The 72,089-nt window shown below is 39.8% G+C and overlaps 1 protein-coding gene across 2 annotated transcripts; it reads right to left on the reverse strand.

Annotated features, from left to right (window-relative positions):
- Positions 1–4,533: 4,533 nt before the first annotated feature.
- Positions 4,534–40,288, reverse strand: PCGF5 (polycomb group ring finger 5). Of its 2 annotated transcripts, XM_063307419.1 has the most exons (10): positions 40,096–40,269; positions 23,024–23,329; positions 22,084–22,180; positions 19,868–19,923; positions 19,701–19,760; positions 19,077–19,225; positions 18,262–18,360; positions 16,964–17,053; positions 13,008–13,067; positions 4,534–10,488 (listed from the first exon to the last, which is right to left on the reverse strand). In XM_063307419.1, exons 2-10 carry the CDS (start codon positions 23,133–23,135, stop codon positions 10,441–10,443), a joined length of 771 nt encoding a protein of 256 aa, XP_063163489.1. In that variant the 5' UTR covers positions 23,136–23,329; positions 40,096–40,269; the 3' UTR covers positions 4,534–10,440. The 2 variants fall into 2 exon arrangements, with proteins under 2 accessions (XP_063163489.1, XP_063163490.1); XM_063307420.1 differs by lacking the exon at positions 13,008–13,067 and having other exon boundaries at positions 40,096–40,288.
- Positions 40,289–72,089: the final 31,801 nt, after the last annotated feature.

Genomic DNA, 72,089 nt, shown 5'->3' on the forward strand with positions numbered 1-72,089 from the left:
ACTGTGCTGGCTTGAGGGTGAACCTGTATTTAAAATCTTTCTCCAATGGTTCCAACATGCTGACAAGACGGTAAGCCTACATCCAGAAGCCTAAGCAGCATGGATGGACAAGGTGAAAGGCCATCATCTGTAAAACTGGATACACCAGAAAATGGGAAGTTCCAGTTCCTAAATCCTGTATATGGGTGTATGTGCATATAAATTGCAGGTGTGGTATAAGCCCTGATTTGAGAATAAACTAAAATGCTGAAGCTGAGCTCAAGAATCAAAAGATAGATGTAAGAAGCTATCCCCACACAAAACAGAACATCTCCATGGGCTGCAGAAGACCTGCAAGTGGTTTCTCCATGGTAGAGCCTCAAAAATATTGAAGAGGAAATTAAAAAAAAACTTTCCTTTGGTAGGGATTATATCAATACAGAACTGAAGAAATACCAGGTTAGTAATGGGAGTTTAACATCATTAAATTGGCCAGCAGATGGAGTATTTTGCCTAAAAAGGCTTAGTTTGGTCATGATACATTATTTGGTAGATGTTAGAGCCAAGATAGCTCATCAGTGGGGCAAATCAGGAAAATTATTTATTTATTTATTTTTTATCCTGCCTTTATTATTTTTATAAATAGTTCAAGGCGGCGAACATACCTAATACTCCTTCCTCCTCCTATTTTCCCCACAACAACCCTGTGAGGTGAGTTGGGCTGAGAGTGACCGGCCCAAGGTCACCCAGCCGGCTTTCATTCCCAAGGCAGGACTAGAACTCACAGATTCCTGGTTTCTAGCCCGTTGCTTTAACTACTAGACCAAACTGGCTTTATGACACTGCAGGAAAGAAGACTATATACTGATTTTACGGATTTTGTGTCATGATTTGGAAAACCATTAATGCTCTATAATAAAATGTTGGAGAGCCAATGTGGTGTTAGACTAAGAATGAGAGATCAAAATTCTACTCCAGCTTCAGTCACAGAAGGTCCTTGGGTGGCTTTGTGTTAGTCTCTGTCTCTCAGCCCATCATAACTCATAGAATTATTGTTGGAAAAATAGGAGAGGCACTGTGTATTCTGTTTCAAGTTCCTGAATGAAAGATATATATCAAAAAACAAAGTAGTCATCTGCTGTGAAGCACAGCAATGTTTGCATGCTCTCCATATAATCACGCACTAACTTACAGTGTTGCAGTGAATTTCAGAATTCTGTAATTTAGCCATAAAAACTGCATGGGAATGTCCATGAAGTCACCAGGAGTTGAGCTCAACTAGAAGGAGACTTCACATTTACGTACTAACCAACTAACCATTTTTCATGAATTCTACACAAAGTACATTGGCGATGAACTTCATCCACTTGTTACCTTTGCTGGTTCTCTCATATAATCATGCTCACAATACATCTCTCTGCATCACTAAATCAAGGTGAGTTTTGTCTCATGGTTCATGTGCCAGTTCTTTAACTTGTTCTGTTTCTCCTTGCTGTTTTTGGATTTAAGCTGCAACATCTCTATGTCCAAAATAATAGAATTTCACATCTGGAAAAATCACCTACTAAGTTATTAAATGCATCGCATGAAACTGGGTAGAAAGACTCATCAAATAATTACACATAACTATCTGGATTGTTTGTGCACTCAGTGCTTGCACTTGTATTTCCTTGTTTACAATGTCTCTCACCCTGAGAGGGGCATAGCCTACAGGGCTCTGTAGTGGGAAGTTCTGAAAAGTCCATGTGGCCTTTTGGATTCAGACCTAAATATTCAGCTTCAGATAAAGTAAGAATGGGCAAAGATTATTTGAAATTGAATTAAATTATAATCAGCGTAGCATGAAAACTTACAATTATCTGAGACTGAAGTCTCACTGAATTCCTTTAAGTTTGTATGGTTCATATGAAGACATTCTGGTGTTGCATATCTGATCCCAACATACACATTCCTTCAAAGCCATTACAAATGAGAAATTTTTCATATGAGCTAAATAATTTTCATAGCACAAAATAAAATATATAGAAAACAAGTGTCATAAAATGCTTATCATAGGCTGCATGTTAGGTGTTACAACGCATATATTTATTGCTTTCAAGAAGTAGCAATTTGGTGCTGAAAAGCAAATTAGTTTTACAATCTGACTTAATTTTTATAAGGTTTTATCCAATGGGGCTAGAAGCATACTGCAGCATATGAGTTGTACTGGTTCGGGTTTCCATCAGCAGCTTACAGTGATGCTATGGATATTCTTGATATGTTATGGAATGTGTCTCAGAAGCAGGGGGTGATGTGGGGGATTTCAGCAGTGCCGCTGGTTCTCAGGAAGGAGGGAGCACATTCCAAGGAGGTGGAGGAGAAAAGCAGAGGCATAGTCTGGGAGGCAGTGGTGGGAAAATGAAGAGGCTCAGGATAGCCCCGCCCTAGAGCCTCCCAGGTTATTTCCCCTTAGGTTAGGTACAGTAGCTTTAGTCTGGCAAGATTCTGTCTCTACGGTGTGAGCAAATAAAGAACTGGAGTTTGGTTGGATTGATTCTTCATTGTTCTTGGGCTGGGCCTGTCGTGGTATTAGCAATGAATGCAGTTTGAAGCACAGCATGTTTAAAATCAGTGTATAATGAATGTAATATAATTAATAGCAGACTTGTGAATGGCCAGTCAACTGATCACCCATGCGAAGTATGAGTTACCTACATACCTCTTAAACAGAAAGACCAGCAAAACGCTTTGCCACAAATTACTAACATATATGTAAGCAGCCTAATATGATATTTGCATGGGCCCAGCTATCTTCTGTGGATTAGGTTTCATGTCTGCATATCATGTTTCATGCAACCATGAAACCTAATCCACAGAAGATAGCTGGGCCCATGCAAATATCATATTAGGCTGCTTACATATATGTTAGTAATTTGTGGCAAGGCATTTTGCTAATCAGTCTTTCTGCTTCAGTAACGTTCAGTATGTTTCAGTAAAAAAGAGCCAGTTTGGTCTAGTGGTTAAGGTGCTGGGCTAGAAACCAGGAGCCTGAGAGTTCTAGTCCCGCCTTAGGCATGAAAGCTGGCTGGGTGACCTTGGGCCAGTCACTCTCTCTCAACCCAACTCAGTGCAATGTAGACTAGCCTCCTTGTGGTGCACCCCGGGCAATGTGACTTGTCACAGCTAAATAGTCTACACGTCTGGCTGCTGGACCTCACAAGGGTTTCCCAACAAGAAAAAGCAGCACGAACACCGAACTGCTATGCCATATGATTAAAAAAAAAAAGTTTCAGTAACCTTTCTAGAATATGCCTGTTTCTGTGCATTTCACCAATACACCAGTAAAGTGCATAGACAAATTCAAATTGAAAATAGTAATAGAATAAAAAGTCCACTGTTTCTTCCTAGGGCTTGACATATTTTAAAAATGATTTGGAAGAAGTGCTTTGGATTTCACTGAAATACATCACTTATTGGCTAGCTACTCATTAAAACAACTTTTTTTAAAGGTTTCTACACAAGCCTGAAAAGGGTGTGTATGTGTGCACGCGCACGCACTTGTATGAACCCTGAAGCACTTCTCAAAGTATGCAATGTCTTCTCTTCTTAGACTGTATGAAGGTTAGCTACTGTCCTAAAAATATTCTTAATCCTATAATTGAGGAACGCAGTCTCACTCAGATTAAACGATTGGAAGTCAAGTCAAGACCAGAAGACCTTCAACATCAAATTCATTGGCACCATATGAAAATTAGGTATTCCAAGAAACTAAAAAGGTGGTCTCTTCATGTCAAGCTTGACTCCCGGTGACTTCATGGACAGATCCATGCAGTTTTCTTGACGATAAAATGGAAGGGGTTGGCCACCTGCCTTCTTTTGGTCTTTGGAAAATACTGGATCAGAACTATAACCAATCTCCAATGTTAAAATATTTGAGAGAAAGCATTGAGTGAAGATGGATCTTCTTCTGCTGAAGTATATGAAGCTGTATAATCAGCCCAGAATTAGCCACTTGTGAATTGCAATTGAAAACCTGTGTTTTCCTAGTTTCCTATTAACATCTTGCAGGTGTACAAGCTGAGCTCCCTCTACACAAAAACAAACTTTTGTGCCATGTTGTACTTTTTCCTAGTTCACTGTACTTTTTAGCAAGTCTTCTTGCCAAAGAGCTAGTATTTTTCCTGAACCAACTGATAAAAGCATCTTCTTTTAGGACCAAATATCAGTTGACTTCAGAGTCTGATAATTTCCAACTCCAAAGACAATGGTCCTGGCCTTTATTTTTTCCATTGGTTTCTATCCTGCTCTTCTTAATTCCTTCTCTTACCACCATGCTCACCAGATTTGGCCTTAGTTATGCCTGTTCTAGGTCCTTCTTCTGCACTTGCACTGCTACTATTTTTCATTTCAAAATCTGACAGCCCTTTTAGAATCTAGACACTGAACATATCCATTGCTGCAATTGTTTGGGATTGCAGCTATCATAATGAACTTGTTATACCACGATGACAAAAACAGAAATTATAAGACACCACCAAGCTAATAAAGAAGATGAAAACACAGCACCAATGTATATTCTGCCTTCAGGTGAATTTAATGAGAAAGTCTTGTGGCATGCTCAACACATATTTCAGTTAAGTCCATATATAAAATGCATTTAGCTCAGTTGTAACTATTTAGCCATGAACAGAATGAATTTGTCCTGAACACAAAGCAAAAACATTTCTAGGTAATTCCCTAAGCAGCAACATTTTTTCCAAAACAAAACATAGGTGAAAGATTGAATATTTACAAGTGCCTTTCTTTTACAAAAATACATATATTCTTAATAAGTAGGAGAGACCACGTCATTAATAATGACCTTTTTTCACTTCAATTTGAATATTGATATTCTAAACTTTACAACCACAAAAAGGTTTCTTACGGTATTACTAATTTTGACAAAAAACTTAAAATATTTCAAACTTAAAAAAAAAGAGATAGCAATGGAATATTACGCATTAAGGTGTACATACTGCAAGTTTTCATAGGGATAATATCCAATTAGAAATACGTACAAAAGAATTACTACTTGTATCATACTTTGTCATTTCTTGGAACTTACAAAGACAGTTCAGTCAGTCCTATGCATGTTTTCTCAGGAAGTAGCCCCAAAAAGCTATATATGTTTTATTCCCAGGTAAATGACTTAGGAATACAGTCAGAGTGGCTCTTTTCAAGCAATTATCTAGAATATGTTTTTTAAAAGAATTGCATCGTATTTCACTTTTTAAATGGCTGATTTTTAACAACTGAGAGGGCCTACAGATGCTTTATGGTTCTCAATTCTAGAAAAGTATCTATTAGATACTTTCAGAAACAAATATTCAAGATCTGAGTTCTTGAAGGTTTTCCATTAAAATAAGAGCTACTTTGAAAAAAAAATGTATCACCCAACATTGCCTTACCTGTAAATCTGTAGGACAGATGTTACTGAAACCAGCTTTAAGCTAAAAATACAGTATTTGCAAAGTGAATGCTAATATTTTGTCACATATGTTAAATACATTATCATGAAACCATAATTATTTTGAAAGTGTAACATTAATTTGGTCAGTTTTGTGCTTTGTAGAGTAAGAGTGTATTGGATATTTGGTTCAGTGGTCAAATAAATTACAGCCAACAGTACTAAAAACAGATATCTAAAATCTGCACTTCCTGTGTGTGGAGGAATTACCCAGAAGTACTCTGAAAAATCACTTCTTTGCATTTTGTATTTGTTCCTTTCTAGCTAGCCAGAAAACACCACTGAGAAACAGAGGGTGACTTATAAGCAAACTTCTCCAACCTGGTGTTGTCCAGATATCTATGGGCTATAACTCCCAGAATTTCCAACCAGCATGCTTTGCAGTTCAGGAAGATTCTAATAGATCATTTACTTTCAATTCATATAAATACTTTAATATAAATATAAGTTATTTTTATAAAGTTAAGCCTTAAAAAAACAGATTAGCAAGATCAGTTCTAAGGAAACTCAAATTTCTTCAGCAACAATTCAGGAAGTAAAATAAATGCGACCCAAAATGAATGAATGAGTGAACAAACATTGAAGAAAGCAACTTTTGGTCATTTTTGAAAAGATCAGTAGACATTTTTCAATTTTTTTCTGTCTTTTATATTACTACAATCTCCTTATCACACATACAAAATCAGTGGATCCCACTGTGTATTAGTCTGCTGTAGGAACTCAAAAATAGTCAGAAGGTAAGTCTTGCTGTACAGCTTTCATAGTACTTTCCATGTAAATAATGGTAAGCATCAGCTTATCTTGGAGAATTGAATATTTTAGTACTCTATAGATTTCCTTAATTTTTAAAAAATAATTGCATTGTGCAAGAATTTGAGATGGACTTCTATTAAAAATGGCAGATCACTTGTCACAAAGGTAAACTGAAAATGTGTTACAGCTAGCTAAAATGTCATTCACAGAAGAAAAAAACCAGTATCACCTCTGTGTTTGTGCAGACAGGTAAATCTAAATTGTAACATTTAAATAAAGATATTTGCTTCAATATAGCAAGCACAGTCTCTTCCAAAGTACAGCATATTAAAATGCTTTAATGCTTTCTATCAACTCAGTACTGCCTTCACATACTGTGGGGAGCTAGCTGTACTTCTAGGCTGAACTCATCTTTTAGCTGAAGATGCCAATTATTTTGTGACCTTTCTGCCTAAAAAGATGTAGCCTCCCCCTGAACTATGGTACTTCCTAGCAGCAGTCTTCATAATGAGTCCCAGTGACACCTAAACATGAACCACCATGACATCACTGCACAAATCATGTGATTATGTAATTTGTGTCAGTTGCTTCATGACATCTGATGCAAGTAGGTAAAGTCAGCTCATTGGCATGATAATGTCATGACACACAAGTCATTATTTGACACCCCCTTGCCCCTCTGCAGATTCCTGTATTTCAGAGAACAGGACATGTTTTGGTATAAGCCTGAGCACACAGGCCAGGTCCACAAGCAGTGATCTACAATGAATAGGATACTGATGACAAGGAAACCTGCTCCCTCACTAAATTTTGTTTTATTGCTTTCAATGGATAATTCTATTTCCTTTGTGTTGCTTGTGGAAAATTATGTTTTTTTTAAGTCTCTCTTCATGGTTTACAAGGAAATGTTCAGATTCTGTATCAACATATTAACATGTTGTGAAGTTTGACAAAAAGCATCTACAGTGTAGAGGTACAGTTCACCTGTATCAGAAATGTAAATTTGTAGGCCACAAGGAGGTTACATGTGCAAGAAACATTTTAAGGCTTTTACTTTCACAGCTGATAAGTCTATCTTGGACCTTTTTTCCCAACTTGATTGGAAAATCTCTCTTACTAAGCAAGGTTAAAACAAGTTACAAAAATGAAATAAGCTGGTTCTGAAATCTGGAAATTCACTGAATTGTTATTGAAAGTCTTTATACTCAGACCCAAAGTATTTGTTTTTATGTGGTCCTTTTGGTATAGAAAAAGGCAAAATCCCTGCTAAGTACAAGGCAGCTCTACAATACATCATAAAATATTTTGGAGGATTCAGACAAAATGCTTCAGTCATAAGAAATATGAGATTGAAAATGTAATTTAGATCAGTTGGAATTAACCTATGGAATATTTCATTTCTTCTAATGAGACAAGATAAAGCAATAGCTACTCATTCTGCACAGGAATCCTGAAACAGAAATTGCACACACTTCATTTGTAAAATCAAGACTGTTTTTACACTTGCCTGGATGTTTAGTTTTAACAATGCTCAGCTTGACAGAATGCTGACATGAGAAAAAGACCAGATACTCCGTATTAGTATTGGGACAGACAAGTCTCAGTGCTAATGAGTTAGCCGTGTATGCTCAGCAGTACTGGAAGATCTTTCAATTAATTGCAACGATACCAGAAAAACTCATGAAGTCATTATGTAGGACTGATCTGTACTGATAGATGTCTTAAGAGCAAGCAGATTTAGATTTACCCAGAAGCCCTGAAAATATGGAGTATGCATCTATTTCCTAGGGTTTTTGATAAAGTAAAAAGTAATGCCCTGTGTATTCCATGGGAAGGTGCACAAATTACACACATACCTCTTGGATCATAGCCATTTATCCCAGGAGACAGGGGAATTGCAGCTTTGGGGATTATCCAGAATTATGGAAGGAGACTCACAAATCACCCATATATCCTTTCCCCATTGCTTCAAGGGAATATTCAAAGCCACTCTTTAGACACTGAATGCATTAAGAAATCTGTTCTCATTATATACATGTTAAAATAAAACAGCTCTACGTAATCAGGTCCCCAGCTAGATGAGACTTGTTTGGTGCTATGGCATGACTGATTTATTGGATAAATCATAACTGGGTGGGTTCATATGTCATCTAAGCCATCAATCATGGTTTACAAACCACATGGGTTGGGTTCACAGCATATGCTAAGCCAAAGCCAAACAATCTATATGATGACAAAACACAGTGGGTAAACCCTATCAGAATTATGTAAAATCCTGACTAAGATTCACAGAACAAGTTCCATGAGCCCAAAGTTTTGTTATATTTAAAAGGTGGCTTCAAACGCAGTGTATCAGCTGCTTTGAAGGGAATGGCAAAAATGGTTTTTCGTATGCCATGGGGCACATTCAATTATTTGAAAGGAAAAAAAAAATTCCCCTAGGCATGAGCTGAAGCTGGCATTTGGATCCAAGCTATTGCATCAAACAAAAGAAGTCTGCACAAATGATACTTCTTTAATGGGCTGACAACATTTAACAGATGATTTAACATTTAACTGAGAAATCTCTCCAACCACTGTTATTTGTCTAAAAGTGCTGGCCCCAAGTACAACAAGCATTGCACAGTATTTTGTTCTACAGCTGGTTACTCTGGACCAGAACTCTAGGACCAAATCTGTTAGTCCAGGATTTGATCTGGTCCAAACAGCACAATGGGCCTCTAGAAATAATGACCTATGCTCTTACTTATTAGACCCCTGTATTACAAGGAAGGCATACAGTATTCGGTCTTAGTTTCCTAAACTCAATAGTTTTCTAGAGTGAATTACTTTACTTATGGTGTGTAATTTACTATATAAAGAACGGTGTTTATTAAAAATTGTACAAATCATTAAACTTGACTGTTACCTTGGGTTATAACTGCAAAAAAGTAATGGAAGACAAGAAAAAAAGTATACAATACACTGTGATTTCTGTAGTAATATCCATAACACAACATTATTGAACAAGAAAGAATTCACGTGCAATACCTAAGGCAACCATTAACATTTTTGAACACTATTGTTATGAAAAAAAACCCAAACACCCTGAACAGCCAGTAGTTTTGGTCAGATAGCTTTGTTAACCATTTAAATCTAGTTCAGTTTCAGACTTGACAACCAATTCCATAACAACAGTGAGATTCCTGGTAAACCTAGACTGTTCCTGTGATGCTATTAAACTGGCTCATTTTATAATGTACTGATATATGTTCAAAGAATACGAAGCATGTGTCAGTCCAGTGACTGTAATCCAACACATTTAAGATCACCAATTTCAACCCACAACTTTCTTGTACTGTTAGCAAATTTCAAAGGGAAGGCAACAACAATTTAAAAATATAGCCCACACTTTTGAAAATAAAGTTTCCATGACAGTTCCTGTTTTTCCTTTTTAGTTAAATCATAATAAAATTTGAAATATCCCTTATTTTAAAAATTCTTATTTTACCTGCTGCACATGTACCGATGTGCTATTTCTCCATATCAAAACTTTAAATAAGTCTTGCATACTACTGAAAGGAGATCACATGATACTATATCATTCAAGTTCAACTCAGTCTGGATGTTTTCAACTTCTTTGATACAAAATCTAATTGTTCAGATACTGCTAAATGATCACTGCATACTAATGAGTGAACTACGTCAGGATCTATGAGAAGTTGAACAAGAAAAAGTAGTGATAAAATAACCACTTTTCTGAAACATGTATTATATACAAAATGTTTAAAGGTATAGTTTTGACCTTTTATACAGTACTTTTAGACAACTTTTTTTCAGTAAAACAGTACATGTGAAAAAACAAGAATACCACAAGTGAAACAGGAGACAGCTATTTTTTTCTAAGGTAATCAGTGTTATGGAACCAGTGAAGTTTTCTATCAGGCAAAGCAAATATTCAAGAGATTCAGATTCTTGACTATACATTTAATGATTTGGCTATAATTTACAGTCTTGGATGCCGCAAATATATTATGAATGTTTCAGTTGCAGAATGGCACTTGATTTACTCTTAACAATAAGGACGAAGTAGTAGATCAACTGAAGAAAAGTCCGTATTTGCAGGTTGAAATTCGAGTGGTTCCCCCCTCCCCCCAATCCAGGCACATCCATTCATTGTGCAATCTGTCGATGGGTAAACAACATAGTGCAGGTTTAATCTCAGTGGGATCTGGCCCTTTGGTCTAACTGAAGTCAATTCTGGGTCGATACTGGAGTACCATGGGATAAGACTAAAACCACAATGAAAACAGAACAGAAACAATGACAGCAGGTAGACATAAATAAACAAGCAGTATAATGATTTATAATGATTCGACAGAATTTAGTTAGTGAGTCCTTCTTCATCAATGAATACATGTTAAACAAAAATAAAACAAAGATAAGAACTGAGTAAGTTAAACTCTCATGTCCACCTGGCTCATCAATGAACCAATCAATATTCTCAAAATGAGAAATAAATTGGCTATGTTCTGAACAATCTGAAGTCATTAGCACTTTTCTTTTCTAAGCAATTCCTATTTATCTACAGAAGGATTGCTTTGAAAGGCTAAATAAGGCAAATCACCACCTATAAGGGATGTTGGGGGGGGGGGAGGGTTGTCCCCAACCCAGGTGTTTTCAGTCATTTTAATTCCCCCTACAGGTATCAACAGAGAGATGTACTTTAGTACTGTCATTAAATATAAACAACATAGCCATTTTTAAAATTAAACAAAGGAATAAACACAAGGTTGCCAAGAAGTGGTACCCAGGACTGCAGGAAACTACTGCTGCTAGTTGTTGTGATGGCCCTCACTATGCTGCACACTGATGTTAGCTTTGTACCCCACTGCATAAGAAACAAGGAATCTTCACCGGCTGTTCTGACTGGGCCTAATCTTCATTTAAGAATGCTCTCTTTAAGATGTCCAAGCAGTTCATAATTCATAATCACCTGGTATAAACTGTGGTGATGCAAACATGTACGATCATGATACAAACCCCAGCCTTTCATACTTGCATCTGAGCATTGGATACAAGCATGAAATACACATTTCATTGTTTTACCTTCCCTGGCAGACGCCACTGCCACAGCTGCAAATAGGCCACATCCCAGAAAGCAAAAGAAACTTAGAAATGCCTTAGAAGATTAGTTCCTGTACAGTATTTGTTAGATCATGTGCTGTGGGCTGAGCTTTTTGATCCTTATATCAGGTGTGTGCAACCTGCTGCTGAATTCCAGTTCTCATCATCTCCAGCCATCACTGGCAATGGTGAGGGATGATGAGAAATGTTCTTTAACAATATTTGCATGTTGTTCATACCTCCCTTATGAGAATCTCCCAATCCTCACAATATAGCTTGCAGATACAGGGACGTGTCAAACCAGTAATATGCATTTTCCCCAACGCAACTGTCCATTTGCATGAACGATGGCTATACTTCCTGCACCTCACTGCGAAGGACTCTTACTATTTTCTCTATTAGGTATGTGACATGACTAGTTTAGATGGCAATGTGTAATAGACCTCAGTCAAACAAATTGATTCTAAGGCTGGATGTAACACTACATTTTAAAGTCCCACCATAAAGAGATCATAATGCTTTTTAAATCTTTCCCATGGATAGGGTGACTCACTATATCTGCCTGGCTATACAAAAATGGGGAGCTGAGTAAAATGGGGCTCTTTGAAGGAAGGGCAGGATAAAATTGAAGTATATAATGAATGCTTAAGATTGGAAGCCCATTATGACAATGGTATTACCCTCTGGCATTGTCGATTAACTCCCCGTCTTTGAAAGTATGGCTACTATACAAACCATAATATTTTAGCATTATGATTCTAATATTTCATAAAAATCACTTTAAAAACTTAAGCTGCCAATCCTATGAAGCCCCAAATTATGAAACCAAATATTGATATAACCCAATAATTAAACTAAGATACTGTAGCCATAATGGTTACCAATTTTGTTATACTCATTTCCTAAAATATGTACAGTACAATTCATGAGTCTTAATGTCCCATGCTTTTAGACATGAAATAATTTCAGAGATTATCCTATGGCTGCATTATGATGTCATGATTACATATGCTGAGTTACATAGATTATTGCTAAAGTTAGCAAAGCTTCAAAGAAGGCAATACATGCTAACATTATGGTTGATTAGTTTACAAAAATAAGATTGTCAACTTGCAATTAACCATACATTTTTTTTACCTGTTTTAATATTCATGCACACAGTATCCTATCACGCCTTACTATAAGTGCTACAATTCAGCAGCAGCACAGGGCATCTGACTTAAATCAATGTAATATCATAACATTCTTATATTTTATTTCAAACTGATTTATGAACTTGGTTTATATAATTATGGGGCCTGTTTAGAACCTAGAGCAGTGTTTCTCAACCTTGGTAACTTGAAGATGTGTGGACTTCAACTCCCAGAATTCCCCAGCCAGCCACACTGGCTGGGGAATTCTGGGAATTGAAGTCCACACATCTTCAAGTTGCCAAGGTTGAGAAACAGTGGCCTAGAGCATGCTAGACAGGATATAAATTAATAAATAAAGCTTGCCCCATGTGATTTTTTAAATCTAGGCAGACATTGAAACAAAAACCCAAGGTGTTCAATCTTCATAATTAAATTTAGCCTAGAACTTGGTCCAGCAGAAAACGAAAGATATATCCAGCTCCCATCTGATCTGAATGTCAAAGGATGTTGTCTTAATGACTACAATGTGTACAGTCGGGAGTGCCTCTTACCTGATAAAAAGAGCCATCCTGTGAGCAGACTTGTGATGATGAGCAGTTCTGACACCGAAACTGCGAAGGAGATGATTTTCTGATCAGATAAGAGGCATCCACAACTGAACATTGATAATCGGTCATTTAAAAATAGTTTCATATTCAAGAATGTAATTAATTGACCCTTAAGAGATGAGCTATATGGCTATCAGAATTTTTTTAAAAAAAATCTATAGCTTTAATTGGCTCAGTTTCTACATACATGAAAATGGAAAAGGTAGTGAGGGACCAATAGGAGAGAATATCTGTAGCTCAGGTTGAACTGTGGAGTCCTTGGTGCTCTCTGAGCTTGGTTGTTTGCTTGCAGACGTCTTGTTGCCCGACTAGGCAACATCTTCAGTATGAGAATGGAGTAGGGTTGTCCTAACAGCCAGGAGCCACGCTGAGACAAGGAATAGGTCTCTAGTGTTTATTACTGCTACATTAGACAGAAAATCCTAACAAACTGAAGAAGCGTGGGAAAAACCCAGACAGATAAACCCCAAAAGTCAAGGCGGGTCTGATCTGTGTCTCTTCGAATGGCTGCTTAACTCCTCAGTACTATGCATGCGTTTTCCCCCCTGGATAGGGGCCTCCTCCTGCTCACCATCAGTACTCATGACAAGGGTTTGCAAACCCCACTCCCTTCTAGCACTGAAGATGTTACCTAGTCAGGCAACAAAACGTCTGCAAGCAAACAACCAAGTTCAGAGAGCACCAAGGACTCCACTGGTAGCAAGGTGTTAAGGCTATGGACTGGATACAAAATATTCTACTACATAAGTCAAAAAGGCATTTACTTTCATAACTTTTTCTCCCCTGCCAATTCCTCCCTACCCAATGTGCAGCTTTCTTGCTCTCTTAATACCAGCTACAAAAAAATATTATCTTCTAGATCAGGGTTTCTCAACCAGGGTTCCATGGAATCCTAGGGTTCTGTGAGAGGTCACTAGGAGTTCCCTGGGAGATCATGATTTATTTAAAAAATTATTTCAAATTTGGGCAACGTCACATTAAAGAAGTTTCATTCTTTATTTTTAGTCTGTTAATGCATATATACAGGCCTACGCACGAAACGAATATAATAATTTTGTAACTTCTGGCCTGTACTTGAGCCTGAAAATGCAGGGGTTTCCTGAGGCCTGAAAAATATTTCAAGGGTCAAAATGTTGAGAAAGGCCGTTCTATATATATTTGGGGATGGGTGGGAGGGTGGATATTGGGAATTTCCCCTATTTGAATTAAAGTATCCCTGACATATATGAATGCAGCAATACGTCTTAAAAAAAACATCATAACAGTGATGGATCAAAGGCAGACAGAAAGGGGTTAGCAATAAGATTTGCAAAAAAATTTGAATCTCTATATTGCCAAGAATTTTGCAGACAGAAACTATAGAAACAAATTCAATTAAAATTAATATTAATTATACCAACTGTGAATTCAATAAAAGAATAGGTCTCATAAAAATGGAAATAGTCTATTTCTCACCAATTTATAACAGTTGTTAAAATGCAGACTTATGCAACTTTTAGAGAGAGAGATTTTTTAAATGGCTTTCAGTAACAACATTTGAAGTTCCAAAGACCATTCCTATTCCATGTTAATTAACTGGAATTATTATTTTATAGACTGTGCAACTTCCGTAGTTTTATAAGATTCATTAAATATTGAAAGACATGGACAAAATGTAAAGAGTTATTAACCACACAAAAATGTACTAAAGACATTTAAACTATAGGTTTAACTACTGGAGAAAATAGGTTAGCAGGGGTAGAAATATGTAACTGTCCTACATACATACTTAACTACAGAACTACTCTCATGAAACACTAGCAGACCAGACAATAAATACTCTGTACCTGAGTGTGTTATCTTTCTACTCATATTTGTTTTGACACCTATATTTGTTCAGCATAGTCATAATACTCTTTTAAGATGAAATATGACTTTCAGCAAGCTGATAAATTGCTTTTTGTACCCCAAAGTTCATCACAATCTTGTTTTTTAATTTTTTCAATTTATCTGGGTCATTTGCCAAAATAACAGGTGGTGTTTCTTCATAGTACATGCAGAAGTGCTATCTAGAATTCATATTTTTGAAACTGTACATTTGTAAATTACATGCTCTTGGATGCTATCTAGATAACTAGCTTTTTGGAAAAATAAATGTTCTTTAGTAGAGCTAATGCCAACCATCTCTTATTCAGATTGTTTTGAGCTTGAAACAGGCCATTACAACCTCACCGTGAGTTTTCCTATACTGTTCTGCCCTTTCCCGTTCTTATCTTGAGATGACCCCATTTCAAGCTTGAAATGGCAGCTTTCCTGTCAAAATTGAGGTTTTAAGAACACTTCCAGTCTGGTTGGAACAGCCTCTGTGGAATTTGAAGTAGTTGCTTCTATCCTTTAGCATATCTCCCCCTCCAATTTTCCCAGTTCTTGTCTCTGTTAACAGCTCAGTATCAAAAAGTTTTTATTGCCATCTTGTCATTCAAAGACACATCATTCCTAGGCTTCAAGCTTTTCTTGTTTCTGCACAACAGGATTTCATTTTCACCTTTTTCAGCAAGAAGTAACAATTACAATATGATATTGATGGCTTCTTGAATCATGCTGCATGTCTATACAGGCATGATGGTTTGAATTAACCTTCGCATATTATACCATGATGGCATAGCAGTTTAGGAGCTGTGCACTTTAGCTATTGGGAACCAGCAGTTCGTATCAGAATATTTAACATTTTCCACTGGACTTGGAGGAACTAGAAATGGATTAAACTAAAAGCTAACAAAATTACACTATTGGTCAGCTAGACTGGCATTGCCTATTCTATCAAGTCTCAAGCTGAGTTGCTCTATCACTTGCTCTCTGACCTTTAACTGGAGATGTGCGCTCTGTCACTACGGTAGATGCTACGTCCCTTCCCCTAAGTCCTTTTACATTTATACAAACTTTCTAAGAATATTATATACTTTTCACACCTATTTAAGGTCAAGATTTTCCTGAATTCAAATAACAGAGACATGACAAATCCTAAGCACTGACTGGCCTACAATATTTAAGATCTCCTAGTTTGGTGGAATAGCTGCCCCATTTCCTACCTAACTTTAGTTATGTATCAGCCAGCTTCCCTTTATGCAATTAGGCCAAGTTATCTGACTGGAAGATTTCCTCTTTCTTCATAATTCTCACCACCCTAGGAAAATGCTGGCTATTACTGACCCTACTGATGGCACTTCTTCTAACTACCTGAACTGTTGCCCGCTGATAACAGGAGGAACAGTTACCCATCAAAGTCTTGAAGGGCAAAAAAATAAAAAAAAATAGCCAAATGCACTTTGTGCTTGTTGGTGGTCTGTTTCTGGTTATCGCTCATATTCCTGTTCAGCTTCCCTTTTTCCTGGAATCCCTGGATAACTCACTGAACCAGCCTAGATCAATGCATGAGATGCCGTTGAATCAAGGCCTTAAGTAAGTTTTTATGACCTCAGTATATCTACTATACTATTTTATTTATTTTTTGCACACCTTATTACCTATTGTCTTTTTAGCATTCCTTCAATGAATTCTGTCAGTGGATTCATGACTGATAAGGATTTATTTCACTTACAAGCGATAATTCCTTTGACCTGGCCAGACTGCTTAGAAAGGCTTTCCTGGTTTAAATAGCTGTGCTTAAGGTAGAGGAGGTAGGGGAGGTAACCCCATCCCTTACCTCAAAACAGTTAAATAGCAGTTTATCTCCTTCTTTAAACCCCATGCCACTGTCCTGCTTCACAGGAAGTCAGGGGACAAATACAAGAAGGAGATCATCATTTGTTACAAGATATACTTGTTTAACTGCAAACACTTTAAAAATGGCAGGAAGCCCTTTGATTAATCAATATATAAATATCTAAGCTAAAAGCAATAAAAAGTGTTATTTCATTTACATTTTCGCCTCGTAGTCTCCATCTTGTCATGTAGATGAATTCCATAGTATGATCCTTCCCCATGATTTCCCCATTGCATAGTACATCCAGCTTTAAAAGAAAATAGAGTTATTTGTAGTATAACCTTAAGTATTATAAAAACATTCTTGCAGTTCTGTTCATCTTTCCTACAACAGAATTATTAACATATAAGAGGAGAAAAAGACCAGGAGCCTACCACAGCATGATTGTTCTTGTGCAAGACAGTTATTTAATGAACAAGCAAAATGCAAACAAAATGACTTTTTAGCTACTTACATATATTTTAATTATTATTCCGAAACAGAAACCATATCTCCCATCTAAAGAAGCTGCTTAAAATAAAGGATTTAGAACATAGCTTGGAATATGTAATGGAGGAACATCCATTACAGCTGTTAAATACACTTGCATTTTTTAAAACCATATTCACTTTGGGATACATTTGGCCTTCATACTAAATTATTAGAGGTTTTTAAAAGCATAGAAGAGTTATACACTTGTATTTTTTATAGCAAGATAAATATGCAAATTAAGAAATTATCTTATGCTGTTTTATATGCAGTATATCTTCTGCTTGAGGGAAGGAGAAAAACTGAAATCTTATTTGGCATAAGAATATATGAAACTGCTTCTATATTATTTTAGCCGTCCAGTTCAGCATGGTCTACTCTGGCAATAATTCTCCAGGGGTTCAAGCATGCCATTTCATACCACCTGCAACTTGATTTTTTAAACTTTTTCTTTTCAAGGACAGAATCTAAGGCCATTAGCACACAAAGTATATACTCTAGTAAATTGTTATCCAAATAACTACAATCATAAATACTGATATATACAGCATAAGAAAATTGCTTTATACATTTAATTGCTTTAAAAAATCTACATCTAATTTCAGGATTACTTATGCCTTATAGTCTAATTTTTTAGTCTATTTGGATTGTAATATACTACACAATTTTTCAGATGAAAGCTATTTTTATTGTATACAATTTTCCCCAAATAGTCAAGTCTTTCTCTTTCTTGGTGATTGTCCACCTTCAGTATAATAAAGATTTTAATTTGGATTATGACATTTAAATTTCAGTTGAATGCCAATTTGTGTTGGAATAAGTCTCATGAACATGTACTGACTTTCAAGTAAACAGGAAAAAGATTGCTAATGACATTCCATATTTGTCATGCAAGGAAAAAAGGTTTAGATAGCTAAAGGTATGACAGTTTAAATTCACTTAGTCAAAGGACAGAGTCTACAACTTTGGGGTGATTGCACATCATACCTCATAAGAACTTGGAAGCTTTAATTTTAAACTTAGAAATTTCTTGATAGTTCCTACAGTCACTCGTGTAGAACACCGGATGAATTTCTTCATCAACCCCTAAAGAAAGAGAGACAAAAAACTCTAAACTTAGACATTAAAATCTGAATTGGCTAGATCCCAAATTCTGCCAATGTAAACTGACAACCTACCAGTCCTAGAACATATATAGGATATTATCTTCTGCTGACATGCAACATTGATTTTATTCAGATTAAATTTACTGAATGTTTTCAATGACCGCTTTGATATATTATTTATTATTTTACTTCGAATGAATACTATTTATGATATTTGTGATATGACAAGATATAAATCCCACCAATCTCTTAAGCAACAAAGAAAAATCAGATGGGAGCAAGATGCTGAATTCTTCCTCTGTTAGCCACAGATGTTTTTCTTCTAATCCAGAGGCAAGGAATTTGAGGCCCTGCAGATATTATTGTACTATAACTCTCAACAGCACCAACTACAATGGCTGAGAATCAGTTTCTTTACCTTTAATTAAATTCAGAACTTTAAAATGAACTCACTTAGACAGTGGAATGAAGACTCAGGTATAGGAATGGGAGAAAAAACTAAGAAATTAGTCCAGATTTCCTTTAATTATAGAAAATGAACATTCATGTAACAAACCTAACTTGTTTATAGCACACCTATTTACTCTGCACCGTTCTACTAATTCATGCTGTATAGAGAGTTCAAAACTCTATATAAACATAGAGTTATATATATATAGGCTATACAAATTGAATGAATGAATGAATAAAACTCACTTTTACTACATTATCACCAGACTGTCCATTGTTACGTAAACAATCTAGACAAATAGCAATCTGTGGGTCACTCCTGTGATAGTCTTTATCTTCTTGATTTTCCTCTCCATTTTCACCATCTTTAGGGTTTTCAGAATTTGGATTTTCTTCTGAAATGAAAAAAGTGCATGGATGGCAATGTAGAAAGTAACAAGCTAAGACTGCAATCTAGGTCATGTTTTATTGAAACCAATGTTATGTCTCTTATTGAAGCAGTGCCAGGAGAATTCCATTTTGTTTGGAGCAGCTCTTTTCTATTCCTCTTGCTGTACAATATCTACAAGAAACTTCTCTGAGAGGGAATTTGGGAAAAGGTGTTATCAATATGCAGAGAAATTCTACTTCTGCTTTTCAATCTTAGGTGAGGCAGAAAATGTTCTGAAGAAGTAATGGAGTTTATGATGTCTAATAATCTAAAGTTTAACCTATATAAAATAGAGGCATTGATGGTGGATGGCTTGTTCCTTCGGTAAGATATACATGTCTGCGTTTATTAACAAATGCAAGTGAAAAATAAGACTGCAGTTTCTGACATTTTAATGAGTTGGAAGTTAAAATGTTGCATTGTGAAATAAATGTAAATACCTTCTCCATTTTCTATAGGTTTGTTTTTCTTCCAGAATTCAGCCTCACGGTGCAATTCCTCTAGTTATCAGTAACAAAAAACAAATGTGTATCTCAAATTAATAATGCTGGAATAACAATAGGATTAGAAAAATAAATAATCTTGTTAAGAGAAGGAAAAAACATACGTTCTCGAAGTCCTGGAACCAGCTTAAATATAATTTCTTCTAAAGTATTATCCAGCCTTGAAAGGAAAAGAAAAAAAAATCAAGAATTCAAAATACTTAGTATGTATTTATTCATATGTTAACAGACATTGCAGGCATAGATTATAGAACTTCATAGGAAAATGATAACAGAAATATTCTAAATCTTTTTTTCAATTTCTTCTCAAGCAAATGTTCTGAAAGTGATTACAAACTCCATGACTGTATTCTGTGGGGAAGAAATGTACTCCATAAGATAGCAATATTTGTAATTTGACTTTTGATCCCACATAACTAATGGGGCTTTATTGTTTGTTCTGTAATTTTGAATGGCAACAATCCTGTAATTAATTCTGAGTACTTGCCCTTTTGAGGACCATGAGATTGATCTGTGAGATGTTCTTTTGGCTAAAAAGTAGAATTGGAAAGAACTCAAGTATTCTTCTGAAGAGGAGAAGCAATCTATCAACACATAGACACATGCACAAACACCCCATCCACAAACCTGTCCTGTCATCTTACTAGGTTAGAACCAATAGACTTGCTTTAAGATATTGCCAGAATCCCAAGACCATGAAGTTGCTTGAACCACCATTCATTATAATGACACTAAATTGTATCCACAGTTGGATAATAAGATAGCAATTATACTTAGAGATTTTGAGAAGATATTCATATAGTTGACTATATGGTGATTTTTCATAGATAGCCATGCGTAGCACAAGCCATTATTTTTCCCAGGCAGAGAGAAAGTAGCAATAATAGTAGCACATGAATATATAAACAAAGGAAAAGGTCAGTGGGAGTGATGCGTATAACTGCAAAACCAAGTATTTAATTTTATGTGTACTTCTTCCGTTTTTATTTCTTGTATTTTCTGTATAAAATTACACACACACAGACACACACACACACCATTCTTTATATCTTAGACTAGCATAGTTCTTCAGCAAGAGAACATTCATTTGTGCTTTTGGAAATCCAAAATATCTCAAAGGATGTAACTCTTGGTCTAATTAAAAATCAGCTACAGTTAATTACTACTGAAAACAATACAAGTTAAATGCATGAGCTGTGTTGCCAACTGCTTTTTTTATTTACTTTGTGCTTCCCTTGCATTGTATTTGCTATTTTGGGAGATTAAAAGTAATTGCTTTTTAAAAAACGAATATCACTTTTTTTCTTCTTTAACCCTCTCTCTTCAACCAAGGAAAAAGCACAGAGCAACAGCCACTACCATGTTACAGTAGTTTCCCATCATTCTACATCACCATCTTCTCTCTTCCTAGACACTTCATTCTCTTCCATAATGAGCATAAAGTTTAGAACCTTCATATTGGTTGTCCGTGATGCTTCCTACCACTAAGTTTTGTTTAATTAAAAAAAGATTATATGGCTTGTTGCAGGTGCTGTAGTCCTGTCAGCCAACCATACTGCTGGGGAACACTGCGGTATGAGTGTGTGTCAGTCAGTTGTTCAGCAGGCTGTTGGAGAATGCAGGAAGATGGTTGGTTTCCTGCTGCTAATGACATCTGGAAAGCAAGCGATCTGAAGCATGCTTGCTGGAAGGAAAGGGAAAACCCTTTATAAAAAGCAGTATATTTATGTGCTTATGGACTGGTGCACAGCAATGTTTAAGCTTATAAAAAGAAAATAAGCCATCAAAACACTAGAGATGTGAAATTTATACTATGGAAGTGTTTTTCTAAAATAATGCATGTCAAAGCAGCATCAGAGTTGGGTAAGAAGAGAAGATGAAAATGTTGGGTATGTATCATATTATGGAACTGTATATTGCTGTAGTTGCAAAGTAAATGAGTAAAAACATTTATGTGATATAAAGGAAGGATTTTTTTCCAGTAAAATTGAAAATTGGCTCGTGATAGTTAAACCTGGAAAAATAATGATTTGTGACATGAAACTGAGTAAATTGAAATGAGGCAGATTCTCATGTTGTATTTCAAAGTAGTTTAAAATGTATCTTGTAAACTTTAATTACAATTGATTTTAACAAGATTCAATGACTAACATTTTGTTAAGGTGACAAAGAACTATTTAAAATTCTATTATTCTCAATTATCTAAAATTTCAGTAACTTGGAATTCCAGCTCTAGATGTATGTATTTTTCTTACACCACCTCATTACATTGTTGGTAAACTGTTTTCCTTTAAAGTATTTTTATTAAATATCCCCTTACCGTAACATTTCTAATGGATTGGTCTCATGTACTTGATTGCCACATCTGGGACAATCATTGCTGTCTTCAAAATGTTGCACAATACAACTCTTGCAAACTGCAAAATCAGACAAGATGGGTCAATGCTAACGGCAAACTGCTTAATTTTTAAAGCAAATCTAATGACTCAAGATCTATTAGAAATATATCCCAGTTTTCTTCATGTACAAAGACATGATATTTAACAGCACAAATAACTGAGCTCTTATTTTGCCTTTTTTTTTGGAAATTTATCAGCAGCAACATAGCGAAATCTGACAAACAAGTGCCATGTTGCTCCCAAACAAAAAAGAAAAGGAAAAGTCAACTCTTCCAATGAAGTTTAAAAATATTGAAGATTGTCAAATCATGTTATGAAAGCTACAAAACATAATGCCTGATTTAGCACTGTACAATTCATGTGATTATGTCTGCTTTTTATAGAGTTAAATATTTTATCTCTTGCTTTCAGCTAACAATATCCTTGAAGGAGAAGGAGGCTCTCTGAACAGCAGTATGTGCTTTAGTGGCTGTTGTAACATAGGATGCGGGAGATACATTTTTTTCTAAATATTTGCAAATATACCTTCTTCATTTATTTGTCTCACATTCCACGTTCCCCTGAAAGTACTCTGATTCCTAGAGCATGTGGATCCAGGCACACATTCTATGTATCTTGCCGTCTTATGGTCCTACTATTAAAACGCCCTTCATGGTTTCCAACTTCTTACAATTAAGCAATAATTCAAACATATTCTGTACATGATACACAAAGTGTACTGAAATATGTTCTAGTAAATATTAAACATAATGATTCCTAAACCACATGCCTTAATCTCACAACTGCCAATGCATTAATTAATTAATTAATGAGCATTAATTGCAGCAGGGGACAAGGGATGCCTTCCAAATCCCTACTTACAAGTATGGAGGCACTCGGTGACGGTAGTTGGCTTGATCAAATACCCTTTACAGATACAGCAGGTGATATACGGGTTGAAATCTTTCACAAAGTGCTTCCTCTGAGTAGCCATTCGTGGCACAAGCAGACAGAATAAAATGATCGGACTCAAGGCGTGGATTTGGAAGGCAAAAGGATCAGGATCACAGGAGCTGAGGGGCTGCTGGCTGCAGCCAGACTTCTCCCAGCATCGGAGCAGGATCCGGATTCTCAAGGGATGACAATGCCAAACCCCACTTTCTTTTTAGAGTTAGACATCTTTGAGCCCTGAAACAAACAAGCCAAGGAAAAAAATAAATTCCAGGAAACAGGAGTCGCACAACAGAGAGGAACAGGTTATGCTTTCCTCCCCTCCCTAACCTTTTCCTGCTCATTAAAACAGGAAGAAAGTTGCCTGCAAGAGTTTGTAGGGAAAGGTGGAGGAGGAACCGGGGAAGAATGCCGAGGCAAGCCCAACTTGTAGTTGAGGCAAGCCCAGGCAAGCCCACCTTATAGTCCTGCTGACCTCTTTTTACCCCAGACTGCTGAAAACAACAGCGGCAAAAGGAGAGGAGTTTGCAAGATATCTGGGGGTGGGGGTGGGGATTGTCCGTTGCCTTCTTGAGCCATCCACGGGCAGTCCATCACCTGGGGAAGCCTGCATCTTCCAAGGCCACTTATGGTCCAAGACCCCAACTCTGCGCCAGGGGTGATGCAACCTCCTATTCCCGGGCTCCTACCTGGCGGTGATCACCAGCAGGGGAGGAAGAGGACACCCACCCTCCAACCCAGAGCCTCCTTTGGTGGACAGGCAAGAGGGGCAGCCCCCCAAACCAAGCCTCATTGGAACAGACCCATTCCCATCCCCTTAATCCCAGGGTTTCTTTTCAACTCCATTCACCAGTCCTGAATGTACATGACAGTGATGAGATTGTGCAGAGCGTGCAGACTCTGACTGCCAGAGGTTGAATTTCAGCTGCCATCATTTCTCATCCCTGGCAATGCCAGCTGCAACCAATGGGAGTTAGTATAATGCATAGGAAGGCCACCTGATTGGGGATTGTGGGTCCATAAAGTACAGGGTTCTTGGAAACTTGGCATAGCAATGTGTTGGCAGAGGGAAAAGTCAACATATCCCAGTTGGTATGGCTACTTGCTTTACAGTTTAGTTAAAAATGCAACTCAAAACATAGATAAGATTTTAGATACATAGACATCAGGCATACTAAAACCAGCTTTTTGTATAATTAATTTGATTTTCATTATGCTGTCATTAGGATGGGCCACAATGATAAATATGGCTACATCAGAAGAGCAGGAGCTGAATTATAGCAGCTCACAATGGACTCAAGACAACAAAATTGCCTGTTGCACCTTAACTAAAACGATCATGTTAGCAATAGCCTTAAAATGCATTCCATTGCAATCCAGACACACAAGCCATTGCACAATGACTTTTACTCAGTCCTGGCCTCTTTGCTTCAAATTGCCTCTTTCTGCCAAAAAAGAGATCCATTATCTGCAAAAGGGATGTGAACAATCCCATTTCTTATTCTCACAGTGCCAGTAAAGGACCTTCCTTATCCGGAAAGCTACAAGAAAGCTAAGGAAACTTGGAGACAGAAAAAGGGTCAAAAGAGATGAGAGGCAAGGGACAGTTAGAGTAAAAAGTGGGTAGCAAAGGACAGAGGGTGCATACAGGAAGGGAGATTGGTAGCCCTTGGGAAAAACTAAGCAGTCACTCCCTAAGCCCAGAATGTTTTGGATGCACCTGCTTAAAGAGAACTATTTATATGTTCTCTCATTGAGCAAATCAACCCAGAGTTCTCACTTGAGGCACAGATGACTAGGCTTAAATTATCCTACTTTGAACACATTATGCGAAGACCCAGCCCTCTGAAGACACTAACACTGGGAAGGGTGAAAGAAAGAGAAGAAGAGGATGATCAGCAGCAAGGTGGATGGACTCCATTACAGTGGCAATGAGTACACCTTTGGGAGAGTTGAAAGAACAGGTTGGGGACAGATCATCATGGAGAAGATCTATCCATGTCAGCCTTTCTCGACCTTCTGACCCTGCACATTCAAGCTCAAATATAGGCCAGAAGTTACAAAATTATTATATTCATTTCATGTATAGGCCCCTTTTCGGGAGAGAGGGGCGGTGATAGAAATTTGAAATAAATAAATTTATATATGGATCCATGGAGCCCTGGTTGAGGAACCCTGCTCTATGTGGTTGCTAGGAGTTGAAAGCAACTTGTTGGCACATAATCAATCAATCAATCAATCAATCAATCAATGTTAAATGCAATGTTAATTGCTCAAAATCAACTGGTGAGTAAACAAGACAGAATGATTATTCATTTGATATAGAGCCTGCCTTTCTGTCAGGGACTCAAAATGATACACACAGTACTCCTTCCTCCTATTTTCCCCCACAACATCTCTGTGTGGTAGGTTGGTCTGAGAAGACTGCCTCCTCCCTAGGTTTACAACAATTTGCTATCAAGAAATTAAGGGAGGAGATAACTTTTTTTTCATTTTAAGGGGTGGCAGGAAGATTTTAATGTACATTTATTTATTCCCCAATCACAGATGAAATTATGCCATTTCTCATCAAATAAATCTGGTTTTGCCACAGCTGTAATATGGAAAGCATCTTGTTCAGGAGACATCATAGGTATAGTCATTCAGTAAAATTACCTAGTGCTTTTGTTTCTATAGCCTCAGAATTAATTTAGACATTGTTAATATTTAAGGGATGTGATTTTTCTGGCAATAAAAATTAAAGCAAGCATTAGAGTATTCTGTAAACGTGGCTGCTGTGCTGCTATAAAAACCAGGCCGTTGGAGGACTTCCATTCTTAGCCTTTTCAATTCTGGGCTGGAAATTGTCATTTTGCACTAATGCATTTGGTGCAGATCATTTGAAAGAAATGCTTCATAACATTCAGAGACCAGAAGCAGCAGCTTTGGAAGCAGCTGTGTGAGCCTGGCAAAAGATGCAACTGCTTTAATGATTCCAAGAGAGGCGCTTTGTTCATGCTCCCGTGGATTGCAAAAAACCTCTTTTAAACACTTTGTACAGTCCTACAAGGAACCTAATTGGGGTCTCTAAACATTTGCTTTATAGTCAGTTAAAAAACAAAACATATTCAGGTACGTAGTTCCATAACCTACTATAAACTTAATTGTATATAACTGAAAGGTCCTTTTCTTCACCTATTTATTACTTCTGCATTCTAACTTTCTTCCTTTGTAGAATTCAAGGCAAGGCATAAGTATATAATAAATTGACCATAGACATACTGATTAACTTCAGAAAGGTATTTTTTCCCTGCGATTAGATATCGCTGTACCCTTTTTTCAGGCTCACACAGAAGCCTGAAATAAGTCCACTGCAAGGTTAACAATGCAGGTGTGAATACAGTCGGACAGGACAAAGCCACTTCCTATATCATAGCCTAGTTATCACATCTCCTATAATTCCTGACTATTTTCTGTGCTGAGGTGGATGGCACTTGGAGTACCAAATATCTAGAGCAGTGTTTCTCAAGCTCAGCAACTTTAAGATGTCTGGACTTTGACTACCAGAATTCCCAGAATTCCCCAGCCAGCCTTCTGGGAGTTGGTCCACACATCTTAAAGTTGCTGAGTTTGAGAAACACTGACCTAGAGGGTATTTGATTGCTTAATTTCATAACCACGTGATCATACAACTGCCTGAAAGAAGGTGAGATGCTAAAGGGCTGCTCAGGGAGTATAAGAAGCACACATTCCATATTTCAAATGAAATTCATTCATAGTTAAAATGAACAATGTATAAGGTTTTCCATACGTGGTACAGGTTTCAATGTAATTTTTAAAGTTAGCTGACTTCCTTACGTCTGAGTATTAACTTTTAAGCTTAATTTTGAAGCTAAATTGATGAGTCATTTCCTTGTGTGTTTGAGACAGGATAAAATACCGTTGTGGACTTTTTTTTTCTTATTTCACAGAAACAGAGTCTGAATAGTTTATAATTGAACAGATAAAAAGCAGTATCTACACAAGCAGCTATTTTATTACATTTACAATGGGGGCACAAACTGCAAAAGCTGTGAGTTTTACTGTCTGAAAATGCAAGTGAAATCTTTGTTTTTGTAGAGAAACAAAAATTGAAAGTAAAACATAAAACAGATTATTACTTTGGCTAGTACTTCTATTCCTTAAAAGGCTGTTTTAAGGATCAAGTTGATGCTGAAGAATTAAGTTTAGGACTACCAATCTGGGATGTATAACTCCAGCTGACCACAAGACAGCAGCAAAGAGCTAGTTTCCTGCCTCTCCTCGCTGTCATCTAGTGGTCATCCAGATTTTTGCACCCTGGATTTAATAGCCTCACTTAAGGTCCAAATAGGGACGCGGTGGCGCTGTGGGTTAAACTGCTGAGCTGCTGAGCTTGCCGATCGGAAGGTCAGTGCTTCAAATCCGCGTGACGGGGTGAGCTCCCGTTGCTAGTCCCAGCTCCTGTCAACCTAGCAGTTCGAAAACATGCAAATGTGAGTAGATTAATAGGTACCGCTTTGGCGGGCAGGTAACGGCGTTCCGTGTAGTCATGCCGGCCACATGACCACGGAGTGGTCTACGGACAAATGCCGGCTCTTTGGCTTGAAACGGAGATGAGCACCGCCCCCTAGAGTCGGACACGACTGGACTTAATGTCAAGGGAAACCTTTACCTTTACCTTTACTTAAGGTCCAAAGTTTGGCTTATAATTGTGCTTCTCATCTGGTGTAAAACCAAACAAGGTCAAAGCCGGCCCACAACTTTGGCAAGTCCTCTACTAATAAGAATGCTTTTCTCTGTGACCAGAAGCTCTATAGAATGTTTTAAAGGCTAAATATATTCAGCCCATTGGATTCAGGGGAAAAGAGAAACTGCTTTCAGAACAGCTGGAAACAGAAACACAACTATTTCTGTACTACTACTATAACTGTTCTACCATTCTGAAGCTGGCAAGGGATTATGGGTTATTAAAATGTTCCATTACAGCAAAGAATTGCCGAATACGTAAGTTGACCAAACTCTAGAAATCTGCTCAGTATATGGTATTTGTATTACAAGATTCTCCTAGACCAGTGTTTTTCAAACTTGGCAACAAGACGTGTGGATTTCAACTCCCAGAATTCCTCAACCAGCATGCTGGATAGGGAATTCTGGGAGTTGAAGTCCACACATCTTATTAAAGCTGCCAAGTTTGAAAAACATTGTCTTAGACTAACCAACTAAACAACTGTGGTTTAAAAATACATTAAAGCAAAACAGTTGTTAACAATTGTTAATATTAATTAGACTTACAACCCACCTTTAATTTAGGAGTTCCAGATGGCATACATAGCATTCCTCCTCTAATTTCTCCCCACCACAACAATCCTGAGAAGTAGGTTGGGCTGGGGCAGAATGACTGGTCCAAAGTCCCCAGTGAGTTTCCATGTCCAAAGGTGAACTGGACCAGGTCTCCTTGGTCTTAGTCCAATATTTTAACCACTACACCACACTAGTTTTACACATACAACTTAATTAAACTTAATGTTTTTTAGCAAAAGAATTATTGGAGGTTCCACAAGTTTTAGCCAGGCTTCTTTATAATGAGACAATGCCCAAAACACCAAATGAAGATGCATTAGTTATTTAATTTATACTTGCTTTCTTTCCCAAATGCCAAACATCCTCCAAATCTCAACCTAACAGCTTACTCATTACTTACACGGGATATAAATTTGCAACAGCTTACTCTACAAAGACCTGCAGCCTTCAGAGCCTCCTCTGACAACCGTTGCCTCGATCTGCTGATTTGGTTCCCCGTCACTTTGAGGGAGGAAGCAAACAAAAATGGAGCTGTAAGAACTAAAATAATCTTAACACAGCTTTAAAAAAAAAAAAGACAAATCCTAGAAAAAATCCTCTCCAAATCTCAACTCTTGCCATTTGTGTGATATGGCTGTTCCCACTTTGCATGATTGCCCTGCTGCACGTGGCCCTCATACAGACTAAGGGCATTCCCTGGCCACCAAAAATATAACCCTACCTAAGGATGTTTCATATGGTACAGCAGAATCAAGATAAGGTCATGCTCAGGTCTATCTTGGTTATTTGCTATCTATGGTGGCTACATGTCCTTGTCCATGTTATTTGCCTGACAACCATATAAAGGTTCTTTCCATATTCGGGGATTGGTCTTCAGCTTTCCAGGCTAGACTGAAGCCCTGGGATTTCCTAAGTACTAATCAGTCCCATCCTGCTCAGCGTTTCTGCGTTTGGCCAGAGCCCCTATTCAAATGTTTTGACATATATGCTTCTGGAAAGCCAACTGAACGCAATACCTCAGAGATAAAACACACAGCAAACTTTTCATGTATTTTTTAAACATGATACTTAACTCTGGAATCACTGCCCTCTGTGAACTATTTTTGGCGTGAATTAATATTCCTAAATTACGTAGGCAAAGTTTTGGCATACAACTGATAATGTAGGCTACATCCCGTACCTAAAGCAAAAGACTTCTTGAGAAAGTTCTGCTTGCTTAAACATGTGAAAACTTACCTGGTTACATTTCACACAGTATAAAAGGGTTCAAGATCTGCTTCAAAAATGATGCATGTCTTGTTTCTAATAAAGAAAGTGGGTAGAATCCCTAGTAGGTTTTACCATTAATGAGTAATAGTTCCAAGCCTTCCTGTCTCAGGTTATTTGCAGCTACTCGTAGTTAGCACAAATAGTGAACAGAGTATGAAGCTTTAATCTAAGAATATCTATTTAGGCTTTTTTCCCCCAGAAAGACGTTTTTGAAAAACAATAAAAATTGGAAAGATGAGAACCTGTGGATCTCATCATTTTATTTATGCAGTGCCTAGAATGCACGTTAAGGCAGAGACCAGATGCTACTATTCATTGTAAATTTTTGCTAAACATCTACAGTATTTTTATCATACCTCCCACATATACACTCTACCCAGCCTCATTTTTATTTCCATTTAGCCCTGCCTGTGGAATGTGCATTTTGCTGAGTGATTTCTTTTGACCTTCACTGTTGATACAATTTTATTATCTGATATAAAAAACAACATGGAATTCAGATATGACCATTGGGAAGAATTAGCAAATCCATGGGTAGATTACTTTAGATTAATTATTCTGGGAACATTAAGGATAACAAAATGTTCTACAGTAAATCTGACCTTCCTATTCTCATCAAGTCTCTATAACCAGTAACCAGAAACTTATTGTTCTAGTCTATGAAGGTTTCTCTACATGTTATTTATTTATTGCATTGAAATTCCAGCCCAATCCAAAAACTCAGTAATTAGACTAATTATGGAAACTAAAATAGTTACAATCACAAAAGAATCAAAGCTATTTTGCTGACTGAATTAAAGAAAAGTTTCGTGTTATTGGTGTCTTTAGCACTTCTTTTAATCTAGATGTGATTTTATTTAAGACTTTAATTGCTCTAATAAAGCACTCTATCTCTAGATTATAGAACACTTTCATAATAAAGTATTGAATTTCTGTCCATCTAGATTCCAGAGCAAACCCAGACTGCATGTATGTTTTTACTGTATCTCAAATATTTCTGTGCCATGAATCCAGCAATGGTCAACAAGAAACTTCTCCCCCAAAAAACATTTTCATACTCATCCCCTTAAGTATCAAAGAGATAGTGAAAGCATTAAAAAATAAGAGACCCTTACTATGTAGATGACTTTGCCATGTATAGTTCCATTGTAAAAACATTTTGAAAACAATACTATTTGAGATCTGACATCAGAGGTTAATCTGCTGGAGTGAAACCCAAGTAACGTGGTGATGACACATGCCTACAAGGGGCTGCTCGCCAACAAACTAGAGTTACTAGAATCCTGCAGACTGGCTGTGTCTCACCCTGACTGATTCCATTCTCTACCGTATCCTTTCTACCTCAGTTTTATTCTTTGGTGTATCACAAGATGGTGCCTGGACATTTTCTTGGGCTTACTGTATGTGCAGCTCTCTTGTGACCCGTTTTTTCTGCACAGTTATGGAGTCCCAGTGGGAATTGAAACTAAGTCTTTACAAGGTGATGGTAAAGTTTTTTTTTTAACAAAGTGGTATGCAAAATATTTCAAGAGGAATGTGGTACAGAAATAGACATATAAGTAGTTTGCAATTCAAAGTAATCAGTTCATATATATGAATGGCCAGTATTTGTAATGGGAAAGAGAAGCACCTTTTTTTTCCTGTAATATTTGATTCTTTCAGTCAACTTTTGGGGAGGCTGGAGGTTAGAAATTTGTGATGACATTGTAGATATTACAGCAAACGTGACAGTGGTATATGAAGATGTAAGAGAACAGAACTGACATACTGATATCCAACTTTTTTCTTCTTCTAAAATGGGACCCATTTATAATTCAGACTTGTTCGTTTAGCATAGAAATCTTATAGAAGTTGTCACATCCCATGCATTTTAAACTCACCCATAAATTTAGGACCTGCATTTCTCCCATACTTAGCCCAGTATGCTCTGGGGAACCCTGAAATAACTATATTCTCTTATTTTGTAGTATGTAGTATCTAAGGATGTAAGGACACAGTAGAACGATGCCATAGAGACAAGATAATACACTTTATGGAGTGATTGTATACTGTACCTAAAACTGTGAACAGTTCTGGTCACTACATGTCAGAGCACATTGAAGAGCTAGAAAAGGTGCAGAAAAATGCATTCAAAGTGATCAAAGAGCCAGAGCATCTCTGTTATGACAAAGGCTACAATGATTGGGAAGCTTTAATTTACAAGGAAAAAAGGCAAATAAGGGTTGTGTGATTAAGACATGTAAAATATGCACCATATGGAAACATATATTAGAATATGAGGTCATCCACTGAATCCAAATTGTAGAGATTCCAGTCAAATTTAAAGAGCTCTTCTTCACAGAGCATAATTTTTTTTTTAGAATTGCTACCAGAAGATAAAAGTCAAGCCACCAACTTGAATTGCTTAAAAGGGGTTCAAGCAAATTCATGGAGGTCAAGATTATTAGTGGATAATAGTACTGGAGGAAACAGACCTCTTGATATCAGTTACAGAAGACACTACATTTGTGACCTGCTTATGGGGCTTCTGTAGGATCTGGATGATCATTGTGGGAACAGAAGGCTGGATGCAGTTAATTTGGATTGATTAATTATATACTTTTCCTTGCCATTCAAGTCTGACTAACCTTTGGGATAAAAGCACTTCTTCTCTGTTTTAAAAAATTAAAGGTGCCACTCCTTAAAGAAAACAAAATCTGCTTTTATGTTTTTAAAACAGGTAGATGAAGAAACACAAAATGAGCACATTCATAGGCAGGCATTTCCTTCATCTATTTTTGAGATTATTTATTGATGCAATTGCTGCAACCCAGTTTAAGAGACTTACAGGAAAGCAAGCTCTTGGACAATTCCCTATTTCTGGGTCCAGAACTGCTAATATACATTGGATTCACATTCAGGTGCATATCCTGAAGACTGGCACAATACAATACACTGACATGACACCTTCCGTTGTCCTTTCACATACATATTGCAATCATGCTCTTGTGCAAGTTGTTGCATGTCACATCTGGTTCACTTGCATTAGAACTGGATTATGAAGACAGATATATTTGATATGGGTATATCAATGAGGATTTCCTTATAATACCAAAGACTGCATATATGTATGCGAACATAAATTGGTATTTTAAAAGTTAAGGTATTTGCTGTGACCGACACAGCAAAAACTATCAAAATCAATAATGCTTTTCTGCAACATTTTACTTACAGTATAATACAATTTTCTGACATCTGCATATAAACATGGACATTTTAGGGAGAAGAAATGCTAATCTGCTCAACTGATTCATATCTAATTCTCCAGAATTATCAGCAGTTGCTAGTCTATTGTAAGTGAAACTTCTCAGGCTTTATCACATTATTAGTTCTTTTACCACGTGGAATGCGAAATCTGTTAATTGTTATACATCAATGCCATTGTATAACATTTTAATTAGACAATGCTTTTGTCAGAAGTTCTAACTGTATGCATAACTGCAATGACCCACAAGATAGCTTTTCAAAGACTTGAATTCATAACCAGTAAAACTGCTGGTTTTAACTTATAAAGCCTTTTATGACTTGATACTGGGTTACCTGAGGGACCATATCTCCCCACTAGAATTGGCCCGACCACTTTGTGCTACGAGAAATATTTGGCTGAGTCCCATTATTCAGAGTTTGTTTTTCTGTAATGGTGCTGGCCCTCTGAAATAGCATTCCACTGGAGGTCTGCCTGTCTTCAACATTATCTGCCTTCTGGAAAAAGCTGAAAAGACAGCTTTTCTGGAAGCGTTTGATACCATTTTTGCTTTGAGAAGTTTTAACATATTTGTAAGATATTTTGTCTGATTATTGTGTTCTGTTTACAGGTAGTCCTCACTTACCGACTAGTTCATTTAGCAACTGTTCAAAGTTACGAAGGTGCAAAAAAAAAAAAACCCCAGCTTTGCAACCAATCCTCACATTTACAACAGTCGCAGCATCTCGTGATCACATGATCGTCATCAGCATGCTTCCCAGCTGGCTTGCGACAAGCAGAGTTAATGGAGAACACAGAAGTAAAATTGCAAGTCACGGTCATGCGATGTTTCGCTTAACAACCAAATGGGAAGTGACACTGTAAGTCTGTCATGGTCATGTGATTTTCTGCTTGGCGATCACAGCGCTTAGCAACGGAGTTGCTGGTCCCAACTGTGGTTGCTAAGGACTACCTATATTATCATGAGCTGCTGAGAGTCTTTTATGATTGCAGTGGGATATACATCTGATAAAAAATAAATATCCCAAAGTTGTACCCCTGAAAGCATAATAAGCAAACAACCTAACCAAGTTTCTCATATGCAAAACATCTACAGATTAGGAGTACCATAGATTAAGCACATAAGCTTTTATGCATAGATTTGTATCTGTAGCAACTTGAAAGCTGATGAAAAAAATAACATAGTGCTACTATCACTTATAAAGAATATCATTCCTTATTTACCCAATTCTGAATTATGCAGCATGATTTGACTCTGGTGACAGTGCAGTCTTTAGGATACTGTTTATTCTAAACAGTTAATAGGTTGCTCAGAAGCACTGACTTTTCCAGGTGAAAAGTAAAGTCTCCTTGGGGTTCAGCTTTTGACTCCTGATTACTTTGTGGACATGCAATTTTCTTTGCTATATATATATATATATATAGAGAGAGAGAGAGAGAGAGGGGGGTCAGGATATAAATTAAATTTATATCCTGACTTTCTCTTTCATAAGCTCTAAATTATTACTGCATACAATAATTTAAAATTGTACAAGATATAAAACAGAACACTAGGAATGTGCAAAATTTGGTGATTTAGGAACAGAATGTTCCAGAGAGCATTCATAGTCAAGGGCTTGTATTTTATCAAGGTGTATTTACTCCAATAAATTGAGAACAACCATTTACAGGAACAAACCTTGGCAACAGAGTCAACTTGTCTTGATGGAACATCTACCTAGGCATAAGGACTTTTCCTGAAGCTTCTCCAGGAACTGGCATTATGCAAGGGAGCAATAATAATAGTTATTGCCCCTTTGTGCAAAGCCAATTCCTGGAGAAGCTGCTTGCAATATGTGCGGAGGGGCGCGAAGGGGCATGTCTTGGTGCAAAGGGGGTACCTTTGAGTGAAGGGGTGTGCTTTGGCTGGCTTTGCGCAAAGTTTTCTTCTTTTTTGTTCAGTGGGGGGGTGACATGCCAGCAGATTCAAATTTTCTGAATTTTTGACATGCCGAGCCCAAAAAGTTCGCCATCACTGCTCTAGATACCCTCCAATTTTGCCATATTCCTCTGAATGTTGTACCCTTTATCTCAATTTTCTATTTATTTATTAAATTTACACACTGCCCATCTCACTATAAAAATGACTCTGGCAGCTTACAAATAAAGAGTCATAAAAACCATTATAAAAATCCAAAAAAAAATCCAAAGATAAAAGGTAAAAGAGGAAAACTAAAAGGCAGAGTGTGTGTCCTAACAGTCAGGAATCATGCTGAGACGAGGAATAGGTCTCTAGTGTTTATTACTGCTACATTAGACAGAAAATCCTAACAAACTGAAGAAGCGTGGGAAAAACCCAGACAGATAAACCCCAAAAGTCAAGGCGGGTCTGATCTGTGTCTCTTTGAATGGCTGCTTAATTCCTCAGTACTACGCATGCATTTCCCCCCTGGATAGGGGCCCCCTCCTGCTCACCATCAGTGCTCATGACAGAGAGTGTCTTTAAACCACCAACTCCAAAGACAACACTTTTCTTGTCTTTGCTACTGTACAGTATAGCTACCAAAATGTTCTGCACACCCTTTTCAGTCTGCCCATAGCTGATGGGTAGACATTCTTTCCCTCTCGGTGCTCTCCAACCCTTCTTACAGCTTCCTCTTTTCCTGCATGTAATGACTCCTTATATGCAGTAGCCATTAATTTCACCCAACTTCTATTGTCTTGCTTAGTTAATGCTTTCCTAGCTTTCCATAACCAAGTACTTCAAGTGATATTCCTATTTCTTTCCCTAGAGCCTTTTTTCCCCACACGGATAGCCCTCCAGACATTCTCACTTTCATAGGATAATGAAGAATCTCACCAACTGCTGGCATCCAGGAAAGCCTCTGAGGTATGGTATATCCCTTCCTTCCAATAAGCAAATTGTTCTCATGACTATTTTCCTTCGTGTGTTAATGGACAGGAAGGTTTATTACCATTGTTGGTTGGGAGGTTTGCTAATTTTTGTTTATCTTTCCATTTTATTTTTGTATTATTTATAAGCCATTTAAAGACTTTTCAGAATTGATGCAATATAAATTGCAATAAATAGAATCAATAAATACATTTAATTAAAAAGACAAAAAATATATAATATGTAACTCAGATGGAAGTCTTAAAACCTTTACATACTTAGTAATATTTTCACATGATGAATTTGCATCTAAGTCTATAAGGACCGATCATTGCTACTTACAGCATAGCTTCCATGCACTTCTGGGCTACAATGTCCTTTGCAAATGGCAGAAAGAAACATGCTGATCATTAGTTCAGAAGCTAAGGAAGCTACAAATATACAAATTAGTTACTATAGTTCATAGTCACAGTAACACTCAGTCTAAACATCTACCCACACTTTAGCCTATAATGTGTATGCTGTAGTGTATAAGGTCATACACTTTAGCCTATAGTGAGGATAAGCATGGATTAAAACAAGACATGTTATCTACAGTATTGTAATTACAGAAAATTATTAATATTTATGTTGCACATGCTTTATAAATCACTTATAGGATCTGAGTAAGATCAATCTGAGTCTACTAGACAGAGCTGACATTTTAACCAGCTTGTAGTAGGATGAAGTGGTCCAGGAGGGAGGGAGGGAGGGAGAAGAAATTTAAAGAGAAAAAGGCAACAAATGATACAGTATGCTGATATGGCTGAAGCAAGGATGCTTTGTAAGGTTAGAAAGTCATGGCAAAGTCTAATGAAATGTACTGGTACAAAATAAATTGATTTAAATGTCCTCTGAGCTCTTGCCTTCAATTTATTTTGCCTACTGCTCCTCACTCTTTCTTGCTCTGTTTAATGAAAGGGAATAGCAGTGATGGGTACATGAGTATGGACATTCGTGTTCACATTTTTAGCCATTCTGTAGCCCTTGGATCTCCCTGGGCCTATCTTTGCTGAAAACGGATTGCCATGTTTTCTGCTATTTCAAAGTGGGAAACACAATATTCTAGAAACATTCTATCATAATTTAAAAATAAAGAATGTGCTTCAAAGCTCTGTACTTCAAATGTTGTTCTACCTACATACAGTAAATGGTCATACATACTTTGTAGCCCTCAGCCCTTCTGATATATTAATTGTGGCTCTTGGCCACCAAATGTTTGTCAAAACCAGAACTACATCACAGCAGACCTATAACAAAGGAATGCCAGGCACCTCATTAGAGGACACCCTCAGAAACAATATCATGGAAAGAAACAGACAACAAAAGCTCCTAGAAAAAGATCCCTGCAGGATTTATTCTGATAGTTCAGAGCATAATAAACCAGTGATCAAAGTTCAGAGAACAGAAAAGTTGATCTTCCTATTTTTATTAGAAACAAAAGGCACCAACATCAGAAGTACAAGTTTGATGACATATTAGTCAGATATTGCAATATATTTTGGGAACTAATTAACTTTTATTCCATAAAGCTGGCTTATCTCAGCTATACTTCCTTTTCTTCCATCATGAAACATGGAATTCCCAAATAATCTTCCCTCCGCGTAATTTGCAAGTTCCAGACCCATTTGGTTCAAGCAAGCTGACTGCATCGTCTCCTCGCAGGCAATGTCCTCATACATCATAACAAATTCTTTCTGAAGCATTCAACCTAAATTCCTAAACTGTTGAACTTCACCAAGAGTTAGGCTCTCCAAAGTCATTATATAATTATAGACTCATAATTATAAACTCATAAAACTCCATTATAACTCAAAAACAAACCCCACTGTAGATCGTATTTCCTAGTAGCTACTATATTTAAGAGCTGCACTCTAAAGCAAATTAAATCTAGTAGTCTACTAAAATCAGTGCTGACTTAGCTATCTGTGACTACCTTTCCTCAGAGATATCAGTGGGGCTTAACATGTGATTCAGTGTATGTTTACTTAGGCTGTCTCCACACCAATGATTTATACTGTTTTATAGTGGGCATCCAGCCAATGATGTGGTGATATATTACCAACGAAGGCAGGCTTTATATCTCTACAGCAATGACTAGATGATGCTATAAGACACTATAAATTAGTAGTGTGGAAATGGCTGTACACCTATGTCTCACTGAATTCTGGGTGATTTACTCTAACTGCAATATGTTTAAGATTGTAATTGTAACTTAAATTTAACTGGGTTGAGTCCATCAACACAGCTGATGGGCTCAGTTCAAACTTCAGTCCATTAAACCATTCTGGCCTATTGCCAATGACTTCGACATTAAAACTCTGAACAAAACAATAAATGAAGAAAGGGTTTTTGTTTACTTGTATGGAAGTAAAAAGTCATGCAAATCAAGAAACCTGTTCGAATACAACCTTAAATTATTGCAGATCCTGTTACTATAAATGTTTCAATACCCTGAATACCCTAAGCTTAAAAACCGGCCATTCTGTTATGTTCAGCTGCTACATTATGGTCCACAGTACTATTGTTACTGTTTAGTACGGTAGCATCTCTCCTTTTATTAAGAATCTCTTCTAAAAGAGCAGGACAACAGAGCTTTATAAAAGGTGCAGTTGCTAGCTGTTGCTTTGTTATTTAAATCATATGTACATTATATAATTTCAACAAGCTCAAATGCCACAGTGTCTTAAAAGTCATCATAACCAAGATAACTTCTGTAAAGGAAACCAAACAGAATGTGTAATCTATTAGAGAAATAAATTTACATTTCATCAGTTCCATCTCTCTCTCTCCCTGTGGCACAAAAAATAACCATATGCTGTTGAACAAAATTCAAAGCTTCTGCTAAATGCAAACTAGATGACACTAAATACTCCTAATCTACCCACAGATTTAAGATAATTTAACATGCCAGGATGAAATGCTGGAGCGCAAAAGTACACTCCAGCTCCAAATGAAATTTGTTAGGATTGACAGCAAAGGATGCTTTTCGTTATTGTTTCCCCTCTGCACTAAGATACTAACTCTACTTCGATCTGGGATCGAAAAACACCACCCCTAATTTAAAGCATACATGCTCGCGGGCGCGTGTAGCAGAAGTGAGTCACCATTCCGGGGAACTGATGATTCATCCATTCATTCATCCTTTTCAGGCCAAATTAACAAGCAAAACACACGTGGGTTCTAATCCACAAACCCTTTTACACGAAAGTCCTTCTCAATCGGCGGGATTCGATACGCCCCTGAGTTCTTTAACTCCACCCACGGCCCCAAATATTGATTACCTATATTTTCCTCCATGACGAATGCACGGGGGTGGAAAACCCACGTGCCCAATGAGACGGGTCGTACACCCCAGTCACTGGGTGACGTTTCAGTCTCAAATCCCTTTTAAACATCTCTTCGGACTCACGCACCTGCGAGGTCAGGTGCACGACCAGCTCGTCGGTTTCACTTTTGAGATCTGACTGCGCGCGTGCGCCGGCAGGAGAGGTTTTCTCCGGCTGAGCAGGGCCATAAATCTCGCACCCGAGAGAGAGGGGTACGCGGCTGTCTCTTCGCCCCAGTCACAACTTGCGTCGTTCCTCCTCCTGTGACATCTTATATAATACGGCTCCCAGCAAATCCAAAGCGGAAGCCAGCAAGCAAAGCCGCCTTCGGGACGAAGAGCCGGAGATGGAGCAGATGCTCCTCCGGACCAGCAACCCTCCGCTCTTTTTGAAAAACGAGTGACGCCGGCGGGCGGCTGGCTAGAAAAATCCGGAATGGAAGAAGCGACGCAGCAAACTCACACCGTCCTTACCCACACAGGCCAGGGGCGCTTGGCCGCTCTCGGTTGCCCACTGCGGAGCTTAAAGCCAACCTCGCCAAAGTGTCTATTCGGGATCTCCCCCCACCCACCTCGCTTGGGAGGGCCGGGGAAGTGTCAGCCCGGCTCAGCTGCTTCCCCCAGCCTGCGCGGCTTGGGAGAGGCTCCCGAATTAAAGGAAAGGGAAGGGGGAGGGGGGCAAAGAAGAAGTTAACTCTCAGCGCCGGTCCCTGGGAACGCCTGGACGAGTGGCCTGGGCGTCCGAGGCTGCCCTCGCTGCTCCGGGGGCACAGGGCGCAAGCTGGCAGCAGCAGACCCACACCTTCCCGCAACTTGTTCTGACAGGCGAGCCGCCCCCTTGCTCCCCTGCCGCCATCCCTCCGCCCAGCGCCTCTCCCCTTCCTCAACTTTCCTCTGGGGTGGTGGGGGAGGGCGAGAGCGGGAGAAGAGCTGTGGCAGAGGTCCCTTACCTTCCCCCAGATTGCCCCGAGAGCGCGCCGCGCGGACGCAGCGCCGGCGTCCTGAACGGTGCCGGGGAGCGAGAGGTGCGCTGGAAGCTGCCGTTCAGCTGACAGGAGTTCCGCCGGGGGGGGAGGACGGGGGGAAGCGGAGGAGGAGGAGGAGGCCGTCGAGAGTCGGCGGGGAGGAAGACTCGCGCAGCGGAGCGGAGGGAGCGGTGCAGGGGGGCGGAGGACTTTCCCAGAGCTTGTTTACGCATTGCTGCCCTGCTCGGTGCACACAATTCATTCTCTGATTGGACACAAACTGGGGCACAGCCTTTCGCTGCCCGCCCGCCCTCTCGTCTAGCACGGCCATGGTGCTGCTGCCACTCGGAGCCCCGTAGGGAAGAGCGGCGCGGGAGGACGGCTGGTAAGTTTGCCCCGCTGAAGGGACTTCGGCTCCCGGGAGGCAAACGTTACGCACCAGCCGAGGAGCCAATGGCATCCGGCGGGCCCGCGGCGAACGCGTCCTCGCGCGCGCGCCGCCTCTGGTCCAAGCCCGGCTCTCTCCCCCCAACCCCGCCCGCGAGGCATCTCCCCCCCTTTTTTTTTTACCCTTCCTGGTCCAGTTGCACACACGCTACCAGGACGCTGGAGCAAGGCGCATGTGCGCAGCCCTTGCGCATGCTCTCTAAAACTCGGTGAAGGCGCAGTGACGCTACTGCCCGTAGATGTCCTTTCCGTGCCTTAATATTGACGGGAGATCTTAGACGTGAACTCTGCAGCGCTGAACATTTCAAGAACGGATCCCCTGTGGAAAGGTGTTGGGTTCCTAAGAAGTAAAAACCTGGACGGTACTCTGCCGGTTCAGCCTTAATCATGGGAAGGTAGAACTTTAAGTTACTCTGTAACTTAAAGTTACAGAGGGAGGAAGGGTCGAGAGAGGGCTCCAAGTAAGAAAAAGGTTGTGCCATGAGCCAACTCGAAGTGCAATGGATCAAAGTAGGAGTGAAGTACGTGGAGTTCAGTGCAACTCCCAGGTGTAGAGGGGTGTGTGTGTGCACATCTTCGCCTTCAAGTCAGTGTTGGCTCTTGGCGACTGCTGGACAAGTCCCTGCAGTTTTCTTGGCAAAGTTTTTCAGCGGTGGTTTGACCCGGAGAGAGGGACTGGCCCAAAGTCACCCAGCTGGTTTCATGCTTAAGGCGGGACTAGAACTCACAGTCTCCCGGTTTCTAGGACTGCTGGGAATTGAAGTCCACACATCTTAAATTTGCTGAGGTTGAAAAACACTGCCTTAATCACTACACTACACTGGCTCTCTCCCAGCTATAGCAATGAAGCTTTATTGTGAGTGATTTTGTCATAGAAGACTCAGGAAAAGTGCTGCCAGGGCTGGGCTGCAGATCCCAGGAGCCAAGAAATTGAGAGATGGAATGCCCTGTGTGTGTGTCTGTGTATAAAGGTCCAGGAGAGGGCATCGTGCCCAAGTGTCTACAATGTCTTGACTATTGCCATGCTGTCTCTGTGGGGCAGTCTTTGAAAAATATCTGGAAGTTGTAGTTGATGCAAAATGAAGCACAATTGGAAAACCGTAATATAACTTGAAGCAATGGCTTGTGCTAGTTGCCAGCTTTTGGGGAGCATGGTTAAAGATTGGTGTGTTCAAGTCCTAAACCTGCCTGTCCCTGATGATCTGCAGAAGAGGTCTTCCATCAGGCACACAGGGGACTTGCTCCAGGTTATAAAATACATTCCCTCAAGATTGCTTGGCATCTAGTAAATTGACCTCCAAGCTGAGAGGCCTGAATCCGGCTCTTGCTTCCCCAAAAAAGCCTCTCCAGGGTAATCCCATTGATAGAATGGCACAACTGGTAAAAACTAGAGGGAGCCTTTAACTACCACTATGATAATTAGGAAGGGGGTTTGGCCACGGGATAACTTGTGACTGGCTGGCTACCCCTAAGGACTTCAAGTGATGGAGAACCTCCTTGACTGGGCAAATTAGCTTCCTCGAAAGGGCTGGCTATTAATTACAAAGCATTTTCCATAAAACTGAGGAAGAAGATGGAGCTTTTTGATATCTAAACATGAGCCTGAGATTATCCTTCTCCAATGATACCCTCTATAAATGAATTCTCTACTTGCATTGAGACCAAGAGCATATTCAAGATGGTAATAAGATTTGATGTCAGTGGTTTAACAAGGGAATTTCTCAGTAAAATTTTCTCCCTGTCCAAAGCTCCATGATGTCTTAGCTAACCCTTGTATTCCTGGATTGGTGCAAGATTTGTTAAGTTCTGTATTTCAGTCTTTGAGCAAGAAGATCCGAAGGAACTTTCTATCTTCCCCAGGACTAAGAAGAACTAAGACTTCCCAGCTGACAAACTAGGGTGTGTCAGGAGGTTTAATTGGTAGCTGTGTGTTGTAAACATATTTTAAGGGAAACTCCTAGAAAAAGCATTCTAATAAGTTGTTTTCCCCTGGCCCAATTCTAGAGCAAACAAGTCAAACTAGACAGAGTTCTGGGTCCAAATAAAAGAGCAGGAGGGCCAGCACAACAGGTCAGGTTTGTTAAGATTAGGTGGGAATGAAGATCCAATGCAGCAGTGACTAAAAGCAAACACAAGTAGTAGGCTCAGAATGAAAAGCATCCTCAAAGGGCCTTTCTTCACACATCTTAGAGTTGGCAGAAAACTATGCCAGCATAACATTTGTACCATTTTTTTGTTCATGTTTTGGCATGTGTCATGTTCGCATTCTAATGTCTGGTTAACATTGTAACGTTTCACATGTCATTCTCTGTTCCGTATCCCTTCACCCGGGGTTTTTCCATTCTGTTGCCCTCCCTTGTTTTGAGGGCTTGGAATGCATGTTTGGGTTTGCGCTCCTGTTCAAGGTTACTTTCCCAGGCGCATCTAACGGCATTCAGCACCTGGGAGGGGGAGCGTCCTGACGGGCGATCGGGCGGGACCTGCCCACAAGCAAGGCTTTTAAGTTTGTATTTGGCGCGCTTTTGCTCATTCTCAGCTTTCTCTGTATTTGCATACTATTCCTTTAATAAATCAGTTATCTTTAAGCCCGAGCTTGTGAGACTGAGTATTTGGGTTTAGGCAATCGTTACATAAAGCTGAGAATCATTTTTTCCATTTTCCGCTGGCCCCATCCAATCCTTGGATAAGAGGGAACGCTAGCGATGACAGAACCTCAACTTCGCGTAAGTGAGGGAGGCGAAGAAGAGCGGGAGGTGGTCAAAAGCCGGCCAGCGCTAACCTCGAGAGCGCAAAGAGCAGCACGTCGGGAGTTGCGAGATACCCAATTGGACGAGCTGTTGACATCCATACAGGAGAGTCTCAGGAGTGAACAGAGATCTGTTATGGAAAGAACCACGGGGAGGGGGTCTCCCCAATTGGCCTGGGAGCACGAAGTCCCTCTGTCACCGAAGGTGGTGATAACCAACCAACCCCCGGAGGAGCCGGTCACTCCGGCCCGTATGAGGGCATTGGAAGATAAAATGGATTTAATAGTAACGATCCTCAAGGATCTACCCAGAGAGGATCAGCCCAGAGAGGCAGAGCCCACCCCGGAGGATTGGGAGGAAGAGCCGTCACAGTACCCCAGGCACAGCACCCTGTCGACCCGGGGGAGAAGTAAGACTCGATCAGCCCATCAAAGGGGAGAGCGAGAGGCAAGACCTCCTAGGGATCGACCACTTGTGGGGGCTCGGCGTACGCTGTCATTCGCGGCACCGCCACAGCCAGCTGAGCCGGCAAGAACCTTCCCACCATTTGGAGTGAAGTTTGATGGGGATCCCGCAACGCTCTCCTTCTTTATTACGAATGCCAAGCATTATATGGAAGATTGGGGTCGGAACTTTCGGTCTGAACACGGCAAGGTCAATTTCATTGCCAACAAGCTGAGAGGAAGGGCAGCGGATTGGTATGTGCAACTATGCCAAGCTGAGGCAACTGAGTTAGAGGACTTCGATGAATTTTTGTGGGCACTTAAAGAGCATTTCGAAGACCCCCTAGCTCAAGAAACGGCTAAAAATGACCTGCGGAAACTTTACCAAGGGTCCCTCTCAGTTGCCAAATATGCGTTGGAGTTTAAAGCCTTGGCAGGAAAAGTGGAAGACTGGTCTGAGCCAACAATCATCGAATTGTTCAAGCAGGGGCTTGAACCCGAAATCCTTCGATGGGCTCTGGGCAGAGATGATCCCAAAACGCTATATGGGTGGATTCAGTTGGCGGGAAGCGCAGAAAATGCCCTACGAACCTATGCCCATACCAAAGAGCTTAGACAAACACGTCTCGCTAGAGGAGCGCGCGCATCTGGACTTGCCAGCCGCCCCAAACCGAAAACCTGGGAAGAAGAGAGGGAGCAACGGTTCTCCAAGGGTCAGTGCCTCCGATGTGGAAAAGAAGGGCATCGAGCCACGTCGTGCCCGAGACGCCGTCCAGAGGAACGACAGACGAAACCCGCGATAAAGACGCCTGCTCCTGCTCCACCGCGAAAACTGAAGGCAGCCCTCGCGGAACTGGACCCCCCCGACCTACCCTTCGGAGAAGAGGAGGAAGAGTTGCAATTCGAGCAGCCGGCGGGAAAAGCCTACCACCTGCCCTGAAGGGCGCCCTAGGGCAGGTGGAAGAAACCGGGCGTAACCATGATTCGGTGAGTGGAAACTTTCCCACACTGACTGTTAAACTTAAGCTGGGCTCACAAACCAAAACGGTGGAAGTGTGGGCCATGCTAGACTCGGGTTGCTCCCGTTCTCTAATGCACCCTGATGTCGTAGCGGCTCTAGAACTGCCCACGTTCCCTTTGCCAAGACCCATGATTTTCACCCAGTTGGATGGAACTATGGCGGGAGGGAAAGCAGTTAATCTTTCCACGGGACTGGTCGCCTTGCAGATGGGCTCCCATCAGGAAAAGCTGCCATTTGTGGTAGCTCCAGTGGGGGGTCCTCTGGTAATTTTGGGGATGCCTTGGTTTGTGCAACAAAACCCTTTCATCAACTGGCTGCATAGAACTGTGACGTTTGCGGATGGATTTTACAAAGTACCCGAAAAGGACCTATTGGAGGACATGGAGGGTGGAGGGGTAGCGTATACCACTGTACAAACGCTTCAACCTCTTGAGGGGCTACCCAATCAGTACCAAGATTTTGCTGAAGTATTTGGGGAAAAGGAAGCTGATCGCTTGCCACCCCACCGAAAAACGGACTGTGCCATTGAGTTTTTACCAAATGTAAAATTGCCTCACCCAAAAATATACCCCATGTCTCCCAAAGAGCTTACCACGCTAAGGGAGTTCATTGACAAAAATCTGGCTAGGGGTTTCATTGAGCCTGCTAATTCCCCGGTAGGAGCTCCTGTCCTATTCAGGCCAAAAAAGGATGGGTCATTAAGGCTTTGTACCGATTTCCGCGGGCTCAATGCGGTCTCAATATTAAATAAATATCCTTTGCCCCTGATCAAAGATATGTTATCACATCTGGCCAGAGGTAAAATTTTCTCAAAACTGGATTTGAGAGAAGCTTACTTTCGCATTCGCATAAGAGAGGGGGATGAGTGGAAAACAGCGTTCAACTGTCCTCTTGGGGCTTTCCAATATAAAGTTTTACCATTCGGTTTATCTGGGGCACCCGGGGTTTTTATGCAGTTAATCAATGAGGTCTTGCATGACCACCTATTTAAGGGGGTACTAGTATATTTGGATGATGTATTGATTTATACTGAAACCATGTCAGAACATATCCACTTGGTGCGTCAGGTACTGGCTAAATTGGAAAAAGCAGAGTTGTACGCAAAACTGTCAAAATGTGCGTTTCATCAATCGCAAATTGATTACCTAGGCTACCGAATTTCAGCTCAGGGCATTGAAATGGACCCTGCAAAAGTAGAAGCTATTGTAGCATGGGAGCCTCCCCGTACCAGGAGACAATTACAAAGTTTCCTTGGATTCTCTAATTTCTATCGGGCATTCGCCCAAAATTTTGCAGAAATCGCCCTCCCCCTTACTGAACTGTTAAAAACTAAAGGACAGGGGGATACGCGACGTTCGAAGAACCCAGGCGCGCTCCTTAAATGGACTCCAGCCTGTCAGCAAGCGTTCCAAACGCTCAAACAACTTTTTACCACCGAACCAATTTTACAGCATCCAAACCCCTCTCAACCCTTCGTTGTACAAGTCGATGCTTCGGATTTTTCCATAGGCGCAATTTTGTTACAATCTGACCAATCTGGCGCTTTAAAACCCTGTGCCTACCTCTCTCGCAAATTCACTGAAACAGAGAGACGTTGGCACGTTTGGGAAAAGGAGGCTTTTGCTGTGAAAACGGCTTTAGAGACGTGGCGACACCTATTGGAAGGTACTTCCAACCCTTTTGAAGTCTGGACTGACCATAAAAACCTGGAAGCTCTAAGCACCAGCCGAAAACTCAGTCCCAAACAGCTGCGCTGGGCTGAGTTCTTCAGCCGCTTTGACTTCACTCTTAAATTTATACCAGGCAAGAAAAACTTTTTGGCTGATGCACTCTCGCGCAGACCCCAAGATGATGGCCCAGGGCCAACGGTCCAAGGCACCGTCTGGACCGACAAACAATTAAGTCTGGCAGCAGTGACTCGCAGCCAGACTCGAGCACAATCGACTCCGCCTCCAGCCGCTCCGCCTTCCAGCAGCTCACCTCCCTTGTCAATTCCCTCCGATTTGCAACAACAGTTGCTCTCCCACCTTAAAACGGATACTTGGTTGCAAGCCAACCGACACATGTTCACTTTCACCGATGATCTTGCCTGGCGCAACGATCGTCTCTATGTACCCGCAGCTATGCGGAAAACCATACTACAACGCTGCCACGATGACAAGCTAGCTGGGCATTTCGGCTACGTGAAAACTTTGCACCTCGTTCGCCGGCAATTCTGGTGGCCAACTTTACTCAAAGACTTAAAAGAATATGTCACTGCGTGCCCTGTATGTGCGGCGATAAAGCGCAAACCGGGCAAACCCCAGGGTCTCCTTCAACCCGTAGCCACTCCGTCGGTCCCTTGGCAGGATATCTCCATGGATTTTATCGTTGATCTACCCCCTAGTCAACGCAAAACTGTCATTTGGGTCGTCAAAGACTTTTTCTCCAAACAAGCCCACTTTATCCCCTGCGCTTCTATCCCTACCGCGCAACAGCTGGCACGCCTCTTCCTCATCCACGTGTACCGTCTCCACGGTATCCCCGCCCGTTTGGTGAGTGACAGAGGCACACAATTTACGTCACAATTTTGGCGCGCATTTTTGAAACTTCTGGGTACGAAACAATCACTTTCTACTGCTTGGCATCCAGAAACGGACGGATCTACAGAGGCTGTTAATTCTACCTTAGAGCAATACCTCAGAGCTTTTGTTAACTACCAGCAAGACAACTGGGTCGATCTACTCCCATTTGCTGAGGTCGCTTACAACAATTCCATTCATCAAACCACTGGTCAAGTTCCCTTTAAAACAGTTTTTGGACGCGAATTTGTTCCCATTCCTGAACTTCCTCATCCTCAACCGCTCCCAGCCACCCTCGCTGGCTGGGCGGACTCTCTCAAGGACTCATGGTCTAATATTCTACTTGCCCTCCAACATGCCCAAGCTGCCTATAAACGCCATGCTGATGCAAAGCGTTCCCCAGAACCATCCTTTGCAGTCGGGGATAAAGTCTACTTATCAACTAAGTTTATCAAGTCCCCACAACCCTCTAAGAAACTTGGTCCTAAATTTGTCGGTCCTTTTTCAATTGTTGCTCAGCTCAACCCTGTTACGTTTAAACTCGATTTACCTCACAACCTTAAACGTTTACATCCTGTTTTCCATTGCAGCTTACTCAAACCCTGCCTGTCATCGGACCGTTGGCATCCACAACCCACTCCTCCACCTCCCCTCATGATCGACAACCAGCAACACTTCGAGGTGGCATCTATTCTCGATTCCAGACGCCAGCGCTCTACTCTACAATACCTCGTCCGCTGGAAACATTTCCCTCATCCTGAATGGGTTGCTGCTCCAGACGTGCATTCTCCTCGTCTCGTAGCCCAATTTCACTCTGCCTATCCTGACAAACCGGCTCCCTAATTTCTTTTGGGGGGGCAATATGTCATGTTCGCATTCTAATGTCTGGTTAACATTGTAACGTTTCACATGTCATTCTCTGTTCCGTATCCCTTCACCCGGGGTTTTTCCATTCTGTTGCCCTCCCTTGTTTTGAGGGCTTGGAATGCATGTTTGGGTTTGCGCTCCTGTTCAAGGTTACTTTCCCAGGCGCATCTAACGGCATTCAGCACCTGGGAGGGGGAGCGTCCTGACGGGCGATCGGGCGGGACCTGCCCACAAGCAAGGCTTTTAAGTTTGTATTTGGCGCGCTTTTGCTCATTCTCAGCTTTCTCTGTATTTGCATACTATTCCTTTAATAAATCAGTTATCTTTAAGCCCGAGCTTGTGAGACTGAGTATTTGGGTTTAGGCAATCGTTACAGCATGCCATTGATGCTGGTATCCTGATAACAATTGGTTAAATGCTCTGCTTTGCAGCCCTCACTGCAAGGTCATGGATGGCTTCAGCTTACTGCTAGCAAAATGAAATGGCTGTGAGTTCCTGGATCCAGGGACTTTCCATCTTTAGTTTTGTGCAGGGTTGCTCTCTCCCCCCACAACCTGACAGAGCTGGTGCGCCACTTGTGAGTCCTTTTGGACATTAGCCTCCTGCCCGAAGAGCAAATGACAGCAATGGCCAGGAAGGCCTCTGCCCAAATCCATCTTGGGTAATTATGGGCACCCATGTAACAGCACTGCTGTGTGAGCTGCACTGGCTTCTGGGTGCAACTGGATTGTAGCCTTAGGGATAAATATAACAGTTTTGTGAATGCATTTGTTCCTTTCCCTTTATTTTTCTAAGTAGAAGCTGTCAGTGAGCAAATCCAGATTGGAACAGCTATAAAGGGCACTTTTTTGTTGTTGTTACTTGCCTATCATCCCCCCACCCCCCATTCCCCTTCCCTCAGTTGCTGTTTGCCCTGGTTGGAAAAGCACCTCTATTAAAAGACAAAGGTGGCATTCCCAGCTCATCATTTCTCATCTAACTGGACCTTTGTTTTCCATGGAAATGGAAATGTAGCTTTTTCTCAGTTATTCATTTACTAAATACTGTTCCTTTGTCTTTTGATAAATAATACCTTTATCTCACAGATTGCCATTGAGGTATCCATCAAAAGTCTGTTTCATCATTCAGTATGACTGCCTAATAAACAGAGATTATAAATAGACATCGAGCTAATCTTGATTTTTAGCAAACTATTTTCACCTGGATTTCTTCTGTTGCCTGGCCTCAACTTAACCTTCCCCAATCTCTTGCCATTCAGATGGTTTGGGAAGGCAACTCCCTTTGGATCTGAAATGCCATCATATCCAGAGGGGGCCATTTTAGGAAAGGCTTTCTCTATTTTTCCTTCCACCCACCCACCTGCCTGCATAACCAAGAAAGAGGGAACAATTCCCAGTCACAGAGTTGTTTTATTGCAGGGAAAACAGCTATGTTTATTGTTAGCATGTAATTTCTGACCAGGATTGGAATCTAGCTGTGTATTGCTATGGATATCACTATCATCAGTAAAATTGTTAACACCACACAGTTCCACCATTCTATTTTCATCCTGCGTTATCCTCATGCCATGTTTTGAATGTAGGATTCAGTGTTCTGTTTTAGGATTGATTTGGGTTTGTTGGCTTTTGAGGGCTGATGCTCTTCTCCATCATTCCACTTCCTATGGTTGAAGGACAGTGTGGTGCTCAAAATGATGTTGGTCTCTAGGTCCTATAGATCTAGCTACCTTTGCCAAGGATGAGGCATAGTGAAAGTTGCAGTCCACGATAACTAGAGGTCCACCCATTAGAACTCAATGGAACTCAATGGGACTTCTAAGTAGATATGAATGAGAATACTCTTCCCTCACATTTCGTAAAAAATGGCTATTTCTCATAAAGCATTCCTTCCCGTGTTGGGGTTAAAGCATAGTATTATACTATCAGATCTACCTAATGCACACTTTCTTTTAAAAAGGAAACTTTAAAAATGGATGTTTATCTAGTACTTTTCAGGGCAACCTGGCATGCAAGAATTAAGTAAGAGAAGCTTTTCCTGACCTGGGGAAAAAGCAGCTGGAAAACCAGAACTTACTTAATTTTTGCACAGCAGCTTCTAAAAGCCATAGGAGCTGGGCCAGCAAAGGTTGCCAATCTAAATAGTGCTAAAAGGAAAAGCCAGGTTTGTTTTCAAAACATCTGGAAAGGGCCTTAGAGTACATGGTTGAAACAGCATGGCGTTCCTGTCCTCTATAAACAGTGCTGTTGATTCAGAAAAACTCTAAGTTAACAGCTTCTGAAACATTCCTGGGGAGTTTGAGCTTTTGGATAAATACTCCAAGAGAAGATGCTTAAGCAGTTTGCTTATTTTGTTTTTAGCTACAGATACAATCTAGCCAGAATTAACACCTTTAAATCCCATTAGCTAAATGAAAAAGTTACGCATGCACTTAACTTTTTCCCACTGAAATGGACAGGGCCAAACACCAAACTTTGAGGGGACTGTGCTCCTTTCATTACATTAATTATATTTTTTGATTTTATGATAAAAGGAAAAGGCTTCTTTCTCTTTCACTCTCACTCTCTTTCAGCATCCAAATTCTCCTATAACGGGCTGAGTTTCATTTTGAAATCCAAAGTATTTTACTTTGCTGGTTAGTGTCCATCTTTTGTTTTGTGAGAGATTTCTAAATGCAGAGAGAACTTAAGATGTCTTTATGAAAAGTAATGTTTATGATAACATTATTCAGATGAAGGTTTTTTTGCAGGGGAGCAGAGAGAAGTTATATTTATAACCTCACTTTATTTCTTTAATTAATCAAATACACATTCCATTCCTAGGCTGTGTCATTTATTCTCAGATAATACTCCTTTATGAATCCTGGCCTCTATATTCCCTAAAGGGCTTGTTCATTGTGGCGCCATACAGATTTCCATGGTGCACAAAGCATAGAAGACTTCATTTGGTTAGATTATTATTTTTCAAATTATAATACTTTCATTTCCTCCAGTGATGGATTGGTTTTATTTTTTTTAAATTAAATGTTAAATATAAACCTATAATTATCACAACTATTTTTTTCAGGTGGAAAGAGTTTGTTATATTTCTTTTTAAATAATAGTATTTACTATGACCTATATTAAATGACTTTCAACAACATAAGAATATTGTACAATAATGATCTGTTTGGCTGGGTTTGCAATAAATAAAGTCGCTATTTGGTAAAATAATGTTGACTTGATTGCTCAAGCACTGTAATTTTCACATAAGACTGTGGAGTGTAGTTGCTGAAACCTTAATTTTGTTTTATTTGCCTGTTGCTTTTTTAGTACTAGATAGATTATGAAGAACATATAGACTATTTTTGCAGCATTACTTTGTTTTCTTCCTTTAATTGGGGATATGGGATTGTCTTGGACAATCACTGTATTCAGCTTTGAATACTTCTGCCCAACAATCTTCTATGTGGTGGTTCTACTATAAATTCAGCCATCTGCCTATATAATTACATACTCCACAGCATCTGGAGTTCTCCATTCTTCTGGTGGACTTTTTGACCACTCATTGCAATTCTGCTGCAACTTTGAACATTTACGTAGTTCTTCTTAATCTGAGGTGGGAATTTATTTCAGCCCAAGACTGAGATGACTCAAAGCAAGTGTGCTGGGGGCTGTATGCCAACCAAGGCTTGACAGACAAAACAAGGCCAGACAAGGGAGAGGGGAAGAATTTTTCTCAAATTACTCATGGGCTTGGTGGGGAACCTTTAGGGGCTGGATCTCATTCGCAGCTGAAGATTCCCCTTCCCTGCTATCACTGTTTCCATACATTTGTATTGCTATGAAATGATGGCTCATTTCTCCTGCACTAGCTAATCCTGAGATGACACACCTCTTCAGATATCAGGCAAATCCAGAGTAATCATTTATGTACCACTAATAAAAAAAGGATATATAAAATGTTCCTATGATAAGCATTATGGTACACTCTAAACCACATTGTTTTAGATGGCTTTCCTCTACGTTTATATGGATGCCAACTTTTCTTTTTTGTTTTTATTGCTTCATCTTTGTTTTTTTGTGGCTGATGGTTTTTACTGTTGTTGTTCATTAGTTTCTGTTTGTTTTATATGTGATTGTGGACATTTTAAATTGTTCTATTTATATTCTATGTAAGCTGCCAAAAGTCATTTTGCAGTGGAGTAGAAATGTGTTAAATAAAAATAAATCAACCAACCAACCAACAGGAGTTCTATACATCATATCAATTTGAGAAAAATTAGAGCACAGGATGTGTTGGCCTGTTCAGTCTGCTATCACGGTGCTAAGTACTGATATTCAACTTCAGGGCTTCAATTCTCCCTTTGTATGGTTTTTTAAAACAGAATTTCTTTAAATTCTCTCCAGACAGATTATTGTCTTCACACATATCTTCTGTAATAGAGAAGAAAGAGTCATCCGTGGCAAAGCTAATGTGACTTTGCAACTATGGAATTTGTGACTGGCGACATCTTTCACAGAACCTAAAATACAAAGCCAAACTATTTGGCATCTCTCTTATTTTAATGCTAAGTATATCTTACAAATATTAGTGGGAGAAGGGGATATTCAGAATGTTTAATAGCTTAATCTGACCAATCAAGTACAGTCAATGAACTAGGCAACTTGAGAGGACCAAACTCCTCTGTAGAACTCTTAAGGAGGAAATGCCACAGCTAAGCCACAAACAATGATTTACAAACCACAGTGGATAGGTTCATGTGCATGCTAAGCCAAAATCAAAGAAAGCACTTAGTTGATACAGGTAGTTCCATCCTTCCATCCTTCCACTGTTCTAGCTCCCCATGCTTTTGGAAACAATTTGAAGCTGACTCACAATTGTCTTAATTGACATTACCTCAAAGTGCACAGAACACCCAGTGAGGTCATGCATGCATCCTCCAACTTAATCTCCAGTTAACCAATATGAGGACACAAAAGCTGCACCCAGTGCATACCCCATTCTTTATCCACGCTCTTAACTGATGCTGCATTTTGCCTTTGGAGCACCAAAAGAAAAATCTGAGTGTTCTCCATTGAAGGTAGATGTTTGGAAACTGGCTTCAGTGCAATTTCTGCTGAACTGTGGTTGAGGTGGAAATAGATTCAGCTGCCAAACAGAGAACATGGTTGAAGAACCAGCTATTGGGCAGCAGTTCTGAGATTTATGTGGTATTATTTTGGTGTAACATGCAACTTAGTTTTTTTCAAACTGGGAGACTGCAGTATCATCTCATATATATGAAATATGTATATGAAAAGTTATACACAAAGCCAAGCTAGTTATATTTGAGTTCAAAGAAGGAAACGCCAAAATGAAAGGATTTGCTAAAAAAAAGTGTAAAGTTGAAAAAAGGGTTAATTTGGTCAAATGTCATCAGGACACTGGAAGATTATTTAAAATCTCAGTAAGTCAAAGTTGGATAGAATATGTGATACAGATGAAGACCACCATGAACAGATCTTACAGAATGCTAGTTTCCAGGAAGTTAATAAAATAAAAAGTTATTTGAATCTTTCCATAATTAGAAAAAACAAATGAGAAGAGACATTGCAAACAAAGAAATGAATGTTTTTAAGATAAACAAAATAAGACCTTGTGGTGTATATTGATAAAAATATTAAAATCGGAAGTAAAACTGTTTTTAAATAAGATAGAAAGAGGAAACACCAGACAGGCAAATGGACTGCTAAACTATAAAAGATGGAAAGATGTGCTTAAAGACGATACAGAGATCTAGAGAAACCAAAGAAACCTGCTGTGTTGGTCTTCACAAAAAAATGCTAGACAGCACGCATATATTTGAGGGCACCAAAGTCAGTGTGAGATATTATTAATTTGTATGTCTAACTGACAAATTAACGAAACACTGAATCTGCCCTGAAATATCCAAATAATTCTTTTTTTTAAAAAAGAAATAATATTTAAAAAGTAACACAAAAGGTCAGTTTTTTAAAACAATATTTGTAGAAATGCAACTTTCTCCTTTCTCTAAAATCTCCAGAAGGTGATAAAATTTCCAGAAGGTGATAAAATAATAATGGCTGGGATTCCCTTTAGCAGAAAACTTGAATCTGTCATAAAATGCAGCAATTGAGGTGGGACAGTAGTGTCTAATTTGCCCAGTCTTCAGTTTAAACATCTCCCTGGACAACTGTCTTCAGAACTTAAGAGCAAAATGAAGCAGAAAGTTGTGATAATTTTTTTAGTGCCCTTTCCAGAAAACCAACCCATCCTTGGGAGTGGGGACGCCTATCCTCCTAACGCTTGCAATCAAGCTGGCCTATTTGCATGTTATTTATTTGCTCTCATACCTCAGTATGAGCCCAGGCTCTCTTTTTGAATGGTTCTGTGTATGGCATCACTCTCTTTTGCACTCAGGTAGTTTCCACAACCCATCTTCTTCATCTTCATTCTTATTTGATCCATTGTTGCCTAATCTTCAATGAATTTGTCTAACTTTTCATTCTTCTCCTTCCCATCCCTTTCCTTTCTTCCAGACTCTTGCAACATCTTTATTGCATTCTGATTTTTTTCTTTTATTTAAAGACAATCATTTTTCAGCTATACTTTTGATGGAGTCCTCCTACCTTCTTCATTTATTCCTCCCTCAAATTATTCTTGAAATTCCTCCTCCTCCTCCTCCTCCTCCTCCTCTTCCTCTTCTTCCTCCTCTTCCTCCTCCTCCTCCTCCTCCTCCTCCTCCTCCTCCTCCTCCTCCTCCCATCAAACTGTAAATAATATAGGTATGTCCTTCTTCCCATATTTTCTTCTGCAAGCAATGTCATGAAGTGGTAGATTATTTGCATTTTACTAAAGTAACTGAATAGTTAATGGAACACTGTGGGGGACAGAAAGCTAAGAGGAGTTGGGAAGACAAGAAAGGCAGTTAATAGTTTCACAGAATAAAAAGAAAACTAGATAACCAGAGTGCATAAAAGAAAAGAGAAACACTGATAGCTCTTGTAACATAGTCAACTATCATTCCATAAATAAGTACCGAGTATGTTCTGTTCCTCTAAATGAAAGTATCCCATATTATCTTCTCATATAATACTATTCTTAAATAAAATTTCAATTGTTTATAAAGAACTAGACTGAATAAATGAGAGAATATAATACTTACTCCATATTTAAGGTACCAGAGAAAGCTTAAGAAAGGAGATCACTTTGGTATAAGAACTCCAAAGTTTATCATTTGGGGGTGTAGCAGAAAGATTTTAAAATGTATTTACTGTTCCTCAGATTAATCTTAGAAGACATTATACAATTTCTGAGCAAATAAACCCAGTTTTGCTGCAAAGAGTACTCCTCTGTCTCATTTCCATCCTGTGTAGAATAGGTAGTGCCAATAGAGATCAAAGATGGAAAACTCAGGGATGGAGATCTGTCAAACACTGCTAGAAAAGGATTATCTGGAACTTGGAAAATCTGTAGAACTAATCTGAGCAAACAGATGACATAGTTAATGCCAGAATCTTGGCGTTTTCCTGTTGTAGAATCTCACCATCCAGGCAGAGAGCCAGATTGGTCTAGTGGTTGAGTTTCTGGGCTAGAAACCAAGAGTCTGTGAGTTCTAGTCCTGCCTTAGGCATGAAAGCTGGGTGGGTGACCTTGGGCCAGTCACTCTCTCTCAGCCCAACTTGGTACAATGTACAGTTGTAATCGAAATTATCCAACCCCCATTGCAAATCAGGTTGATTGTCAAAATGTACAGACTTTCAGCTGTTTGCAATGAACAAATCAAACAAAAGCAATTGAAATAGCTCAACACAATGAATGCTTCAAGTGGTGTCCCCAAATTCAATAGAAAATGCAACCTGACTTCTCCAGTCTCAAAATTATTCAATCCCCTGAATAGAATCCATCACAACAGCACACATACAGTATGCAGAACAGGTGTTGTCTCAAGCACACCTGATGCAGCTAATCAAGGGCTTCATTAGTTGTACCAGGTGTGCTTGAGCTGGAACACATGAAATACCTGAAGTGGCTAGGGGTTTGTTGAGTGTCATGTTTGACTCCATGTTAGAAATACGGTATGGCTAAGTCAAAAGAATGGTCCAAAAAGGTAAGAGAAGAGATCATTGCCCTTCACAAACAAGGAACAGGATACAAAAAGATAGCGAAGGCACTGAATGTTCCTAGAGACACCATTGGAAGCATAGTTTGCAAGTTCAGAGTTAAAGGAACAGTGGTTACACTACCTAGACTGGCAGAAAAAGGAAGCTGTCAGTGGCTGCAACCAGATTTCTGAGAAGGCAGATGGAGAGAAACCCTTGAGTGACCGCAAAAGACCTGCAGCAAGACTTGGTGGCAACGGGCACTGAGGTTTCAGTGAGCACATTAAGGCACGTACTAAACGCAGAAGGTTTCCGTGCCAGAACTCCAAGACCTACACCACTACTGACCCAAAAGCACAAGAAAAGTCCACTCCAATATGCTCAAAATCATATAAATAAGCCACAGAAGTTTTGGGATTCTGTTCTGTGGAGCAATGAAACAAAACTGGAACTTTTTGGCCCAATGGATCAGCGGTATGTCTGCAGGGAGAAGAATGAAGCATACACTGAAAAGAACACTCTGCCTACAGTTAAGCATGGTGGTGGCTCAGTGATGCTCTGGGGCTGCTTTGCATCCTCTGGCACTGGAAACCTGCAGTGTGTGGACGGCAAGATGGATTCATTGAAGTATCAGGAAATCCTAGGAGAAAACGTCATGCCATCCGTAAGGAAGCTGAAGCTTGGGCGTCATTGGACCTTCCAAGAGGACAATGATCCCAAGCATACCTCAAATTCCACTAAGGCTTGGATGCAGAAGAAGTCCTGGAAGATTCTACAATGGCCATCACAGTCACCTGACTTGAACCCCATAGAAAATCTCTGGTGGGATTTGAAGAAGGCGGTTGCAGCACGCAAACCCAAGAATATTACTGAACTGGAGGTCATTGCTCATGAGGAATGGGTTAAGATTCCTCAGGAATGCTGCCAGAAGCTGGTGTCTAGCTATGCATCTCATTTGCAGCAGGTCATAACAGCAAAAGGGTGCTCTTCTAAGTACTGAAGATGCTTGCCATGAAGGGGTTGAATAATTTTGAGACTGGAAAAGTCATTATAAATTGAATTTTCAGTTGACTTTGGGGACACCACTTGAAGCATTCGTTGTGTTGAGCTATTTCAATTGCTTTTGTTTGATTTGTTCATTGCAAACAGCTGAAAGTCTGTACATTTTGACAATCAACCTGATTTGCAATGGGGGTTGAATAATTTTGATTACAACTGTAGACTAGCCTCCTTGTGGTGCACCCCAGGCAATGTGACTTGTCATGGCTAAATAGTCTACACATCTGGCTGCTGGACCTCACAAGGATTTCCCAGCAAGAAAAAGCAGCATGAACACCAAACTGCTATGCCATATGATTAAAAAAACAACAAACATCTGGGCAGATTGCATTACAGGAACAGATAGATACCTGGAAGTCCTGTTCATCAGAATAGCCTTATATTCTAAGCACTTTCTTTCTTTCTTTGAAGAAGAATTCCAGGGCAACATGTTGCAAACCTTTCAATATAACAAGTCACTGATTAAACATGAAGTTAATTGTTGATTTGTAGCCAAAGTGAATGATTCCTCATTACATCTACAAGGCACAAGGTAACAATACCTTCAAGTTCCAGAAGTGTTACAGAAGTGATTTGCCAATACTAGCTTCGGGGATGTTTTTTTCTTTGATTTCCAGTCAAGTCTACAACCTTAGATTTTCCAGGCAGTTCTCCCATCTGAGGAGTAAATAGGGTTTACTGTTGATTCCAAGATTCAGCCAAGGTCCACTAGAGACTGCCATCCACTGAGCCTCATTTCATTTAAGGAATTAAAATGTCTATTTTCATTTGGTAGAAAAATTGGCCTCCAAGTTTAGGAAATATTGTAGATTGGGTACATTTACATAAACAGTATGCAGTTCATCGGATAAAGGCAGGAGCAATCAGATTGGCCATCCAATCCAAGGATAGGAACTGCTGCTTTTGCACTCCTTATGCATAGAAATTGCAGATAGAAACAAAATGGCCCATTCTTCTGGGTGCTGTTTCATATGATAGAAATGTGTTTCTTAAATCTCTACTGGAGAGAATTGCTCTTTGAAGCCCTGTGGAACCCAAATGTATATAAATACAAATTGCTTTCTTCCTGACTGGCTTCAAAATATGTCAGTTCTTATAGCACCCATAGGTATCATAGCACAAGGTCTTATTGTCACATCTGACATAATCTATCCAGTTTGATTGAGTTTTGTCTTTCATAACATATGCTCAGGCCCTGTCCAAATAAAGTGAAAATGGCTTTGATGAGCTGTCCCTAGCCTTTTATTATTATTTATTTTGTTAAAGTATCATTTTAAAAAAATAATTTATGCTGTATAAATAACTGAATAAACAAATGTATTTTTATCTCCCGTCAGACATAATTTAAACTACAAAACACAAAGCATGTTAAACAAAACAGCAGCATTAGAAACTTAAGTAATTTTTTTTCTATGCTGGTCAATGTTTAAGAAAGCAGCAAGAAATCTTCAGAACTGGTTGTCTCTCTCAAAATAAACCTGTCACTGTTCTCTTTTCTCCTTCGTGTTTTTGTACAAATTGGACTGCATGGAAGCCTTTTCAAGACACCTTTTGACTAAGGATATGGTGGAGCGAAAAAATATTGGATTGTATTTTGATAGAAAGCAATTTCATTTGCAGTTCCCAAACTAAAATCCAAAACTGGAATCCATTTATTCTTTGGTTTGCACATCTGTCTAAATGTTGTGATATTTGATCAAAAAAGGCACACCAAGTACGCACAAATTGTCATGCTGAAAGTTTTATTTACAGATTAGGAGAAAAAGGTACTCTGCCTGAATTAAAAAAAAAGCATTATTGAAAGCAAAACATGCCTTGTTTTCACTGCTGTGAGCTAATGACTAAAGACTAACATGCAGACATGCCTGGTCTCTGTGAAGAACAGGAAATGAATAGAGCTCACAAAATTACGTGTTGCCCCACAACTTTGGGGAATCTGGAATTCAAGGAATTAGCTTGCTGGCTAGGGAATTCTGGGAGTTGAAGTCTATTCATCTTAAAGTTGCCAAGGTTGAGAAATACTGGACTAGTATAACATTAATTTAAAAAAAATCACTTTAACACAATTGCCTATAGCAGTGATCTCTCTCTCTCTCTTTTTGTAGACATTTAAGAGTCACTTTCAAATGTAATATAAAGTACAGTACTTGACACTGATTTCTGCTTCAACCAACATTTGTAGTTTTGGATTTGGAGTGATGTTTTTCTTTTTTCTTTTTAATCTAAATTCAAGGGCTGCTTGTACAACTACCCAACAACTCCGATATGGGTTCCTGAAATATCTTTATCAATATACATAGACAAGTGTGTAATGATTTCTAACACGCACATAGCCTTTAAAACGTTTTCCCATTACTGGTCTTTTTTTGGTGCCATTTTTAAAAAGATCTGCTTCAGCTTGTGCTATCTTTTATTTTTTCTTTCACAAAACAGTGAAACAGATGAAGACCATGTTCAAGCATTGCCCACAAACCTGCTTGTATGTTTCCTATACAAACAATATGATGGGTGGATGTGAGATAGTTTACTAAAAGCCCTCTTGGACAGCTACCCTTTCAGCAAAGAAAAATGTTTATGTGTGCATATACGTATATTATACATGAATCATTTATTTTCATTATGTGTAAAGTGCTTCAAACAACAGTATTTTGGTTGGTGTGGAGCAGAGCAAGAACAAACATGAAAACAATAAACTAATCAGACTTGCCCCATCTGAGTGTGCATGGTCATTCAGTTGAGCCAAAGGCATGACGAAATAAGACCATTTTTACTGCCTTTTGGAATGTAAGGAGGAAAAGGGATAAACCTGTTTCAAAGCACAAGGACCACCAAAGAGAAGGCCTGCCTGCCACCTAGTTCATGTACTTCCTGTGGAGGGAGAGGATGCTCAGCAAGTGCTCTCCAGATGTTCACACTGGACAGGCAGATTCAGTTTTGGCAAGGTGATGCTTGATCTATCCCAATGCTATACAATATACAACCTTATAGATGATCCCCACACTTCAAATTGCATTACTGGAATTCTGGTAGCCAACATAATGACGTTAAAATTGGTGGTTGCCACCACATTCACCTAAAGTGATTCCTATGTACAATTAATGTAAGGTGATTCATAAATATCCTGGTGACTATTATACAATTTTGCCCAGAGTCCTATATTTGGAATTAGCTAGACAAAGCATTCAGCTGATGCCTTTTCTTATTCTCAACGCCAGCCTAACCACTAGGGCTTTCTCTCCCCATGGCCTGAGATGCACTTTAAGCATATTTGCAGAGGTGGAGAAATCTAAATTAGGAACAGCAGGTTTCATGTGGAGGAAAGCCTCTTTCCTGGCGTTATAACATTAGCAATGATAGTGTTATCCCCTTGAGGTAGTATCTTTTTTGTTAGGTTCATTTCTTCCTATTTCCTAATGAACACCACAATAGTCCAGGAAAATAATCAGGTTGCTTAAACATCTGGCCTCTTCCTACATGCATTATCTAATCTACATCTTCAATTTATCAGAATCTCTTGGAAAGTTCTTCCCCAATCATGAATATTGTATTAAGATCATGAACCATTTTTTGAAAATCATGCTCCAGACTTTCAGTCATTCACATGTTGAGTTTAAACTTTCAAAAACTGTCTGAATGGGGGTGTCCTGGAAGACTTCTGAAGGCAATACAAGCATTGACATCTTTACCTGATACCAGAGCTCTAATCTCTCCACCAGAATCACAAAGAGCATTTTCATACCAGCAATTTACACTATTATCCAGCCATTACTGTACAATAATGATTAATATGTCATTAATCAAAGGCTTTGTATTTCTACAGTGATAGTTTGGTGCAGAACTACTAAAGGACTTGGCAAAAATGAAGGGCTGGTTTTAGCTCATGAATACATCTTGACTTGGTTTAGTTTGAATATTTTAATAGAGGGCTAAGCAACATGGGACTATCCAGATAGTATAGGTTTCAGCACAATCAGCCCCAGCCATCTTGGCCATAGGTTTCAGCACAATCAGCCCCAGCCATCTTGGCCATTGGCAAAGAATTATGGGAATTATAATCCCAAATTTCTGGAAAACACCAGGTTGCCTGTCTTAATAATTGCCTCCTGCACTATGATCCCTTAAGGTGATAGATCCTAAGAGTCTCAATTCAACCATCTCTATAGAACAAATGATTCTTCACCTCTCTTAGGAGCAGACCTCCTGCTGAGTTTGTCAGAGCAAGACAGCAAGGTTACAAATAGATTGGATTCATGCATGATTATTAGTCATGGTTTATTTAACCATTCTTTGATAAACATACCTCAATTGGATGGGTTCACATGCTATGCAAACTCAGCCACAGATATTTTCTTGACATTTGCTACTAATTCAACTCAAGTCCAGCTCTCAGTTCAGCCAAATTCTCCCATTTTTGTAGTGGGGATAAAAGTAGAGGGCAGAGTTTTATGTATACTTCCTTGGGTTGCTGGAAAAGAATAGGATTCAGATCAATCCATTTCTCAAACAATTGTTTTTTTTCTGTGAGGTTTGCCAAAGTTCTGACCTATGTAATGTGATGAAATGTTTTTTGGCTAGGCTAAATGTATTCCATAAATTGCATGGCCTTGAGACTTTGAGGAATAGGTGGGTGCAGTTTTAAGCATGCAAGTAAATAAAATAACATTTTAAAAATAGGAAGTAGAATGCAAGAGCATGAGGTAAAAATAAGAGCAGGAAGCAACATGCAAGAATGTAGAAAGAAGGATGAAGATGGAAATACGTACATCATATCTGTGGGTTGCTAAATTTATTCCATTTGGATATGTGGTTTTTAATTGATGCTGCCGGATTGTTTTTTTTTAATGACTATTAGTAGCTTTCATTCACAAAGTCTCTAAGAGGAAATTGAGAAAAAATGAATGTCCTAATTAATCCATATTGGCTTCAAAGACCTACGACATCTGCCAGTTGTGGAAATTGGTGGGCCGTGGCCTGTTCTTTAAAGTGTTGCAATGCCATTCTTTCCTGCAATTCTGTTTGTTCTGTTATTTTTTCTCCTTTTTACTGTGTTTAGCCAAAACTTTTTCAGTAATAAGTTGCTCAGAAGTTTGAAGAGCAAAGGATTTCTGATAGGGATGGGCTTTAATGACTCTTCATAGGGCTTATTTGTCTGTTGTTGTTCGTTATATTATAGGCTGCTGATTGATGAAAGAGGCTGTTCAGTTGTCACTGAATATATGGATGTTGGCATACATTGTGACTCTAATTTCAGTTTACAGGCTAACTTTTAGTTTTATTAATTTTTTTATTTATGAGGGGTTGTAAAAATTCACTTGCAATGTCAGAGGGTTCTGGGCTCACAGAGTTTGAGACTTGCATTACTGCTTACGTGGATCACTGTCCATTTATTCAGGATGCAGACATGTAACTAGGAACAACACAATGAGCGTAGCATTCTGCCTCTTCCAGTAATAATGCAAGCTCAGAAATATCACCCAAAGAAACTCTTAAATATTCTGAAAAGGAGAAGGAACAGAAGGAGGAGGCGTTTGAGAAATTGCAAGGCAACTTTCAGAACAATGAAGTTTAACCTCCCCAAATTCTGCATCCTCTTGTTGCTAGACATGCAAATTGAGGTGACAATTTAACAAACACTAAGGGTTAACCTCAAGAAACAGTCTTGCTGGGGAATTCTGGGAGTAGATGTCCACACATCTTTAAGTTGCTGAGGTTGAAAAACACTGCCCTTCTCCTCCAAGTGTAGTGAACAGCGTGACCATGGCTGGCTGGGGAATTCTGGGAGTTGAAGTCCACACAGCTTGAAATTGCCAAGGTTGAGAAACACTGGTGGTGAAGGACCAATTCTTTGTGCTAAGAGAGAAGGACCAATGATATGTCATTTGAATATAGAAACGGGAAGAAAACCATATTAAACCCTGGTGGCCTTGAGATTCTCTCGTGCCGCCTCCCTCCGCAGGGAGGCAGGACCCATTTGATTGGTCTGCCCCCGGCAACTGATGGACCCGGCTGGTTTCAGAGGGAGCTGGGGGTTATACCCGAGTCTCCTGCACAGTCCAGCGGAGGCCCTGGCTGCTGCCTGGAATAGGGAGGCAGCCGGAGCCTTGGACAGGATCACTCCTGTGCGGCCTCTCTTGCTCACCCAAACCTGGCACTCCCCGTGGCTTACGGAGGAGCTGAGGGTTTTGAAGAGGGTTAAGAGACGCGTAGAGAGCTGCTGGAGGAAGACAAAAACCGAACCTGACTGAACACAAGCTAGATTAAGGCCTACCTTGTGGCAGTAAGAGCGGCAAAGTGCCAGTACTTCTCCCCTCTTATTGCTTCCGCAGAATGCCGCCCGGCGGCCCTGTTTAAGATTACCTGATCACTTTTAGGGAAAGGGGAGTCAGACATCCATCTATAGGGCCGTGTGGAGGAATTTTCGGGGCACCTGCAGGATAAAATCGCTTGGATCCCGACCAAGTTGGACTCCAAGTGTGAGACAGAGTCAGAGGAGATACTTAGGAAACGTACTTACCAGGTTATCTGGGACCAGTTTGATCCTGTTGAACCCAAGGAAGTGGACAGGATCCTTTGGACTGTAATGCTACCACATGGCAGTTAGACCCATGCCCCTCCTGGCTGGTGAAAGCAGCACGGGAGGTGACATGTGACTGGGTCCAGGCAATGGTAAACACATCCTTGAGAGAGGGGGTGTTCCCAGCAGCCTTTAAGGAAGAGCTGGTGCGCCCCCTCCTCAAGAAACCGTCGCTGGACCCTACTATACTGGATAATTTTCGCCCAGTCTCCCACCTCCCCTTTTTCGGGAGGGTGGTTGAGAAAGTGGTGGCTTTGCAGCTCCAGAGGATTCTGGATGAAACGGATTATCTTGGCCCCTTTCAGTCAGGTTTCAGGCCCAGTTATACGACGGAAACGGCATTGGTCACACTTATGGATGACCTCTGGCGGGAGCGAGATGGAGGCAGTGCATCCATCCTTGCTCTTCTTGACCTCTCAGTGGCTTTCAATACCATTGACCATGGTATCCTTCTGGACCGACTTAGGGAGTTGGGGGTGGGCGGCGTGGTTCTGCGCTGGTTCACCTCCTTCCTCCAGGGTCGGTCCCAGTCAGTGTTGATAGGGAGCGAGAGATCTGGCCCGCAGCCCCTCCTTTGTGGGGTGCCACAGGGTTTGGTACTCTCTCCACTCCTTTTTAACATCTACATGAAACCACTGGGCGAGATCATCCATCACTATGGGGTGAGGTATCATCAATATGCAGATGATACCCAATTATACATCTCCATCCCGGGTGAAGTAAGTGATGCTGTGGCCAACCTTTCCAAGTGCCTGGGGGCTGTGGGGGCCTGGATGGGGGACAACAGGTTGTGGCTGAACCCGGGGAAGATGGAGTGGCTGTGGATTAATGGCTCCTCGATTTCTGGGAAATGGTCATCTTTAGTTCTGGATGGGGTTGCACTGCCCCAGACAGACCCGGTGCGTAACTGGGGGTCCTCCTGGGCTCACAGCTCCTGCTCAAAGAGCAGGTGGCAGCCGTGGCTAGGAGGGCCTTTGTGCAACTTTGTGTTGTGCGCCAGTTACGCCCCTTCCTGGAGTGAGAGGCCCTTCGAATGGTCACTCATGCCCTGGTTATCTCCCATATAGACTACTGGAATGCGCTCTACATGGGGCTACCCTTGAAGAGTATCTGGAAGCTACAGCTGGTGCACACATCACTCCTTTGCTCCACGAGCTGCATTGGTTGCCAGTATGCTTCCAGGTCCAATTCAAAGTGTTGGTCATCACCTTTAAAGCCCTATATGGCATGGGTCCAGGTTACCTAAGGGACTGTCTCCTCCCCATCACATCAGCCCGTCCCACCTGGTCGTGCAGAGGGCGCATGCTACAGACCCCGTCTACAAGAGAATTCCATCTGGCGAGGTCCAGGAGGCGGGGCTTCTCTGCAATAGCACCTGCCCTTTGGAATATCCTTCCCCCGGAAGTGAGATTGGCTCCCTCCCTCCTGGACTTTAGGAAACAGCTAAAGACCTGGTTCTGTAATTATGCCTGGGATGGGAGAGAGAGTAGTCATTCCTGGGGATGGTTAGTTTCTTAGAAGGACCCTGCTCTGCCAGCAAATCATAAAGAACTTCCAGCCATCGAGGTTTTTATATTTATTGTATTATGTATTATAGCACTTTATAGTTTTATAGTTTTATTTATGTTTTATTGTAAACCGCCCAGAGTCCCTTTTGGGAGATGGGTGGTGATAAATTTGATCAATCAATCAATCAATCAATCAATATTTTTCTTTACCTGAGCTAGCTGCCTTGTGTATCCAGATGAAATATCTATTTATTTATGTTCCATGTTTTATTCAGGAACTCAAGGCAATGGATATAGTCCTCTGTCCTCCTATTTGCCTCCATGACAAGAATTCTCTTCTTCTTCAGTCCCTCCCTGCTTTGATGCAACCCAGATTAAACATGGGCATCTTCTCCTTGGAAAGATTCTCTGTGTATGGAACAAATAAATACATTTAAGAAATGGCTCTTGGAACATTATATAACATGATTTATAGTGACAGAATGAACTGGGAATGGTTGTCCATGTTTAAGGTCCAAAGATATTTGTGGTTTGGCTGAAATTCCAAGTTTTCAAACAGACTGCTCCTGCTACTTGATATTCTAGTGCACAGACTTATTTCTGTGGCTCCTATATCATGCCAGGTGGTGGTAAAACTGTTGATCTGTAGCAGCCTTATTTATTTGTTTACTTATTAAATTTAAATGAAGCAGCCAGCCACCCAAGCACCCCTCCCACCAACCACAAAAACAGGATCTGAAAATTTAAACCCTGCCCCGCCCAGGCCAGAGATGTCCTGCATCATTCAGACTCTACTACAAGACCATTGTGACTGGGGGTTTAAAAAAAAGTAAAAGTTGCATCTTTGCCTGCCCAAAGTTTGCTCTCCTCTGCTCTACAATAGGTCAACCCACAAACTTGTGCTGTTTCTCCTGTTCTGTAATTTGGTGGTATCTAATTAACTATAAGTGATCATAATGGCATTTTAGACTTTTCCTTGTCTCATCAGGGTAATGAATGGATGTTTGTAATAAGCTAATTCACTAAAGTGCCAATAGAAATGTTACATAATTTGACATTCTGATAATTCTAAAGCTATTTAGGCTCATTTAGATATTGTAGGAAGAGAATTGGCTTAGTCTATGATAGCCAAAAATCCATCCCTAGAACAGCCATTCTGACCTTGTGGGAAGTATTCTGGTCCTCAAAGCAGGTTGTCCCAACCTCTATTTTGATGGAGTTTTTAAAAGGTTAATAAAAGAGCTCCAAGCAGCTACAGCAATCTTGCAGAGTAGAAGTGTGAACTGAAAAAGAACTTGCACATTAAGCTTAATTACGTTCAGAAATAAATTCAGTCTTCATACTGTAGTTAGATGAAGAAAATAGCTTACTTTTATTCAGTAGATCTGGATACAAGTAGATTCATAGTAGAAAGCACTTAATCATCATTGGTTCTTTGCAGACACCTTCTATGTGGAATAGAAAGGGAGAGGAGCTGCATTCTGCAGCCCCCCTGCTTGCATGTCTGCCCATGAGGGTAATGGAGACTGTTAATCCCCAAGCTCAAGAAGAAGGAGGAAGAGGAAGTCAGGTGACCCACATGACATCCCACAAGCACAGTAGAGATGTGATTTGCTAGAGTGACCCCCTTATGCTTATGAGACAATGCTGAGTTGATCCCTGATAATTCCAACATATTTAAGGATCAGAACTTTCTGTTTTGAGACTGAAACACTTTTGGTAGGGTTGGAACCAGATGTTTCAAGGTTAACCTATTTTGATCTTGAAATTGATTTTCCCATCTTATGGGTAACATACTTATGTATGTTGAAGTATTATTGCAGAAAGGTATCAATGACTCACAAGGCCAAGTCATAAGAGTCAATGATCCCTCACATTTTTTACATCACCAGCAAAGGAAATCTGACTTTCATCCTTTCAAAAAGTTTACTTAGGGTGTCCAGTAACCAGCAAAAAGTTGTATAAGCTGCTCACCAAACTCAAGTCCCAATGCAGTGTTAGAACCCCAAAAATATTAAATATGGACTGTTCTTTTGACATTCAGATGCCCTTTACTCATATACAATTAAATACATCTTTATGTAAAATATGATAATTCCTTGTAGATGAATAAGCAAACTATATGAATATTGATGTAGCTGAAAAAAATCACGTTTTTTGAACCAAAGAACTAGTATGTATTTTTATTTCTTAAGAATGAAATTTTAAGAAGACCAAAAAAAGAAAAAAATCCAATTTGCTTGATGTTTCCTTTTGAAATAAAGAAGAACAAATCTCCTGAGTTTATGAAACAGTTTACAGCAACTAATCTGTGATAGAACAGAAAGTGTTGACTTGAAGGTAACTGTCCTGCAAATAATATTGTAAATTAATAGTTTTCCCAAGGGGTACTTTTGGTTGAGAGCCAGTTTGGTGTAGTGCTTAAGGCACCAGGCTAGAAACCGGGAGACTGGGAGTTCTAGTCCCGCTTGAGGCACAAAGCCAGCTGGGTGACCTTGGGCCAGTCACTCTCTCTCAGCCCTAGGAAGCAGACAAGGGCAAAACACTTCTGAAATTTTGTCAAGAAAGCTGAAGGGACTAATCCAGGCAGTCACCAGGAGTCAACACTGACTTGAAGGCACAAACACATTTTTGGTTGAAAAATTTCATGAAATGTTCTTTGATTCTTTTATCCAATGGATAATGCTGATGCTCATATAAGGGCAAGGGCCAGGAAGGTTAGTAAGCTACAGTCTATTTTCTGTCCAACAGGTACAGAGTGGTCTTTGTAGAGTGGCTTCATATTTTTGATATATTCTAATTCTCCTCTTCAGATCAATGTTTTTCTATGGGTTACCCAAAGTGACTTTTGGTGCTCTACAATTATACTGTCAAATCTGTGGTGTTTACAATGTCCTTAATCCTTGTGACAGTGCCATTTTTGTTTCTGTATGGACTTGCCAAGATAAGTTCCCGATTTCCACTTTGGGAAAATATTTTTTTTTTTTGGCTGAGATCACATAGGCACATGTCACACAATCTGTTATTAATTTTTAAATGGAATGCTCTAGGAAATCAGTCTTACCCATAAGAAAAGCTACAAATTATACTGATTAAGAGGGAGAGAAATGCTGATGATTTTCAGTGCTGGTGTTGTGCTCAGAATAAGCATTAGTGCCCTCTGCAGGATTTTCAAGGAGCTACTCATTGCACAAATGGCAAAGTGTTCAACTTTGAAGCCAGTAGACTGCCAGATATTGACCTGGATTTAATACAGATCTTTTCAGTTCTGACTCATAGAGGCAAGAGGCCATTTTGGCTTTTGTATCCAACCTTTACTCAGTGCAGGAATCAAAAGGCTCGCTAACAGCCTTCACTTGAACACAAGCAATAATCCAATACAGAATCAATATCTGTAGCTCAGGTTTGAACTGTGGAGTCCTTGGTGCTCTCAGAGCTTGGTTTCTCTCTCTGTGTTTATTTATTTATTTGTCAAATTTATATAGCTGTCCATTTCACGGGAAGTGACTTGCAACAGTTGGTTGTTTGCTTGCAATGTTTCATTACCCAACTAGGTAACATCAACAGTGCGAGTGAGTGTGGAGTTTGCTCCCTGTTTATATACAGTAGCTTGCCCTGCCAGTGTTGGTGAGGGTGTGGTTTCCTCCTTGGTGGTTCCTTGCCCACTTTCTCCTCACCTTCATATGAACAAAATTGGCTTTTGATCAGACTTCTGCTAATCTTTGGATGTCTAAATCTTTTGTAAGGACATTCATCCTAACCTGTTAAAGCCCCAGTATAGCCTTCTCAGTTCCAACCATAAAATGTTTCTGAAGTACTAATCATTCAGGCTGGAAGAGTGTGTATTAAATTAAATCCTCATTTTAGCATTAGCAATTCAAAAAGCAGTGTGATGTCATGGGGGCATGTTTTCCTGACTCTGTAAATAGGCATTCCACAAGGCAAAATATTCTTGAAACATTTCCAGAATATTTCAGAAACATTAATTTCTCAGGAGGGAACAATATGTGGGACTGTTGCCAATCCCCCACCTTCCCTACGTGTTTAATGCTTAAGATAAGCACAAATGTTTTCAACCAAGAGCTGCACTTGGCATCTGAGTGAGGTGCCAGGGGCCCTCACCCCAAAACTTGTTTCTGGTGAACAGGACAAAGAAGTTGAAGGGGCCATAACAAATTTAATTTAAATCTACATTTAATTTAAATCTTAATGAAACCAAGACACTTCATAGGATCACTCCTTGTGTATTTCATATTCCTTTCAGAAGTGTCCACAGTGGGCGAAAAAAGTCACAGTGGTGGCCACAACCATGCCATCAAAGCCCCACATCTTTTTAGGTGTGTCGCAATGTGAAAAGGGGTAATTTTTTAATGGCATGGTTGTGGGCATCAACTTGACTTTTTTGACTCCCTTCCTGTGGATGTGCCTGATCCCATTTATTTATTTATTTACAGTCCAAGACCAAGTGTGACTTGACTTGATCCCTATAAAATTGTAATTTGACTGCATTTTTTTTAAAGAATCAGGAAGGCCATGCCTAAGGTTTGTGGGTGAGCTGCCCATAATCTTAGGACTCAGGTACTACACGCATGATTTGGGAATACAAACCAGTGACGTGCTGTCCTCAGCATTGTAAATACAGGCTGAGGCTGATGGGGGGAAATATTAAGATACACTCAAGTCGCTTGCATCACTAAAAACTTGGAGAGAAATAGGAAGAGATGGAGGAGACCGTAACAGGCCCTCCTGCCTTCAGAGATTATATTCTCAGGAGTTTTCTCCAGCAATAAAGTTTTTTTTTTCATTTTCATTTTTAATTTTTTATCCCACCTTTATTATTTTTTATAAATAACTCAAGGCTGCAAACATACCTAATACTCCTTCCTCCTCCTATTTTCCCCAGAACAACCCTGTGAGGTGGGCTGAGAGAGAGCGACTGGCCCAAGGTCACCCAGCCGGCTTTCATGCCTAAGGTGGGACTAGAACTTTCAGTCTCCTGGTTTCTAGCCCAGCACCTTAACACTAGACCAGACTAGATCAAAAACATCAATACTTCTTCTATCCTGCTTCTTCTAAGTCCAATTTTCACGACCACAGGTAAAACCATTGCCTGCACAGTTCTGATCTTTTTTAGGCATAGATGCATTACAACATCTTAATATCTTTCCCAAGGCCTTTATTGCTGCCCTATCAAGGGCTAGTCTGTTGTATATTTGTTGCCTGCTAGTTCCTTTACTGTGAATAGCTGATCTTAAAAGGCAGAAAATATCTACCACTTCAACATCTGCACTGTAAATTCTAAGGCTGGTTGTTTTACCTATTGTCATCAGTTTGCTGTTTATATGTAATCTTAGTCCCATTTTTCATGGTGCTCCTTATTTATTTATTTATTTTTCAAATTTCTATTACTGCCCATCTCCCCCAAAAAGGGGGACTCTGGGCGGTTTACAGTAAAATCAACAATTAAAACCCAAAATATAAATTGCAGTATAAACAAACCAATAAATAAGAATAAAAGGAGCGAAGATTTTATGCATTGGAGAGGGATCTACAGTGCCAGCCACCCCCAAGAAGAACTGTTGCCCTGCTCCTTAGTTTTCATTATTAGAGCTTTCACTTCATTTGCATTTATATCTATCAGGGTAGCATCATCAGCATAGTGCAGGTTATTGATGTTTCTTCCTTTAATTAAAACCACATTCATCTTCTTCTAATCCAGTCTCCCTCCATATATGTTCAGCACAAAGGTTGAATAAGGAGAGATTGTACAGCCTTGCCCCACTCCTTTGTGGGTCTTTTTCACCATGTTCTGTCTGTACTGTGGCTTCCTGATATGTATATAGGTTTTACATGAGAACAATGCAGTGTTTTGGGATTCCTATTTTCCAAAGGACATTCCACAGCTTGACTGAGTCAACACAATCAAAAGCTCTTCTATAATCAATGAAGCACACACTGTCTTCTTTTTTGTATTCTTTTGTTTTCTCAATTATCCAGCATGCATCGGCAATAACATCTCTTGTTCTTCGGCCTTTTCTAAAACCAGCTTGAACATCTGGCATCTCCCTTCTATGTGGGGCTCTAATCTGCATTAGATGATCCTAAGTATTATTTTGATAGCACGTGAAATTAAGGATATTGTATGATAGTTTACACATTCTGTTGTGTCTCCTTTCTTTGGTACTGGTATGTAAACTGACTTCTTCAAATCTATTGGCTACTGTGTCATTATTTAGTTTTGCTGGCATAGCTTGGTTAGAACTTCTACTGATTCTTCTTCTAATATTTGCCATATTTTTGTAGGTATTCCATTAATTCCTGTAGCCTTCTGACTAGGTTATGTCTGGAGCGCTGATCTACTCTATCTTCTAGTACTAGAGGTTCTTGTAAGTAGGGAATATCTTGTAAAGTATTTTAGATGTTGATATCAGAATTTCAGTGCACTTCTTCCATCTTTCTTTGATTTGTTGGAATGAGTTACTATCTGTCCATTGGTGTCCTTTAGCATAACAATTCAAGGTCAGAACCTCCTTTTGAATTCAAAGATCTTTGGGGAGATTTTCCTTGTTTTTCCCTGTCTGTTTCCATCTTCAGTGCCTTTACAGATGTCAGTGTAATACTGCTTCTTGTCTCTTCTAACAGGTTTCTGAAATTCTTTATTAAGTTCCTTC

Source organism: Candoia aspera, chromosome 6 (assembly GCF_035149785.1).
Source record: "Candoia aspera isolate rCanAsp1 chromosome 6, rCanAsp1.hap2, whole genome shotgun sequence".
Lineage (NCBI taxonomy): Eukaryota > Metazoa > Chordata > Lepidosauria > Squamata > Boidae > Candoia > Candoia aspera.

Excerpts from the sequence above, each read along its gene's own strand:
- PCGF5 (XM_063307419.1), bottom strand. The coding sequence starts at position 23,135 with ATGGCTACTCAGAGGAAGCACTTTGTGAAAGATTTCAACCCGTATATC. Across the intron at positions 19,924-22,083 it reads AATCCATTAGAAATGTTACG|GCTGGATAATACTTTAGAAG; the intron begins GTAAGGGGATAT and ends TTTCCTTTCAAG. Across the intron at positions 17,054-18,261 it reads AGCTTCCAAGTTCTTATGAG|CTGGATGTACTATGCAATGG; the intron begins GTATGATGTGCA and ends TTTCTTTTAAAG.